The 71,207-nt window shown below is 47.0% G+C and overlaps 2 protein-coding genes, 1 long non-coding RNA gene and 2 pseudogenes across 6 annotated transcripts in view; 1 reads left to right on the top strand and 4 right to left on the bottom strand.

The window, feature by feature from the left end:
- Positions 1-15,133: 15,133 nt before the first annotated feature.
- Positions 15,134-21,009, bottom strand: LOC123815506 (annotated as a pseudogene).
- Positions 21,010-26,488: 5,479 nt separating this feature from the next.
- On the top strand, positions 26,489-35,792 carry LOC123815512. The gene is made up of 5 exons (XR_006785129.1): positions 26,489-26,762; positions 27,105-27,220; positions 28,625-28,721; positions 33,813-34,207; positions 34,433-35,792. It is a non-coding gene; the product is annotated as an uncharacterized LOC123815512 (long non-coding RNA).
- A 2,214-nt stretch (positions 35,793-38,006) lies between these two features.
- Positions 38,007-39,983, bottom strand: LOC123815505 (annotated as a pseudogene).
- Positions 39,984-45,891: 5,908 nt separating this feature from the next.
- On the bottom strand, positions 45,892-50,901 carry LOC123815511 (leukocyte immunoglobulin-like receptor subfamily A member 6). Of its 2 annotated transcripts, XM_045833774.1 has the most exons (7): positions 50,552-50,901; positions 50,341-50,376; positions 49,884-50,168; positions 49,418-49,729; positions 48,913-49,194; positions 48,319-48,618; positions 45,892-46,450 (listed from the first exon to the last, which is right to left on the bottom strand). In XM_045833774.1, the coding sequence occupies exons 1-7, from the start codon at positions 50,622-50,624 to the stop codon at positions 46,314-46,316; spliced, it is 1,425 nt and encodes a 474-aa protein (XP_045689730.1). In that variant the 5' UTR covers positions 50,625-50,901; the 3' UTR covers positions 45,892-46,313. The 2 variants fall into 2 exon arrangements, with proteins under 2 accessions (XP_045689730.1, XP_045689731.1); XM_045833775.1 differs by lacking the exon at positions 48,319-48,618 and having other exon boundaries at positions 50,341-50,901.
- Positions 50,902-70,032: 19,131 nt separating this feature from the next.
- LOC123815509 (leukocyte immunoglobulin-like receptor subfamily A member 4) overlaps positions 70,033-71,207 on the bottom strand; it is a 5,032-nt gene continuing 3,857 nt past the window's right edge. For all 3 annotated transcript variants that reach the window (XM_045833770.1, XM_045833771.1, XM_045833772.1), the window contains one exon: positions 70,033-70,619. In XM_045833770.1, coding sequence (XP_045689726.1) covers positions 70,483-70,619 — 137 coding nt within the window. In that variant the 3' untranslated portion in view covers positions 70,033-70,482. The remainder of the gene's footprint in view (positions 70,620-71,207) is intronic.

Here is a 71,207-nt window from a genome sequence, read left to right as displayed (position 1 = left end):
AATAAATTCTAATTCTAACAATGGGGGTAACTACCCTAATTGGAAATGTACATACAATGTCCAAACTGGCTGATGTAATAATATATAACACAGTCAATTCAAAATTGGTCTGGAAAATTTTAAAAAGAACTATTTAAAATCAAACTTACTTACTATTTAAATAAAAAAGTGGAAAACACTCAGAATGATTTATTTATCATTAGACATTGAGACTTCTGCACAAGATCATGGCATAGGTAAATGTGGAACTCACACTATCCCACAACCACCAAATGAAACAGTCAGCTGAAAGGTAGGTGAATGGAAGTCCCACAGCTAATGGTTTAAATGAGCCACACTGAGACAGGTAGAGGGCTGAAGACACTTTATGAGCTGGTGCAACACCCATGTAGACAGTTCAAATTCAGGGGTTTAATCTTGACTGTGGAGGTCCCCCCTATGGAGTAAGAGATCCCAGTCCCACACCAGGTTCCTCAGCCCAGAGGTCCAGTGATGGGAAGTGATGTCCCCATCACTTCTGGTTGTAGAAACCAGCAGAAATTATGGTCAAGTGAGGCAGAGGCAACTGGAGTCTCAGGTGTCCTCTTAATGGAACTGTGCATGGACTTACTGGGACTCAGTCCCTCTGAGCTCCAGCACTGGAGCAGCACTGTGAAGAGCACCAGGGACATATGGGGAGGAAGTGAATTGTCTGAATTTGGGGCCCAGGCTGGAGGGTCAGCTTGCCCCAGACAGACATGCTGAGTGCTCTCCACAGGCACAGGCACGTGCCAAATCTGAGTCTCCATCAGTCTGGCTCACACTGTTCACCCCACCCTGATGATTCTCTGAGGCTCTGCCTCACCCAACTTGTCAGCACACTCCAGCCACTTCCAGGGGACTGTCATACAAACAGCCTGCCTTGCCTCACGCTAAAGTCCCTCAGAGTCTGCAAAACCAAAATTAGCAGTATCTGGCCTCAGTGTGCCCTGTACCTCAGCTAAATGTTCCCAGGCCAGGCAGTAGTGGCAGTCAGCCTCAGGTGGCAGTGTAGCCTCTCCCTGACACCTGCAAGTCCAGCACAAGGGGCAGCCATTAGCAGATTTCTTGGTAGCTCATGCTAGGTGTCCTCGGGATGGGCACAGATGGTAGCTGACCTTGACCTGTACATCCGGAGAGGCCTAGGAGCCAACACACCCAGTGGACAGCTTCAGATGACATCAGATTGCCACCTGATCACCCCCACCAGTGACACACTCAAGGGGTGGAGTCAGCAGACACCAGAGCCCTGCTGAAGTGAGTTCTGCCCCATGGGGTCCGCCCCTTCCCAGCTGTTCCTCTGCTGTGGTTGCTGGCTCTGTCCTTGCTGTTCACCAGCCTGAGTGAATTCCTCCCATTTGTGTGCCAGCCACAGCTTTTCAGGACCACCATGATTGGGACAAAATATACAAAGTGATGAAAAGCAGGAACCTGCAACCAAGATTTCTCTATGCAGAATAGCTGACATTTAGAATCCAAGAACAGATAAGGAGCTTTACAGACAAGAGAAAGCAAAAGTTTATCATCACCAAATCAGTATTACAAGAAATGCTAAAGAGACTTATTCAGGTAGAAAAAAAAACAGCTAAAATTTTGAAATGAAATGGAAATAAATATGTGTCTATGAACCCTTAGTTTCAATGCTAACAGAGAACATGCTCCATTCAAAAACTACAGGGGAGCAGAATGAACAAGGAAACAAGACACACTGTCTGCTAAAGAGTCATCAGGTGGAAAGACATACACAGAGTGAGAGTGAAAGGATAAAAAAATAAATGTTCTGAAAATAAAAACAAAAAGAAATCAGGGTAGCAATATTTACAGCAGATAAAACAGATATGTGCTCAACAGAATTCAGCAAAGGATCAGCCCCCAGGCACTCGTGGGTACTTTTCTGTGACTGAAATGAGTATGAGGAGAAATCTCATTTCCTGGATAAGGTGAGTCTATCTTCCCATTGTCTTCAGATGAATTACTACCCTACATCCCAGAGTCTCCATCCTTGGGTCGTAACTGAACTCCAAGTTCCTGTTACATCTTTTGAAGCAAGACATACTTTCTGCTGTGGAATGTGTTCTGGCTTCTCAATCCACCCAAAGAGCAAATGTCTACATCTGGTCAAAATGTAGTTGTCGTGCATGTCAACTATGGAAGAAAGTGTGTACCTATACAGTATCCTGCACAAAACATGGAAACCATGTAGTCCTACTTCTTCCCCTTGTACATTAAGTTCAAGGACCCCTGGATAAGATACATGGGCTGGCTGACCCCTAAACGTATGGAGCTGTCTGCCACCCAGTGCTGAATTCACTCCCAGACTCTCAGGATTAACATAAGAAAGGAGGGGTGGTTACTATAGGTGGTGGGGGTCCATGGTCTTAAGGAAAGCATTTTAGATACATATGAACATTTCTGGTCAAGGTTGGACCATGTCTAAAACCAGAGAGCTGTCCTGACATTCAAATTCCATGATTAGAAATTTGGATTTAATTTGTACCCTCAGGTTGGGGCTACTCATCCATCAGGGAATGTGGTGCAGCCCCACTGCAAGTTCTCCGGCAGAGCTCTTGAGAATTTGTCTTTCAGTTCTTAAAGTGAAGCTGAAGAGGCGAAGCCACAGGATGTGGTGGGCAGGGTCCCCACACCACAGTGTACACAGTGCAAGGGGCCTGCCACACAGGAAAAGGACCAGCTCTGCTTACCCTAAAAATAGCAGGTGTGGGAGGTTTCACTTGAGCCACATTAGTCAACATGCCTCAGTTCTCAAGCGTCACATTTGGTTTTACTAAACTCTGCAATCACATATTGATTTAGCATCGCTTCCTGCCACTTGAAATGCATATCAATTATATAGTTTATGACATTCAATATTCCTGGGCCAAGCTAATATATAAAATGGTTACTAATGTGAAACTATTTTTAGAAGAAATAGGAAATACATCTCCCACTTAGTATTTATTAAGCCTAGTACCAGTTGCATATTTTCTTTACTCTCCTGTCTAGCAGAAATCAATGTCTTGGACAGTTTGACTTCGCATTTCTAGAGCAGGACAAAACAGGCAAAATCTGCTTTTATTGTTTTAGCTGGAATCATTTCTTGCATATGAGACAAAACTCAGTTCCTCAGTTCCTTGTGTCACTATGGAGACAGAGACAAGTTAAAGAGAGAGAGAGAGAGAGAGAGAGAGAGAGAGAGAGAGAATGAATTAGTTTGGCAAGGTTGCCTCAGCAAAAGACAACAAACTGAGTGGCTTAAGACAGCAGAAATTTCTTGTATTGTCTCACATTCTGGAGGCCAGAGAGGTTGATTGGCAGATGGAGATAAATAGACACACTGACTGATACACAGGTGCATAGACACACAGATGCAGATGACTGGATACAGAGATAGAGTGGTAGATACACAACATCTCCATCATTTGCCATCAACAGACTCCATTACCTTCCCTTCTCTCTCAGTAAGTTTTTCTAACATCAGGCTAGAAGAAAAATATTTATCCAGCTTTATTGAGAGTCAGCAGGAAAATATAAGAGTAATTGAAGATGATCATGTGTAAATATCAGAAAAAGAAAGGGTGGATTCAAATGTTGAGCCAAAAATTGTTTTACTGTAGAAATATGTAGAATAATGAGTTAGAAATATTTTTCTCTTTTTAAAATATACTTTATTGGTTATGCTATTACAGTTGTCCCATTGTCCTCCCTTTATTCCCCTCTGCCCTGTACACCCCTGCCACTATCATTCCCCCAGCTTAGTTCATGTCTGAGTTGTACTTACAAGTTCTTTGGCTTCTCTATTTCCCATGGTATTCTTAACATCCCCCTGTCTATTTTGTACCTACCATTTATGCTTCTTACTCCCTGTATCATTTCCCCCATTCTCCCCTTCCCCTCCCCACTGATAACCCTGCATGTGATCTCTATTTCTGTGAATCTGTTCCAGTTCTAGTTGTTTGCTTAGTTCATTTTTCTTTGTGTTTTTTTTTATGCTCAGATACTGATAGTTGTGAGTTTATTATCATTTTACTGTTCATAGTTTTGATCTTCTTTTTCTTAGATAAGTCCCTTTAACATTTCATATAACAAGGGCTTGATGATGAACAACTCCTTTAACTTGACCTTATCTGGGAAACACTTTATCTGCCCTTCCATTCTAAATGATAGCTTTGCTGGAGAGAGTAATCTTGGATGTAGGTCCTTGCCTTTCAGGACTTCAAGTACTTCTTACCAGCTTCTTCAAGACTGCAAGGTTTCTTTTGAGAAATCAGATGGTAGTCTAATGGGAACTCCTTTGTAGGTAACTATCTTCTTTTCTCTTGCTGTTTTTAAGATTCTTTTTTTTTATCTTTAATCTTGGGTCATGGAATAATGATGTCCCTTGGTGTGTTACTCTTGGGATCCAACTTCTTTGGGACTCTCTGAGCTTCCTGGACTTCCTGGAAGTCTGTTTCCTTTGCCAGATTGGGGAAGTTCTCCTTCATTATTTTTTCAAATACATTTTCAATTTCTTGGTCTTTGTCTTCTTTTTTTGGCACTCCTATGATTAAGAAGATGACATTCGGAGGAGGGAAGATGGTAGCTTTGCTCTAGGCAGCGTGTTTCTCGGCTTCTGTGAAGAGGAGGGAAACTCATGGTTCGGTGGAGAAGTGGAGCAAGTGGACTAGGTTACGGAATCACTTTTGAAAGCAGGACATCAAAAATTATTGCGATCATTGAAAAACCAGACAGTAGGGAGACTGCTTCAGGACAAAAGGGACCTAGGGATCAGCGCGGGGACTAGGGGTGTGCAGTCCCCAGGCCCGGTGCTCCCGGGTCTGCCTCAGGGCTCCTGGGAGAGGGGAGTCGCTGCTCCCTCCCCTGGATACAGGGGTTGAGCAACTCCAGGGGAGAGCTTGTTGCTTGAAGGCACAGATTGGCCAGTTGGACTGGGAGGGAATTGCCCAGGGACTATGAACACCCACCCAGAGACCTGGGAGAAGTGAGAGCCCCCAGTCGGCATGACCAGGGGCAGCCTGGAAGAGCACCTGCACCCCTAGCCTGGTGGGAGTGCGGATCGGTGGAAAACCCAGAGCCGGGAAGGGCTCGGGCGTTTTCAGGTCTCAGGAGCCAGCAGTTCTGATCTGGGGAAGTGCACACCCCATCGGGAATCTTGACTTGTGTGCTGTGATCCCAGAAGGGATGGGTGCTTAGTGCCTTCCTATAGCCCGAATCTCAAAAGTTCGGTGGAGGGGAGCACCCTTTTATGACTCCCAGGGAGGGCTCAGTGAATCCCAAAATGTCACGGGTGCCTCCTGAGATCATAGAGCTGGAACCCTGCAGGAAGCCCGGAAGAACGTGGCAGTGAGCTCCGGAGAGCGAGTGTGCTCAGGGGTGCCCAGGGTTCCTGAGAGACTTGCTGAGATCTGGGTGGGAAGAGAGAGAAGCATTTCAAAGGGCCTTCAGCCAGATGAAGCCAGCAAGATCAGATAAACTGGTCTGGCCAGTTAGAAACCAACAAGAGGTTTTTTTTTTTTTTAATTTGGTTTGGTTTGTTTTTTGTGGCTGTTTTGGATGATTGATTTTATCTTGTGTTTTAAGTGACATTTTATTTTTCAATTCTTACTATTTTTAATCTCACAATCCCTTATGTTTCTCTTCCATTCATCCTAATAATATTCTTTCCAATCCAAATTTATCTCTCCTGCACTCCATCTTCTGCTTTTCTTTCCTTTTTTTATCTTGCAAGTTACTATAAATTTGTATTATTTTTCTCACCTTTCTGACATTTTTTATTTTAATAATATTTTGGTATTCTTTTTCTTTTTATATAATCTTCTTTGCTTGGTTGGTTATACTGTCATTTGATAGGTTCCCCCTGGTATCTCAGTCACAGTGTGTTGAAAATTTACTATCCTTCATTTGTGTTCCATTAATACACCTCTCAAGGTTCTATACTCTTTATTCTTGTTATCTAGATCTCATCGATTCTGCCACAAGACTGTCACTTTACTATTACTGTTAATAAGACCTAGTCCATACAATTGCAAATACTACTCAATACCCCTACCTGATCTCAGCCCACTTTGCAATTTCCTGAACTATACTATTGTGGGGGTTCTCTCTATTCTTTTACACACTACTCCTATATACTAATCTTTAATCCAACCCTACCTTAGAATCTGACCTCCCACAGCATCACAGCTTTCTAGATCCAACTATCAATCCTCTCGTCCCCAGTAAGAATCTTACCCTCTTTCTATCCTTTCTAAAATGTGGATAGTGGGGTGGAGGACCACGGTTAACACTATAAGGAGCCAAAGGATAACCCATCTCATCTCTACTGGCTGTTAATGTAAAGATCATAGTACGCTGTCTTGCCGTCTTAAACCATTTCGCCTTACTCCTCCAACTGATCACAAAAAAAGAGTAGGGGGAAGCTGTGAACACCAGGATACCCAAAGGAGGTTGCACCACTGAATCCCACAAGTATTCTACCACAAAAGTTCACACCATAATTGCAGGGAACCAAAACAGATCAATTTAAGAAACAGAGGCTAACAAGAAGAAACCCACGAACAATGAGAAAACAAAGAAACAACCCCCAATTGAAGGGAAATGAGGAACCCTCGGGAACAATGCTAAGCAAAATAGAGGCAACTTAACTATCAGATAGTGAGTTCAAAACAATATTATCAGGAAGTTCAATGAACTCACTATGAGCTATCAGATATTAGAGAGAAACTACATCAATATCACTGCAAACTATATAAACATGAAAAAGGAAATAGAAACTCACAACAAAGGCCAAGAGGAAATGAAGAATACAATTTCTGAACTGAAGAACACAGTAGAAGGAATGAAAAGCAGGACTGATGAAGCAGAAGATCAGATTAGCGAGCTAGAGGACAAAGTAGAAAACAACATCCAGTAGAAGCAAGAAAAGGAAAAGAGGCTCAGAAAGAATGAAGAGGGATTAAGAGAAATGCAAGACAATATGAAACGTAATAATCTCCGTATAATAGGGATACCAGAAGGAGAAGAAGAAGAAGAACAAGGGATTGAAAACCTAGTCGAAAAAGTAATGAAGGAGAACTTCCCTAATTTGACGAGAGAAAAGGTCACACAAATCCAGGAAACACAGAGAGTCCCAATCAAGAGGAACCCAAAGAGGCCCACCTCAAGACACATCATAATTAAAATGGCAAAATTTCAAGACAAAGAGAGAATCTTAAAGGCAGCAAAGGAGAAAAATGAAGTAACATACAAGGGAACCCCAATAAGGCTAGAGCTGACTTCTCAATGGAAACACTTCAAGCCAGAAGAGAATGGCAAGAAATACTCCAGGTAATGAGAACCAGAGGTCTCCAACCAAGGCTATTTTATCCAGCAAGGCTCTCAATCAAGATAGAGGGCCAAATAAGAAGCTTCCCAGACAAAAGAAGTCTAAAAGAATACACCTCCACCAAACCAGCTCTGCAAGGGATTCTAAAGGGACTGCTCTAAAGAACAGAAGAAAAATAGAGAGAGAAAGGAACACACGTACGTAAAAGACAATGAATAAGTACCTATCAATAATAACCTTCAACGTATATGGATTAAATGCTCCAATCAAAAAACATAAAATAGCTGAATGGATAAGAAAAAAGGACCCACATATATGCTGTCTTCAAGAGACCCACCTCAGGATAAAAGACCTACACAGGCTGAAAGTGAGGGGCTGGAAACAAATCTTCCAAGCAAATGGACAGGAAAAAAAAAGCTGGGGTAGCAATACTCATATCAGACAAAATAGACTTCCAAAAAAGGTCCATAAAGAGAGACCCAGAAGGTCACTTCATAATACTCAAGGGAAGAATCCACCAAGAAGATATAAATATTGTAAATATATATGTACCCAAAATAGAGACACCCAAATACATAAAGAAAATCTTAGAGGACTTCAAGAAAGATATGAAGCAGCACAATTATAGTGGGAGATTTTAACACCCCACTATCAAAAATGGACAGATCTTCCAAACAAAATATCAACAAAGATATTGTGGAATTGAACAATACCCTTGATGAAATGGACTTTACTGATATATACAGAGACCTCCATCCAAAAGAAGCTAAATATACATTCTTTTCAAATGTACACGGAACATTTTCAAAGATAGACAACATGATAGGACACAACACAAGCCTCAAGAATTTCAAGAAAATTGAAATCATGCCAAGGATTTTCTCAGATCACAAGGGACTGAAGCTAGAAGCCAACCCCAAGGAAAAAAACCCAGAACACTCAAAATCATGGAGATTAAGTAGCATACTATTAAACAATGAATGGGTCAAGAAGGATATTAGGGAAGAAATCAAAAGGTTTCTGGAAACAAATGAAAACGAACTCACAACAACCCAAAACTTATGGGACACAGCCAAGGCAGTCCTGAGAGGGAAGTTCATAGCGATACAGGCCCACCTAAAAAAGTTAGAAACATTCCAAACAAACAACCGAACCCTACGTCTACAAGAACTTGAGGAACAACAACAAAGACAGCCCAGAGCAAGTAGAAGGAAGGAAATAACCAAGATCAGAGCAGAATTAAATGACATAGAGACTAAAACACAATTCTAAGGATCAATGAATCCAAGAGCTGGTTCTTTGAAAAGATAAACAAAATCGACAAGCCTTTAAGCAGACTCATCAAGAAAAAAAAGAGAAGACCCAAATAAACACAATCAGAAATGAAAGAGGAGAGATTACAACAGATACCACAGAAATACAAAGGATTGTAAGAAATTACTATGAAGAACTGTATGCCAAGAAATTTGAAAACCTAGGTGAAATGGACAAATTTCTAGAAAAATACAATCTTCCAAAACTCAATGAAAAAGAAGCAGAAAGCCTGAACAGACCAATAACAAAAGAAATTGAAGAAGTAATTAAAAACTCCCAACACACAAAAGCCCTGGACCAGATGGTTTCACAGGAGAATTCTACAAAACATTTAAGGAAGAGCTAACCCCTATCCTTCACAGACTATTCCAAAAAATCCAAAAACATGGGAGTCTCCCAAACTCTTTTTATGAGGCCAACATCATCCTAATTCCAAAACCAGATAAAGACACAACAAAGAAAGAAAACTTCAGGCCAATATCACTGGTGAACATTGACGCTAAAATGCTCAACAAAATACTGGCAAACGGCATCCAACAATACATTAAAAAGATCATACACCATGACCAAGTGGGATTCATTCCAGGGATGCAAGGATGGTTCAATATTTGCAAATCAGTAAATGTAATTCATTACATAAACAAAAGCAAAGACAAAGACCACATGATCATATCAATTGATGCAGAAAAAGCATTTGATAAGGTACAGCACCCATTCATGATAAAAACACTCAGCAAAGTGGGAATAGAGGGAGCATCTCTCAACATAATAAAGGCCATATATGAGAGACCTACAGCCAACATCATTCTCAATGGGCAAAAATTAAAATCTTTTCCACTAAGATCAGGAACAAGACAAGGCTGTCCATTTTCACCACTTCTATTCAATATAGTACTGGAAGTTTTAGCCACAGCGATCAGACAAGAAAAAGAAATAAAAGGCATCCAAATCGAAAAGGAGGAAACAAAACTGTCACTGTTTGCAGATGACATAATAGTATACATAGAAAATCCTATGGACTCCACAAAAAAACTGCTTGACCTAATAAATGAATTTGGCAAAACAGCGGGATACAAAGTCAATATCCAGAAATCAAAGGCATTTCTGTACACCAACAATGAAACAGCAGGAGCAGAGATCAAAGAAAAAATCCCATTTGAAATATCAAAAAGAAAAATAAAATATCTAGGAATAAACCTAACCAAAGAGGTAAAAGACCTGTATTCAGAAAACTACATAAAACTCAGGAAAGAAATCAAGGAAGACACAAACAAATGGAAACATATACCATGCTCATGGATTGCAGGAATTAATATCATCAAGATGTCCATACTACCCAAAGCAATTTACACATTCAATGCAATTCCTATGAAAGTACCAATGGCATATTTCACAGACATGGAACAAACACTTCAAAAATTTGTATGGAATCATAAACACCCCCAAATAGCTGCTGCAATTTTGAGAAAGAAGAGTAAAGTAGGAGGGATCACAATACCCGACACTAAACTATACTACAAGGCCACTGTAATCAAAACAGCCTGGTACTGGCATAAAAATAGGCACATAGACCAATGGAACAGAACAGAGAGCCCAGAAATAAACCCAAGTCTCTATGGTCAATTAATATTTGACAAAGGAGGAAGCAACATAAAATAGAGTAAAAATAGCCTCTTCAACAAATGGTGTTGGGAGAACTGGACAGCCATGTGCAAAAAAAATGAAACTCAAACACCAACTTACACCATATACAAAAATAAATTCAAGGTGGATAAAAGACTTAAATATAAAACATGACATCATGAAAGTCCTAGATGAGAACGTAGGTAGGAAAATCTCAGATATTTCACGAAGAAATTTTTTTACTGACTTATCCCCTAGAGCAAGGGACATAAAGGAAAGAATAAATAAATGGGACCTCATTAAAATTAAAAGCTTCTGCACAGCTAAAGAAAACAGTATCAAAATTAAAAGGGAACCAACTGTATGGGAAAACATATTTGCCAATGATATATCAGACAAGGGTTTAATCTCCAAAATATATAAATAACTTACACAACTGCACTCTAAAAAGACAAGGATCCAATTAAAAAGTGGGCAAAGGACTTGAACAGACACTTCTCCAGGGAGGACATACAGAAAATCCAAAGACACATGAAACGATGTTCAATATCACTAGCTATCAGAGAGATGCAAATTAAAACCACAATGAGATACCACTTCACACCAGTCAGAATGGCCATCATAAACAAAGCAACAAACAACAAGTGTTGGAGAGGTTGTGGAGAAAAGGGGTCCCTAGTGCACTGTTGGTGGGACTGCAGACTGGTACAACCACTATGGAAAGCAGTATGGAACTTCCTCAGAAAAGTAAAAATGGATCTGCCATTTGACCCTGAGATTCCACTGCTGGGACTCTATCCTAAGAACACTAAAACACCAATCCAAAAGAACCTATGTACCCCAATGTTCATAGCAGTACAATTTACAATAGCTAGATGCTGGAAGCAACCATGATGCCTATCAGTAAATGAATGGATCAAAAAACTATGGTAGATAGCCCTGGCTGGCGTAGCTCAGTGGACTGAGCGTGGGCTGCAAACCAAAGTGTCGCAGGTTCGATTCCCAGCCAGGGTACATGCTTGGGTTGCAGGCCATAACCCCCAGCAACCGCGCATTGATGTTCCTCTGTTTCTCTCTCTCTCTCTCTCTCTCTCTCTCTCTCTCTCTCTCTCTCAAGTGAATAAATAAAAAAAATCTTTAAAAAATAGTTTAAAAAACAACAAAAAACTATGGTACATTTACACAATGGAATTCTATGCAGCAGAAAGAAAGAAGGAGCTCCTACCCTTTGCAACAGCGTGGATGGAGCTGGAAAACATTATGCTAAGTGAAACAAGCCAGGCAGTGAAAGACAAATACCATATGATCTCACCTTTAACAGGAACCTAAACAACAAAACAAAGAAGCAAGCAAAATATAACCAAAGACACTGAAATAGAGGACAGCCTGACAGTGACCACAGGGGAGAGTAGAGGGAATTTCAGGGGACATTGGGAAGGGTTCACGGGAACAAACTTAAAGGACACATGGTCAAAAACTAGGGGGAGGGTGGTAATGGGAGGAAAGTGGGGAGGGGTGGGAGGTGGGGCTGGACTGGGAGTAAAAAGGAGAAATCTGTATTTGAACAATGATTAAAATAAAATAAAAAAAAGAAGATGACATTCTCTGGGAAGCACATTTAAAGATGTGCTGGAAGATCCTCAGCCTCTCCTCATTGTTTTTTTGAATTCTTGTTTTTTTCATTCTTTTCTGGTTGAGTGTTTTTTTTCTTTCTTCTCCTCCAAACCATTGATTTGAGTCCTGGTTTCCTTCCCATCACCATTGGTTTCCTGTAGAGTTTTCTTTACTTAGCATAATGCAACCTTCAGTGCTGCCTGGGTCTCTTTCATGCTGTTGAAGTACTCAATGAGTTCCTAGAGCATCCTGATAACCTGTGTTTTGAACTGTGCATCTGATAGATTGGCTATCTTTTCATTGTTTAGTTGTATTTTTCCTGGAGGTTTGAACTGTTTTTTCATTTGGGCCATTTTTGTTTTTGTCTCAGTGCACCTGTTCTGTAGTAAAGGGCAGAGTCATAGGTATTCACTAGGGCAGGACAACCCATGTGGATGTGTTGTGATGCTGTGTGTGAGGAAGGGGTCTGAGAAGTAATAGTGCTGCTTACTCTGCTCTCTGCTGGTTTTCAGTCACTCTCCTAGCTACCCACAATCAAATTGGGCCCTTCTGGTGTTGATTCCTGGGTGGGTGGGTTTGTGTACATTCTAGAAACCCGTGGGTTTGTCCAATCAACTCTCCTTTGAGGCTGGGAATTTCTCCCGCTGGAGCCTCAACCCCTACAGGTGTTTCTTTATTTCCCTGCGCTGGGACACTGGGTTGTGTGGTCTCTCTCACTCCCCAGTTGTTCTCCTCAGTTTATCCGCCTATGAATGTGGGACTTCCCAGTCTGCAAGCCACTGTCTTGCCCTCTCTTCCAGTCACCACGTTGCTGTGAGTCCTCTCCACCTGGCTGCCCCTCTTGGCCCCTCTCACAGGTTTCGATGAATGTTTCTTCTTTACCTCCTTGGTTGTCGGACTTCCATTCAATACAATTTTCTGTCCGTTCTGGTTGTGTTTTGTTTTTAAATTTGTTGTTGTACTTCTTTTGGTTGTGTGAGGAAGCACAGTGTGTCTACCTACACCTCGATGTTGGTTGGAAATCTTTGAGTTAGAAATCTGAGAGGGGAAATACCCAATTGAATAGACACATTAAAACAATTCTTCCTCCCTGTATGGTTTGGCTCAGTAGATAGAGTGCTGGCCTCTGAACCAAAGGGTCACTGGGTAGATTTCCAGTGAGGACCATGCCTGGGTTGTGGGCCAGGTCCCCTGTAGGGGGTGCATGAGAGGCAACCACACATTGATGTTTCTGTTTCTATCTTTTTCACTCCCTTACCCTCTGTCTAAAAATAACTAAATAAAAATATTTTTTTAAATAAAAACAATTTTTCCCATGAATGATGAGACACAGCTGAAGTTCCAATCATGACAGTGGAGTACCATATTTAGAAAATTTCCAAAATGCACCATGGGGAGACCAGAAGTTGGGATTTAAGTTACTGGGGACTAGAATAAGAAGGGCCAATGTCATATCTATAGTCTCAGAAGGAAAGAAGAGAGCATGGTGTTTAGTAACAGCTCCAGATAACAATAATCGAACATTTTACAGAGATGAGGAAGACCAGCTAAGTGACAGGGTGTATGTATGTAAAAATAAAACCTGTATCTTGTCCTTGTGGTAAGTGGACCAAATGAAGGATGAATTAAAATAAAAAACTCATATTTTAAATTGGATTGTACACATTAAAAAGATAAGTTTTATTTTATGTGCATTGAACTCAAAATCACATCAAGAGGCTCTGGGAGTAAACCGCTCAGCTGGGCCTCAGCTGGGAATGTCTGAGGAGGTTGCTGCTTTGAGAAAATGACATTCTCTGGGGAAAAAAAAACTGTGGGAGTGAAGAAGGGATAATGAACTGTGATAAAACTCCAGCCCTAAACTAACACAGAGGTGATGAGCTGATCAGTACTCTGTGTGGTTTATGAAAATCTCTCATGAAACCCAACATAACTCCTGTAACACAAATACATTTGAAGTTGAGTGAAAAGGGGCAGGAACATTTCTTTGTCATTGTCTCAGTCTAGGAGGTGTGCAGAGAGTGTGCTCTGTTCCGATGGGCTCAGAGGGAGCCCATGACAAGCCTAGTGTGGCCATGACCCAAGTGTGTGAGTCTGGGGAGGGGAGGTGGGCACTGGGAAGGGTCTGCTTTGTAGGGACCAGTTGTCTCTGTTTGGGATGGAGAGTTTAGCTCAGCCTGATCCCCAACAACATGGAAGTTCAGGTGGGGGTCTTTGAATGTGCTGGAATGAGGTGGAGACCTGTGGAAGGGCTTTGTTCAGGGAGGGTCCATGACAGGTAAGTTCAGGTGCATGGGAGTAAATTCCTCAGCTGGCAGTGAGGGTACACAGGAGACCAGAGAGGAGGCTGATGGGGTCACATGCCCATGATGTCCTAGGTCATCACCTGAGTGTGACTGTGGAGGGGGGTTGGATTGCAGAAAGAGAGCTGTGGGCGTGTTCATTGTGTGGGGGAAAGAGAGGGAAGAGCTGAGGGTTTGTCTGTACTCTGCTCGGATGGCCTGGACAGCTTATGGGGCTTTCCCTGGGTTGACCATCCCAGTGTGGGGCAGGAAGCATGGGGAGAGGATTATAGTACTGTCACGTGACCCACAGTGAGAGTCAAACACCTTCCTGGCCAAGTGTGTAATTTTCTTTCTTCCTCTCACTTCCTCTCTCTGACTTCTTCATCTCTGTGAGCAGGGGAGCTTCTCTCCATCTCTCCCATCCAGGCCCCTAAGCATATCTGCCTCCTCACTGCCCTGCTCTGTGAGGGGCAACCCTGCATCTGACACTGGTCATTTGATATCCATGTGCTGGACAGAAGCAGTAGTTGCAGACAATTCACAGGTTTTAATCTAAGACAAGGGGAAACATTATTGACAGTCTGTTCTGAGCCAGTCCCTTCCCCTTTCCCTTTTCCCTCTTCCCTCACTGCAGACAAAGGTGGAAGCTCAGCTTTCATGGGTGTTGTGAGGATCCGCAGAGCCTGAGACATGAAAAGGCTCCATCTGTGTCATTTCTGGGCTTGATTAAGAGGAGGGCATGAGAAAGTTTGGGAGGAAGGGCTACTCAGAAGCCACACATGTATCCCCCAAGCCTTCAGGGGACATCAGAAGCTACAAGGCATCCTTGATTAAATGGCAGGTGAGCCCAGACTGAGGAGAGACAGGAAGGAGGCTGATCATTCTGGATCCTGGACTCACCACACTCAGGAGTGAGGGTGGGAATCCCACCAGGGGCTGAGCACTGGGCACTGAGGGCATCTCAGAATGAGTGGGAGTCCCATGTTTCATGAGATTGCCTGGGGATATGAGGCCACTTGTAAGGCAAAAAGGACCCACAGGGAACCATGGCGACTTACTTACATATCTTTTTAGTAAGTTTTTGTAACATAGTATTGAGCATTTCAAACTATATATTTCATTGGAATGTAGTAAATACACAATGTCTGTACCACAGATTTTATCTAGTTTTAGTAACAAATTTGTGTAACCCCACACCCAAATTAAATGAAGCTGTCAGTCTTCCATCTCTCCTCCTCGTCAGCCCCAGACAAGCCCACCTGACTTCTGTCTCTGTGGGTTTCCTCCTCCTAGATGCTTCATACAAACACAGTCACAGAAAACGTGATCTTTTCTCTCTGGCTTCTGTCACTTAGCTGCAGGATGTTGATATTTACCCATCTGGGGGAAGGTGTTGGTACTTTCATTTTATGGCTTAAAAAACCCTCCTGGGTCAAGAAGACACAAGATTTTGTTTATATGAGTGGCATCCTGCATGAACGGGTATGTAGATACGAACCCAAACCAGCCATGTGGGGCAGCCCCTCAGGTCACAGTAGTAAGAACAGAAGGACAGTCAAGGGGAGTCAATGAGGATGAGGAGGGACAGCCCCACAGTGGAATGGAGGAGGCGTCTCCACAGGAACATGGCTCATGTTTCCTATTTCCAAACCTCGTCTGCCCTGTCTCCTCTCCTGGACAAATCAGCAGGTTCCCCAACTGTGGTCAGACTGTTCTTCAGCACCTCCTGGGTCATCAGATGGACTCCATGGCTCTTCCCTCTCTGAACGGCGCCCTGTCCCCTCTGTGTTCACATTCTGGCTGCAACATGGGTCCTCCTCTGGCTGTCTTGAGCCTGAAGCAGCAGCACCCAGAGGACCACCAGGACCAGCCACACCCATGCGGATCAGGTTCTCCACTATGGTTCGGGAGCCTGCAAAATGGGGAGACAAAGGTCACCATGGTCAGGCATCCCCAAACCCCCAGGACTCTAATATCTCCCCCACTGTCCCACTTCCCATGGACGTCAGCATCGCTGGGACGTCTGACTCCAGGTCTGGCTCTGTGGCAGCATGACAACAGTGAGCTCTGCCCAAGAACTCAGGATTAGGGAAACCATGGTCTCAGTTCAGGAACAATGTAGAGCTGCTGTGAGTTCTGTGTTCAATCTGAGACTGAAGACCCAGAAGCTTACTTACCCTAGAGCTGAGAGATCTTGCATTTTCCACATGTGGGGGCCCAGGTCTATGGAGGAGGGGTGGTGTTGGGGGCTCCTGAGTGGCAGGTGCACAAAGGGGTGAAAAGTCTGGGGCAGCGTCTCCTTCACCCCACTCTGGGGTCTGCTGTTTAATCATCAAGTGGACATTTTCAGTGTTTATTGTTTCATTAGTTCATTTTATATGATGACAAAACTACCACAGGAGATATAATTACCAGGTTAGATATATGGGCATATGGATGAAAACTTGTAGATGTAATGTAGACACATAAATTTAATATCTCTTTTAGAGTAAATATGGGGTGAGAGAAGAGTAGGTTTACAGTTGTGAATTCATGAAATACAGAGTTATTTATTGTGTTTTTAGTATTAATTGTTGTATTATTTTTTGTACGAACAGCTTTAGTCCTACTTTTCCCTCACCCTCTCTGTGTACATTTTATAGAATGTATTATAAAATGTCATATAAAATGAATCTGTATATATAGTTACACATATATCCACACTTACATAAATACTAACTTATATATCATCATCTGTATCTACATACATTTGTGTGGTACCGATAATTATTGTTGTGTGTGTGAGGACTGAGGGACATGAAATGAACAGGTGATAAGGAGGCAGGTCCCTTGTAGGGTCTAGTCTGGTCTTCCATGGGGAATGAAGTCTCCTCTGTGGAATGTAGGGAGGGGGAAGAGGAGAAGGGGAGCTGGGACTCGGGGCCATGGAACATGGAGTCAGAGGTCAGGTCAGGACCCAGAAGGGGCAGGCACCATCTTCTCCTTTTGGACAAACTCTAGGAAGTGTGGCAAGATTTCTTGGATGTTCAGCTAATCATGTGATTTTTTACCCCAAAACACAATCTCCACTCATTGCTTGTCAATGCTGCTAACCAAGGAAGCCTGCAGTTGTGGTTTTCAAACTTTAAGGAACAGAAAAGTTGCCCCAAGTTGTACTATTTTGTGAGCTCCAAAAGTAGGAAATTATGGGAATCTGCTTCCCCACTTGATATAGAATACAAGATGTAACAAAATTATTGTCTTGTCCTAATTCCAAAGATGTACACAAAAATTCCAAATATCAGCTCATACAATTCAGAAAATGCACATGGACAATAAATGTTATTCATTTGCACTAATATCCAAGTGGTTAAAAATAAGAAACTTCTATAATTGTGACTCAAGTGGTTATAAATCAGACAGAAAAGATCATTTTTAGGAGATCAGTATATGTCAGTTTAAAAAAATCCCTAATAACACTCTAATGAAACAGAAAAACACATTGAAACATAAAAGTCAATAATGTATTTGATATAAAATGCAGACATCTTAATGAGTTTGCCTTGAAATAATTTGGGCTATGAATAAAACTCTTTTTCACAGGTAAAGCTGTGGCATGTTTTACTTGGTCTTTTTATTATGAGGAATCTGGAGTGAGAAAAATAGGTATACAGTGTGCAATATGTGAAATGACCTTTGACTTGTGGTTATTATAATTTTCTCAGTGTATCAGTGAGATCATTTGAAAAACAGTCCAAAGGGAGAGGATTTTAGGAAGCTGTACTGGTCAGGAAATAAATATGCCCAAATCAATAGCTTTCCTATGGGTACTTACTACTATTTAGACTGTAAGAAGGAATCAAAGACCTTACACACAAATTACATTATTAGATGTGCAGTTCTGAAAGTTGGTTATAAATTTACTCAGTTTTACAAATATCTATCAAGGTTCTTCTAAAGTTCACTAAAACCTCATTTAAAATACGTGTAACACAAAGACTTAATAGTAACAAGATGTGATTCTCTGCAGCAAATGTCTGAATTCAGACTTCCCTATGAAAATAGGAATAGCATTATATACATTTTAAGGTTGACTCCATATAATATAAATTACACTGTTACTCTGGATACTGACACACTGCCCAAAAGTTCTCAGAAAACAAAAAGAACAGACAAGGGCCCACAGAACGACAGAGCAGACAGGAGACCCTCAGTGTGGGTGGGAGCCCCCAACTCTTCCTGAGCCTGACACAGCCCTTCCTCACTCTCAGGTAAGCACTGAGTGCTGAAGGATCCAGTTGAGCTCAGGGGCCTACAGAACTGGACACTCAGGGAAGGGGAAGGGGCTTTCTTTGGGAGAGGGTCCATTGGGGGCCTGAACCCCAGTGGCTCAGATTCTGAGATGAAGATATAGGAGGTGAGTGGGGGAGGGGATCTGTCCTCTCTGCTCAGTCTAACCACCTTTCTCCTCACTTCCCACACATCTCACTCCACCCTCCCTGTTCTTTCTGTCTGCTGAGATTCAGAACAGGGGGCTCAGGGGTGGAAGGCCCTGTCTGTTTCCACCTCTCAGGGGCTAGACCTTCTCTGTGAAGACTCCTGCACTCCATTTATTTCTATCCCTGAATCTCCAAGGGATAGGGCCCAGTGGGAGTCCAGAAAGGACAGTGTCAGGGGCCTCACCTGAGATCAGGAGATCCAGGGGCTCACTGGGATGTGAGAGCAGGTAGGCAGAGGTGCTGTAGCACCTGTAGGTCCCCCCATGGGCTGAGGTCACAGGACCAAGGGAGAACTCTGCCTGGTGCTGCTGAGCTCGGGACTGTGATCTGAAACACGGGGGCGGGGGATCAGCTGCCCCCTCCTTGGTCAGAAGGAAAGTGTCCCTCAGGCTCTGTGACTGACACATCAGGGTCATGTTCTCTCCTGTGGCCACCATGGTCCTGGCTGCATTGAGAGGAAGGGTCTGTCAGGGAGCCATCCTAGAGAGAGGGGAGCAAGTGAGGGGCTGCTGCCACTTAGTACTGTCCTAAGAGTCACTAGGACCCTTTTGGAGGACCCTCCTCTCTGTCTGTCTTTGTTTTATCTGCATCTCCCCTTTCCCTCCTGTCCCCTGTCTCTGTGTCTCCTTCCCTCCCTGGGTACTCCTCACCCCTTGTCCTGGCCATCACCACCTGAGACCACCAGCAGGGCCTGAGCAGACTTTGGGTCCCTGAATGAACTTGCTGGCTCCTCACCTGCCACCAGGATGTCCAGGGGGTCACTGAGGGCCAACCACTCAGAGGACGGGCTGTGTCCACTATAGGACCTGTATTGGCCTCCATGGAATCTGCTTACAGTGCCCAGAAGGAAGTTGGCCTGAGAGGGACCAGCCTGTGGATCCAGGACAGTGCTCCATGGGATATCCTGTTCCCCCTCCTTGGACAGAACGAATCTGTCATAGCCGAGGTCAGAGAGACACTGGAGAGTCAGGCTCTGTCCAGAGGCCACAATGGGTCCCTGCTGGGTCAGGAGGGAGGGCTTCTCTGAGCCACCTGCAGGGACCAGACAGGAGTGACAGGGCTGCTCCTCCTATGAACCCTCCTCCTGGCCTGGCCCCAGGCCCCATTGTCTCTCTCTCTCTGTGTCTCTGACCCAGAAGCCCCTGTGCTCCCCTCACCCCACCTCTCATATGGGGTTCCCTTCACTGCAAAGACCCCAGTCACCTGTCTGGTGCCTCTATCCATGATTGAGACCAAGATAGGACTTCCTCACCTGAGACTAGGAGCTCCAGGGCATCACTGGGCTGTGAACACACCTGAGGTCTGTTTCTGTAACAGCCATAGCACCTGAATGTCCACCTGTGACTGGGTATCATGGGGCCCACAGAGAACAGGGCCTGGACCTGCCCACTGGGATGTCGCTGTGAGTCCAGAGCCCAGGAGAACCTGTTTTCTCCTTCCTTAGTCAGAATGAACCTGTCAAATCCCAGTCCAGAGCCACACTTGAGGGTCACGTTCCCTCCTGAGGTCAACAGGGCTGAGCAGGGCTGAGAGGATGGGTTTGCTGTAGGATCCTAGGAGAGAAGGAGGCAGCATGTTAAATGGGGCTCACACCTCCCTCGTGTTCCCCAGGGCTGGACTGTGAGGGGGAGACACCCTAGAGCATCCCCCTCCCTGAGGATGGATCATAAGGCTGAAACCCCTGAGTGTTCTCTTACCTGTCACCACCAGCTCCGGTGGGTCACTGTGCTCTGATCAGCCAGTGGGGCTGAGATAGGAGCAGTGATAATTTCCCTGCATCAAACTCTGTCATGTGTGTGATGGAGAACTTGACCTTGTCCCCTGGTTGTAGTGGCTTCTGTCTGCCCCAGGGCTGCGGGCTTTGCTCTATATCCAGATGGAACTCATGAGCCTGCAGGGTTCCCTGACACCAGATAGTCACAGAGCTCTGCAACAGGGCCACAGGGCCTGGCTCAGCCCAGAGGGTGGGTTTGGGGAGGGTCCCTGGAAGGCATTAGAAGGTCACAATATATTTCCACCCCAGTGCCCAGAACTCAGTCCCAGCCTTCCCAGACGTCCCCCATCCATTAACCCAGAACTTCTGTTCTCCATCCCCAGATGCCTGATGGGGAAACACCTTGTCATTTATGTGGAGGTGGTCCTGGGACCCCTGGGGACAGACTAACCTGCCTGCAATGGGGTCATCAGGCCCACGCTCAGCCCTGCAAGAGAGTCCCTGTGAGAGATTTGCCCTGAATCCTGAGCAGAACCCTGGTCCCTGGGAGCCTCCTAAGTCCTAGGGTCCTGACAGAGCAGGGCTTCTCATCCCCCCTCACATCTCACCAAGGCAGAGCAGGGCTGTGAGGCTGGGGTGCATGGTGTCTCCACTCTGAACCCAGCTGTGCAGAAGGAAGAGACCAGGGTGTGTTCAGTGTAGACAGACTCACAGGGTGTGGCCAGTGGGAGGCTGTCCGTCCCTATCATGAGGTTGTTACATCGCCAGACCCTAAAGAAGGGTAGAGTGTCTCCCCAGGAGCCTGGCTCTCATTCTCTTGATGCAAGAAGAATTAAACCTGGAGCCTACTGAGACACCTCTTGAAGGTGAGGTGACCCAGGGCCTGACCTTCTAGGTCAGAAACTCTCCCATGGGATCCCATTCCTTCTCTGCCCAACAATCAGCCCCTCTCTGTGGGTCCTCCCCATGGACAGCAAGCACCCAGGCCCTGCAGATGCTGCAGGAAGATGGGGGTCCTTGTGCCTGCAGAGCTCAGCTCAGCAGAGACACAGTGTTCTCCTCACTGTGCAGTTCAGGTGAGTGTCAGTGTGACAATGAGCACAAAGGACAGACACAGGGAAGTGAGGGAAGGACACATGCCCCTTTCCCTGGCCCAAAGTGTGGTTTTCTTTCTATCCCAACCACCTTCACTGACTTCTCATGTTTTCTTAGCAACATCATCCACCCACCTTCCTGGGGACAAGCCTCTGAATGATCCCTGTCCCCCCAGTGCCCCTTGTTTCCTGGTTCAAGCTTCCTCCTGATGCTGTGGTCCTCCCTTCAAGCTTCAGGGGACATTAATTTGGACTAGGCTCTGATTTTTACTCTTAATAAATATTTATTGGAATACCCATCACCAAATGCCTGAGTGATCTGTGTGGTAACATCCTGTGTTTGCCTCAGTTTCCTCATCTGAACCATCTTGTCCCAATTCCCAGTTCTCAGTGGGGCTGTGGGTCCGTGGTGCTGGTTCATGGGGGAGAAACTTCCATTTCCAGACCAGATGAAGATGTGAGTGGGCTGGAACATGAGAGGACCAAGGTGTCCAGGGTCAAGGGCAGGATTGTTTCATCCTCTTCAGACTTTTTCTATTCTGAATACCAAGCACAGCTACTCACAACAGCTCTAAAGTATGTAGGAACACACACATGTGGGAAAGAGAAATGAAAGTTCTCCAAATGGAGAGGGAACCACAGTGGAGAACAGAGACTGAAACTGAGTGACTGTCCTGCTGCGGACTGTCCACAGGTCATAGGGACATGATTCCCTCCCCCTGAGAAAAAGGAAAGGGACTCCAGGACCTCAAAGGAAGGGGATAAGGATGAAGGTGAAGGCTGGAAGTGTGGTCCTTGCCCCGTGTTTTTGTGTGGACTCTGGGATGTCTTGGCCCACTCACCCAAGTTCATGGTCAGCAGTGAGCTGTTTCTCCTGTGTGTCCTGAAACAGACTGAGTCCAGTATGTCAGCTGTGGGTGTCTGTCCCATGTGTGCATGTGAGGCTCCCATTGGACTAGCCCTAGTGGGCAGAATGCTGAGCAGGTTCTGAGACTCAGGGAGTGAGTTGCATGGGGCAGGGGCCACAGCCTCTGGTCACCCTGAATCAAGGACAGCCCTGAAGAATCTGTGGGAGACCAGGTGTGTGAGGGGAGAGACTCCTACAAGAGTGGACAGTGGAGAAATCCTAATGATGACAGATAGTGCTATGGACACTGTCTACTGATACTGGGGACTGTCTCACACAATGAAAGAGAGTCAGTGGGAAATATGACAGCAATTTAAGATGATCATGTGTAAATATCTGAAAAGGAAAAGGAGGATTCAAATATTGATCAAAAAATTCTCTTATAGAAGAATATGAGTTAGAAATCTAAGAGAGGAAATACCCAATTGAATGGACACATTAAAACAATTCTTCCTCCCTGACTGCTGTTGTTCAGTGGATTGAGTGCTGGTCTGTGAACCAAAGGGTCACTAGTTTGATTTCCAGTCAGGACACATGCCTGGTTTTTGGTCCAGTAGGGGGCACAAGAGAAGCAAAAACACACTGATGTTTCTCACCCTCTCTCTCACTTCCTTCTCCCTCTCTAAAAATAAATATATAAAATATATGTCTTTAAAAAAACCATTTTTCCCATGAAGAATGAAACCCAGCTGAAGTTCCAATTATTACAGTGGAGTACAATATTGAGAAAATTTCCAAAATGCAGGATGGTGAGGCCAGAAGTAGGGATGTACATTACTAGGGACTAGAATGAGGAGGGTCAATGTCATATCTATGGTGTCAGAAGGAAATAAGTGAGCATGACATTTAGTACCAGCTCCAGAGAACAGTAATCAAACATTTTAGAGATGAGGGAGACCGGGTCTCACTCACCGAGGGCTCCAAGTCTCCCCACCCCAACAAGCAGATATCACTGCCTCTGAGACATGGGTGCTATCAGGGTCCCCCCTTGACCTTGAGTCATAAAACATTTATGTTTTGTATAGTTCCAGGGAAGTTTAGCCTTTTAAGGACCCACAATAACGGGGAAAATTCTCCTTGCTCTCAGTGGTCTTGAGAGGGTCCAGTCCCAAAAGTTGCAAATGGTTAATAATTGCAAAGTAATCATGTCTGTATTCTGTAACCCATGCATCGTCTCACATGAGCTTCACAGCTACTCCGTGGAGTAATACTTAACTCATTGGTTAAACAGAGGCAGAAACTCTGCCTAAGAAAGGAAATGTGACTTGTCCACATTCCACATGCCAACCTGTGACCCTCTTAGCTGGAACTGATGGTCCAAACTCCCAGTTCCCTGCTGTCCCCACTCATGTCTATCACCTGGAGTCTTGCATATTGAGAGACAGCAGTCTCTCCAGTAAGGAGCCCCAGGGAAGGCAGGTGTGAGGACTCTCAACTGAAGGGCCTTGAAGACCTCCTGCTGGGCCATTGGGTACACAATCTCTCCTGGACTCACCTGGTTTTTCCAGAGGGAAAGACCCCCATTTTGGTGAACTATTGCCCCTGTTCCACAGGTGGTTCTACGATGTGTCTCATCGTGAAAATGACAGGCTCTGTGGGGACTCTCATGTGCCCTCTGATGGCCACAGGGGAAGGCTTCATGCAGGAAGACAAGTGCCTCTCAAGACCTAGGACCCTCCACACACAAGGCTCCATTCTTGAGCTTCAGGTCCTTGTCTCCAGCCACCTCCTCTGTTTTCCACCTGCATTCAGTCCCCCCTTAGCTGTGATGTTCAGTGTAGGCTTTGTACCTGCCCCTTTATCAGATGGAGGAAGTCCCCTTAAAGTTCTGAAGATCCCAGACTTTTGTTGGATTTTGCCAAATGATTTTACTCTGGCATTTTTCATTAATGCATGGGTTTATCTCCGGAGTTTTAATTCTGTTCCATTGGTTTGCATGTATTTTTTTTTTTGCAATTACTATGCTCCTTTAATTACTATAGCTCTGTAGTATAATTTGATAACAGACAGTGTGAAGCTTTCAGCTTTTTTCTTATTTCTTTTTTAGATTGACTTAGCTACTGTGAGTTTTTGTGGTTTTGTATGCATTTTATCATTTCCTTCTCTATTTTTATGAAAAGAGTATGTGACATTTTGGTAGGGATTGCATTCAGTTTGGAGACTGGGCAGTATAGATATTTTAATGAATGGTTCCCAGCTGTGAATATGGGTATATTTCCATTTACTTGTGTCTTCAGTTTATCTTACCGAAGTCTTAGAGTTTTCAATGTCCATATCTTTCACCTCCTCGGTCATAGTCTATTCTTATTGATGCTATTGCAAATGCAATCACTATCTTCCTTTCTTTTTCTTAACTTTCATGATTTGTGTGTAGAAATGCAACTGATACCTGTATTGTCATTTTGTATGCTGCAACTTTATTGAATTATTTTTATTAGTTCTAACCACATTTTTTTTTCGTGGAGGCTTTAGTATTTTTTATTTATAAGATTGTATCACCTGCAGATATTTTTATTTATTTCTTTCCAATTCGGATCCCCTTCATTCTTTCCTGGTCTGACGGCTCTGCCTAGGATGGTTAGTGTGAGTTGCACAGAAGTGGGGAGAGTGGGCTTCCTTGTTCTGTCACTGATCTCAGAAGAGAAACTCTTAGCTTTTCAGTGTTGAGTCCGATGTGAACTGTGGGCTGCCACACATGACCTTTATTTTGCTGAGCTGTTTTCATTCCATCCCCAATTCATCAACAGTGTTTATTATGAAAATTCTATTATGAAAGAATGGTGTATTTTCTCCAACACCTCCTCTGCACCTGTTCAAAGAATATGTTTCATGTCATTTATTTATTATTGTGCTGAAAACATGGATTAATTTGCACATGTTGAAATGTTTTTTGCCAATATTCAGGGCCCTGTGTTAAATCCCATTTGATCATGATGTATATAACTTTTCATGTGCTCTTGAATTTGTCATGCTAGCATTCGTTGAGACATTCTACATCTATATTCCACCAGAATATTGGCCTCTTGTTTTGCTTCCCTTTGGTTGATGCCCTCTGTGCCATTGTTCATGTCATTCACTTAATTTTTTAGCCCCAGAAGTTATGGGATTTATTTTAGGATTTCTTCCTCCTTGTTGAATTTGCTATTTGGTCCATGTAAGGTTTTCCTGACTTTATTAAATTGCATTTCTATTTTTGTCTTATACTTCATTGAGCTTCTTTTGTATTATCTATTGAGTACACTGCTGTTCTCCATGCCTTTGAGTTCAGTTATTGGGATGTTATTATGATTGTTGGTGATGGCAGACATTGTGATTCTTTGCGTACTTTGGAGTGCTGTGTTCTCTTTTTGCATCTGACATTGTAGTCACCTCCTGCAAGCTTGACCAGCTGCCCTCAGGGGAGAGATGGTTTCTGTTGGTCCTGCCTGTGTTCTGGGGCTTCTGGGACCTTGTGTGGATGGACTGGCTTCGTGCTTCTGGCCTCCTCTTGTGGCAGGATCTCAGGTTGTAGGTCTGGTCCTCATCTTTCAGTGTATCTGGGCAGTTATTGGTAACCTCCCTCCCTCTCCCCTCCCCCTCCTCTTCCCCTCCCCTCTCCCCTCTCCCTCCTCTTTCATGTTTGTTTTTCTTTAAATTAATGGCTCATGGTTTTACAGACATGGCCCCCAGGTCCCATGCCTGACGGCCATTGCCAAGGTCCAGCTGACCACAGTCCAGTCTCAGACCTCTTCCTTGCACTCTTGAGAGGGCAGAGGCATCTCAGGGTCCTCAGGGGATCGCTGGAAGGCGGCCGGGACAACAGGCATGTTGCTGGTGCTCTGGGCCAGGCGAGCTCCGGGGAGCTGCATGGGGCGCTGGGAGCAGCCAGGGTTCAAGTTGAGAGTTGGGCTGTTCCTGGGACTCCCTCCAGGCTGCTGGGCCAGGCGCTGGGTGGGCTCCGGGCAGCAGGAGTTACAGGGGAAGCTGAGTGGTGGCGCGCTAGTTTGGACACTGAATCGCTGCAGGTGAAGCACTTGCAGCAGGGAGGAAAGGGGAAACACTTCTGGCCCCTGCGCATCCGGTGGTGGCGGGCACCTGTCGCAGCCCGCGAACTTGTACTCGCAGCCAGGCATGTCGCCTGCACAGGGCACTCAGCAGTGTGCGTTCGCAGTACAGTGTGAGGGATGAGGACTAGAAGGAGCTTTGGGGCAGCCTAGAAAAGAAGCCCGGTGGCTCTTGGCGGCAGTGGCGCGGGCCTAGGACCCAGACCTGGTGCAGGAGCACTGGAGCACTGGGGCCAGAGGGCGGGAGGGGAGGATAGCGCAGCATCTGCCTCGGATCCCGTTGTTCACCTCGAAGTTCCGCCCGGATCCTGGTGGCCAGCAGGGGTGTCGATGCACTGGCTACGAGTTCGGGTGAGAGACATCCCGAGCCCACCCAGGCTTGTGGGTGGGTTGGGGCCCCTCTGGGCAGGCCTTCCCCCAGGGCTCCTTGAGCCCCCAGAGACTGCCCTGAGCAGGTCCAGGCGAAGTAATCCCTGCAGGTCACGGGAACCCACTGGCCATGAAGGGTGCACAGCTGGGACTCAGTGAGGTTTCTGGAGGAGGAGAAAGACTCAGGCACTGGGGAGAGGGTGGTGGTGGCTCTCCCCGCCCTCAAGGAGCATTTACACCCAGGAATTAGGCAAATGCCACAAACCCACTGAACCATGCCAATGCCCTGCCCAAACTATTTTTGATGATTATCCATTTGTTCAGGTGTTTGAAAATGATTTTGCATGTGACCAATCTGACCAAACAAGACGAAAAATGAGTGGATGTGGACAATACAAACAGGAAAAATGCCCTACATGAAAGTGGACCAGAGATGGAGGGTAAGCCCAGGGGTGAATCTGAACCTGTGATGTGGGCTGAGTCCCAGGTCATGGGGTTGGAGAACACAGGAGCCAGTCAGGGAAGGTCAGCAGTGCAGTGAGGTGAGACGCCCACAGTCTAACTGTGGAGAAGCTTCTGCAGCAGCAGCCCCAACTCTCCCTGCATGGGAACCACGCCCACACCCTCCACATTCTCAGCAGACTCTTTCCCAAGGGTGCCCACAGTTCCCTCCAGAGCTTCTTGGGCTCACCAGACTCTTCTCCAGGCTCTGCCTCACTGACTTGAGGGTTTGCTGTCCCCTGTGTTCAGCTGCTGGCTGCATTGTGGGGTCTTCTTTGACTGTGCCAAGCTTCACATAGCAGCACCCCAAGGACCACGAGGATTAAGCCAGACACACCCAATCTGATGAGGTTCCCCACTGTGTAGTCTTGGGTGTTTGAGCCTAGACATAGAGGACAAAGAGGTCACAGAGGTCACAGTAATGATAAGTCACCCCAGGATCAATGGATGTCTGTCCAATGCACCTCAGTTGCATTGAATGGATTAACCCTCTGCCCTGAGCCCTATAACTGGGACTTAGGCCTTACTTACCACTCTGGGAGTCTGGCTCACTGTGTGATGGTCCCAGGGTGTTAGCTGCTTCTGTAAATCAATGACACATAGGACATGGGAGAGGAGATGTGGGAATACCTCAGTCCTCTCTTCTCTCATCTCCAGTGAGTCCCTGTCAATAGCCATGCCCATGGCCTCCCTTGAGATGAGCATCTTTGGCCTCTTGTCTGCATGTAATTAACATGCCAAGGTGACATCTGGAGCCTTAGTTTTTTCTTCATGTCAGGAACAAGGGGGAGTAAAGGGTTGGTTCTACATTTTCATTCCTCCACCTCAGCTCCTGCTTTGTGTCTCCAACTTAGGATTATATATTTTCACATCACTTTTGTTTCTCTATCAATCACTTCTTTAGAAAATAAATGATGGAATATATACAATACACTGTGCAACCTTTCTGTGATTAAGGATACCACACTTACCAGACCTAAGCATTTATTGATTTGTATCCTGGATAGTGAGACTGATAAGAAACAAGCAGAAAAGACACATGACAGAATAAAATATTTAGATAAACACTTGGATGAAAATACAGCTATGTAGTGATGTAAAACAGGCTCTGCTACGTTGACAAATGAAATCAGGAAAATCCCTGGAAACTCTGGGAGGGGTAAGGGGGCACAGACAGGAGTTCTGATGGGACGTGTTTTGGAGGATGACCTGACCCAGTTGACCACCTGATGTTCATGGAAAAGGAGCAGAAACACTGCCGTCCTCCCACACCCATGTAATGACAGTAGTCCCCCATGGAGACAGGAGAAGCTCAGAGTGGATTCATGTTCTTTCTCTTACAGGGATTCACTGGTACCTAGGTTGTAAACTGATTGATCTTTTTCAAATCCTGGATTGGATTCTGCTCTGATACATGGGAGAAGCAAGTCCCAGATACAGGTGAGATTTTGTCACTGGGATTCACTTGAAGGGGATTGAGCCCACTCCACTTCAGTTTAGACTCCAAGTGTACCCACACTCCTCCTGACCCATATAAATGAGAGACCCCTTGACTCTGTCTCCCATGTAGGCCTGATTCCACAGGTGTCAGAACTACTCAGGGGCCTAGAATCAGTACCAGGGACAAAGGCAGGAGTGGTTCCTGCTCTATTCTTCCCTCCTGAGCTGGGCATCTTCCCCTTCATCATTTCCTCCCTGCTGATCACATGGGACCCAGTGACCTTCCTGCTGCTTGAGACATGAGGCCCCTTTGTAATCTCCACCTTTTTCTCCAGGACTTTAGGAAACAAGGCCTCCTGGAACTATTTGATATGCTGAAGCATAAAGTGAGAAATAGCAGAAGCCTGGTGGAGTCTGTGTCTCCTCTAGGCTAAGGGGACTCTGCTACCCAACAAACATAAAGTTTGTCCGTGTGGGGGCAGGTCTGCAGACCCCAGCTGCTGCATGACACAGGAACCAGGGGAGGCTGTGGGTGTGCCTGAGCCTTCATGCCTCCTATAGTCCAATAGATGTTCCCCAAATATTGTCCTTTCACACACTTCAGTCTCCTCCCTGCACACACCAGCACTGGATGGACCCTCAGGTGGAGTGAGGCATGGAGAGGGTGGGGGATCCCCCATCTTCTCCATCTCTTTATGGGGTGGGATTCGCCATATTGATGACCTCACTGTTTCATCCTCCTTCCCATCCCAGCCCAGAGCTGTCCTGGGACAGAGTCTGCTCCCTCAATGGGGTGGGGTGGGAGTCCTTCACCTGAGACTAGGAGCTCCAGGGGGTCACTGGGCTGTGACAGCTGGAAGGGGGGGAGCTGTTTGAGCTGTAGCACCTGTAATTCCCATGGTAGCCCGAGGTCACAGGGCTGATGGTGAAGTTGGCCTGAGAGGGGGCAGCTGTGTTATGCAGATGAAGCTGCTGAGGAGGATCCAGGGGCCCCTCCCTGTGCAGGTGGAAGGTGTCAGCCCTGACCTCAGATCCACACTGCAGGGTCACATTTGCTCCCCAGGGCACTGAGGGCCCTGGCTGGGCTGAGAGTGAGGGTTTCCTGTACATTCCTGGGGAGAGGAGGGCTGTGATGTGTAGGGCCACCCCTCTCCCATACCCTTGGCACTGAGTTGAGTGACCATGTCCCTCCCCAGGAAAGTGACCCCTCTCAGCTTCTCTCAGTCCTTCTGAGTGGCATCTTTTATCTCCATGTCCTTCAATCGCCATTCTCCCTCCTCCCTGAAAACTCAGTCCTCTCTGCCTCTGCTCCAGGACCTGAACCAGGACCCCATCACCGCTAAGGTGATGCTGGGCCTGAGCCCTCAGCAGACAGTCAGGACGCGGGGAGGGGCAGGGTTCCTCACCTGCAATCAGGATTTCCAGGGGGGTACTGGAGGTTGACCACACATAAGAGAGGTTGTGTCCACTGTAGCACCTGTAGCAGCCCCCATGGGTGAGGTTCACAGGGCCCAGGGGAAAGTTGGGGTTGTGCTGCCCATGGAGAATCTGGAGGGCTGTTGGCCCCTTTCCTTGGTCAGAGTGAATCTGTCAAAGCCAGGCTCTGAGTGACACTGGAGAGTCAGGTTGTCTCCAGGCAGCAGCAGGGGGCCTAGCTGGGCTGAGAGGGAGGGTTCCCTGTACACACCTGGGGAGAAGGTCATTGTCACCCAGGGACACACACACACACTGCCCACTGGGGCTGCAGGGAGAGCTCTTATTTGTCCCTCCCTAAGTCTGCTTTCTGTGGTTCTGTCCCCAAAAAACCCCTGTCACTGAGCCTCGCACCCCCCAGGACTTTACCACACATTGGGTTAGATAAGATATTTGGGACACAGGAAAGAACTGAAGCAAGTGTGGGTCACCTCACCTGTGACCTCGAGGTGCAGAGGGTCACTGGGCTGTGACCACACATTGGGGTAGAAGCTGGAGGAACCATAGCATCTGTAGGCCCCCCCATGGGAGGAACTCACAGGGCTCACAGAGAAGATGGCCACCCACCACCACCTCCCAGCATAGTACTTCAATTCTGATTTCCTGTGTTGGGGCAGCTCAGCTCCTCCCTCCTTCAGCAGGTGGAAAGTGTCCCATGTGAGCTGTGAGCTGTACAAGAGGGACAAGTTCCCTCCGGAGTTCATCACAGGACCTTGCTGGGCTGAGAGGGAGGGTGCACTGTACACTCCTGAGAGAGAAGGAGGATGAGTTAAAGGGGATCATCACCCCCACCTTCCCCAGGTGTGGGCTGCAAGGGGTGTGGCCCCTCTAAAGTCTCACTCTGTTCCCTTCATCCTCTGAGGAGGAGCCTGCAGTTGGGAGGAGACCTGGATTCCCCCCTTACCTGTCACCACCAGGAGCAGGGGCTCACTCCTCTCAGACAGCATGCTCCCAGTGCTGTATACAACCTGGTACAGACCTGTGTGCTGTGAGCTCATGGAATGAATGAGGAAGCCAGTCTTGTTGCTGAAAGCCTGTGGGATGCTCCATTCCAAGGGCTGAGAGCTCTCTCTCTATACAGAATATAGGCATTTGCCTTCAGAGACCCCTGACACCAGATGGTCACAGGGCTCCCCTCTCTGACCCTGGGACCTGGGTCAGCCCAAATGGAGGGTTTGGGGAGAACTGCTGGAAAACAATCAGACCTGCAGGGTCAGGGGTGTCCTTGTCCCCTCAGTTTCCCCATCTGTCACTCCAAGGCTCCTCCCACACTGGTCACCATCAGCCCAGACCCACTGTGTGTCCCCCTGCTGCCCAGAGGCATCTTTGTACTAAAGCAAGATGTCTGGGGGAGGACTCACCTGCCTGGACCTGGTCCCATGGGCTCCAACACAGCCCTGGAAGAGAGTCCCTGTGAGACCCACACATGGAATCTCTAGGCTTGGTCTGGAGCCCTGAGCGCTGGGGTCAGAGTTGGGGCTGAGCCAATATCTCTTGCCTAAAATTTCTGCTTCCATGGAGCCTCCTGGGTCCTGTACTTGGGAGACAAGGAGACCCATCCCTTGGAGGGTCTTTTTTCCCCAAACTCACTGAGACAGAGAATAGCAATGAAGGCCAGTGTCATGACGTGTCTTCCAGGGTCTACAGTGGTGCAGGGGATTGACAATGTCCACAGGGTCCAGCAGGACAAATGGACACACGAGGTTGACAAGGTCAGGGTTCTGTATGAACAGTCACAGTTTTCTCCTGAGCCAAACCACCCTCCCTGAAGGGTGGTCAAGGAGATAGCAGGTTCTGGGACCTTTCAGACCAGACCCAAGTCTCAGCACACCCCACACATACTGCCTCCTCCTGATGCGATGCCCAAGTCCAGAAGGTGACACCTGTCCCAAAATGAGAGCAGAGGATGCTGGGCAGGACTCAGGAAGTGCCCAGTTCCTGTTTTAGTTGTGACTCTGCCTTTTTTGGAACCCCCCTAAGCTTGGGCAATTCACTTCCTTTTTCTGAGAAGGTAAATGGAAAGTTTCTTTGTCCATTCTCCATCCCTGCATCCAACTGATGTTTCCTGAGCAGGTGCCCAGTACAGCCACAAAGTTCCTTGGGGAAGGTGACCGATCCCTCCCCTTGACACATGCAGTGCTGGTTAGTGACATCAGACAGTACAAATATGTAGGAAATGGATGATGTGGGTGTTGTTTTGGTAAGTTTCAGAGAAGGAAAAAATGGAGCACAGAGACTTCATACGGATGGGCATCACAGAGTGTGGGGACCTGCAGATGAGGAAGGGACCAGGACACACTAGGGGTCAGCACAGGGGGTTGAGAGGACCCTCAACCAGGAAGAGGGTGATTATTCTAGGAGCTGTGAGTCACCAGGCTGTGCTGGGCCCTGGTCACACAGGGCTTCTGCTCCCTGCAAGGACTCCTGGGTTTGATCTTTGAGGTAATGGAACACTTTTCAGTAAAGGAATGTATGAGTAGTTGCTACTTTGAGAAGATGACATTCTGTGGGAATTGGCTGTAGGAGTAAGGAATGGATGATGAACTGTGATAAAACTCCAGCCCTAATCTAACACCAAGGTAACGAGCTCATCAGTACTCTCTGTGGTTTATGACAATTAATCATGCAACCCAACGCAAATCCCATAGCACAAGTATGTTTGAAGCTGAGTGAGAAGAGCAGGAACATTTCTATGTCATTTTCTCAGTCTAGGAGTTGTGCAGAGAGTGTGGTCTGTTTCAATGGGCTCAGGGAGTGCCCATGACAAGGCCAGTGTGGCCATGACCTAGGTGTGTGAGGCTGGGGAGGGGAGGTGGGCGCTGGGAATGGTCTGCTTTGTAGGGACCAGTTGTCTCTGCTTGGGATGGAGAGGTTAGCTCAGCCTCATGTCCAACAACATAGAGCATTAGATGGGGCTGCTTGGATGTGCTGGAGTGAGGTGGAGACCTGTGGAAAGACTGCACAGGGAGGGTCCATGACAAGTAAGTTCATGTGCATGGGAGTGAAACCCCTTAGCTGGGAGTGAGGGTCCACAGTGAGGCCAGAGAGGAGGCTGATGGGGTCATATCCACATGATTTCCTGGGTCTTCATGTGAACGTGACTGTGGAGGGGAACTGGGTGACAGAAGGAAGGTTGCAGAGTCAGAGCTGGGTGTGTTCATCGTGTGGAGGGGGGAGCTGAGGGCATGTGTGTACTCTGCCTGGCTGGCCTGGGGAGCCAATGGGGTTGTCTCCAGACTGACCATCCACTGAGGGACACAGGGATGGGGATAGGATTACAACATGGTCACCTGACCCACTGCAAGAGCCACCCACTCTCCTGGCTGGGTGTGTGGTTTGGTCTCTCCCTCTCACTTCCTCTCTCTGACTTCCTCATCTCTGTGAGCAGGAGAACTTCTTTCCATCCCTCCCATCCAGGCCGCTGAGCATGTCTGCCTCCTCACTGCCCTTCTCTGTGAGGGGTAACCCTGCTTCTGACACTTGTCACTCTGTCTTTATGTGCTGGGCAAAAACACCAGTGACAGACAATTCACAGGTTTTAATCTAAGACAAGGGAAAACATTATTGACAATCTATTCTGAGCCAGTCCCTTCCCCTCTCCCTTTTTCCTCACTGCAGACAAGGGTGGCAGCTCAGCTCTCACGAGTGTTGTGAGGATCAGCAGAGCCTGAGACATGAAGAGGCTCCATCTGTGTCATTTCTGGGCCTGATTAAGAGATGGGCTTGAGAGACTTGTGGAAGGAAGGGCTACTCAGAAGCCGAAAAGGAATCCCTTAAGCCCTCAGCAGGCATCAGAAGCTACAGGGCATCCTTGGTTGACGGTACATGAGCCCAGACTGAGAGGAGACAGGAAGAGCGCTGCTTGTCCTGGATCCTGGACTCACCACACTCAGGAGTGAGGGTGGTAATCCCACTAGAGGCTGAGCCTGAGCACTGGGCACTGAGGACATCTGGGGCCCGGTGTGAGTCCTGCCTCCCATGAGACTGCCTGGAGACATGGGGCCACTTCTAAGGTAAAAATGAACCACAGGAACCCTGGTAATTTAGTTACATTTGTTTTTAATGACAAGAGTTCCTGTAACATAGAAGTTAGCATTTTAAAATATAGAATTCACTGGAATGTAGTCAATACACAATGTCTAAACCACAATTTTATCTGGTTTTAATAACAATATTGTATAATCCAACCCCCAAATACTCACAAAGTGATTTATCTCTCCTCTTTCTTTCCTTGTCAGCCCGACAAGCCCACCTGACTTCTGTCTCTGTGAGTTTCCTCCCCCTGGATGCTTCATACGAACGCAGTCACAGAAAACGTGATCTTTTCTCTCTGGCTTCTGTCACTTAGCTGCAGAATGTTGATGTTCATTCACTCTGTTGCTGGTGTCAGGACTTTGTTTTTATGGCTTAAAAAACCCTCTTGGGTTATGAAGACACTAGATTTGTTTATATGAGTGGGATCCAGCATGAAGTGGTGTGTAGATGTGAACCCAAACCAGCCTCATGTAATAGTGGTGAGAACAGAAGGACAGTTAAGGGGAGTCAGTGAGGATGAGGAGGGACAGCCCCACAGTGGGAGGGAGGAGGCGTCTCCACAGCAACACAGCTCACATTTTCTGTCCCCAAACCTCATGTGCCACCTCTGCTTCCCTGGACACATCAGCAGAAAGTTTTTCTACCTGTGGTCCAGCTGTCCCTCATCACCTCCTGGGTCATCAGATGGGCTCCATGGCTCCCCCCACTCTGAACGGTGCCCTGTCCCCTCTGTGTTCATGTCCTGGCTGCAGCCTGAGCCATTCTCTCGCTGTCCCAAGCCTGAAACAGCAGCACCCCGAGGACCACCAGGACCAATCCAGCCATGAACATGTGGACCAGGTCTCCACTGTGTAGTTTTGGGTTTGGGAGGTTGCAAAATGTGGAGACAGAGGTCAGCATGGTCAGGCAGCAAACTCCTGGACTCTGGTGTCCCCCCAGGCTCTCCCCTCCCCTTGATGTCAGTGTCACTGGGATGTCTGAATCCAGCTCTGGCTCCCAGCTGCCATGACGAGAGTGACCTGTGCCCAAGAGCTCAGGATCAGTGAAAAAATGGTCTCAGTTCAGGAACAATTTAGAGCTGTGCGTTCTGTGTTGAGTGTGAGACTAAAGACCCAGAAGCTTAGTGTTGTGTAGCTGAGAGATCCCATGTTTTCCACCTGTGGGGGCCCAGGTCCATGGAGGAGGGGTGGTGTCGAGGGCTCCTGAGTGGCAGGTGCACAAAGGGGTGAAAGTCTGGGGCAGGTCTCCTTCACCCCACTCTCTGGGGTCTGCTGTTTAATCGTCACCTGGAAATTTTCATCTGTTCATTGTTTTATTAATTCATTTTATATGATGACAAAACTACCATGGGAGATATAATTACTAGATTAGATATATGTGCATGTGGATGAATATTTGTAGATATATACATTTAATATCAATATACAAGTAAATGCAGAGTAGGGCAAAAGTAGGCTTACAGTTGTGAATTCATGAAACACAGAATTATTTACTGTGTTATATGTATTAATTCTTGCATTATTTTTTGTGCAACTTTAATCCTACTTTGGCCCATACCTTGTATATGTAAATTTTATAGATAATATTATAAAATACTTTATAAAATGCATGTGTATATATAGTTACACATATATCCACTTTTACATGAATACTAAATTATATATCATCATCTTTATCTACATATATTTGTGTGGTACCGATAAATATTGCTGTGTGTGGGGACAGAGAGAGAGACTTGAAATGAACGGTTGATAAGGAGGCAGATCCCCAGAAGGGTCTAGTCTGGCCTTCAACACGGAATAACAACTCCTGTGTGGGATGTAGGGAGGGGCCATAGGAGACGGGGGACTGGGACTCAAGGCCTTGGAACATGGGGTCAGAGGTCAGGTCAGGGGCCCAGAAGGGGCAAGCACCATCTCTCCTCCCTTTGGACGAACTCTAGGAAGTGTGGCAACATTTCATGGATGGACAGATAATCATGTGAATTCTACTCCAAAACATAACCTCCACGCACTGCTTATCAAAGTTCCTAACCAGGGAGTCCCCAGTGGACGTTCCAAACTTTAGGAACAGAGAAATTGTACCAAGTTGTCATACTTTGCAAGCATCAAAACTAGGACATTATGGAAATCTCCTTCCCCATTTTGATACAGAAAACAAGATACTAACAAATGACTCACTTATATTCTAACCTCAAAGATCCATGACAAAATTCTAAATATCGGCTCATACAATATGGAAAATGAACACAGACAATAAGTGTTATTCATTTGCATTATTATCCAATGGTTAAAAGCAGGAGGCCTTTGCAATGTGTCCCATGTAGTTATAAATCAGAAAGCAAGATAATTTTTAGGAGATGTGTATCTGTCCGTAAAAACAAAACAAAACATTCCTAATGAAATAAAAAAACATATTGGAATATTAAGGTCGATAGTGCATTCAGTATAAAATGCAAACATCTTAATCAGTTTGACTTGAAATAATTTGGGCTATGAAGAAAACTGTTTTTCAGAGGAAAAGCTGTGGAATATTTTACTTGGTCTTTTTATCATGTGGGGTCTGGAGTGAGAAAAACAGGTGTGCAGTCTGAAAAAAGTTGATTTACCTTTTATTCATCATTATTATAATTTTCTCAGTGTATCAGTGAGATCAATTGAAAAACAATACAAAGGGAGGGGATTTTAGGAAACTATACTGGTTATGAAATAAACATGCCCAAACCAATAGCTTTCCTACATGTACTTACTACTATTTAGACTGTATAAAGGAATCAAACAGCTTACTCACAAATTACATTAGATGTGCAGTTCTGAAAGTCATCTATAAGTTTACTTTGATAGATATTTGCAAATATCTATCAAAGTGCTTCTTAAGTTCATTAAAACCTCATTTGAAATGATGTAATACAAAGATTTAATAGTACCAAGAAGTAATTCTGCAACAAATGTCTGAATTTAGTCTTCCCTATGAAAATAGAAATAGCATTATAGACATTTGAAGGTTGACTGCATACAATGTAAATTAAACTGTTCCTCTGTATACTGACACACAGCCCAGAAGTCCTCAGAAAAGAGCAGGAACGGACAAGGGCCCCCAGAACCACAGAGCAAACAGGGGAGCCCTCAGTGTAGGTGGGAGCCCCCAGCTCCTCTTGAGCCTGGCACAGCCCCTCCTTACTCTCAGGTGAGCCCTGAGTGCTGGAACGTCGAGGGCAGCCCAGGGGCCTGCAGAGCTGGGTCCCAGGACTGTGGAGAAGCTGTTCTCTATGGAAGAGGGTCCAGTGAGGCCTGGACCCCCAGGAGCTCAGACTCTGAGATGAAGATGCAGGAGGTGAATGGGGGAGGGGATCTGTCCTCTCTGCTCAGTCTAATCACCTTTCTCCTCACTTCTCACACATCCCAATCCACCCTCCTGCTTTTTCTCTCTGCTGAGATGCAGAACAGGGGCTGGGGTGGGAGGCCCTGTCTGTTTCCACCTCTCAGCGGCTGGACCCCACTCTGTGGAACCTCCTGCACTCCTCATTTATTTCTGTCTCCAAATCTCCTAGGGACAAGGCTCTGAGCTGAGTGAGCACAGAGAAGACAGGGTCAGAGGCTTCTCACCTGAGACCAGGAGCTCCAGGGGTCACTGGGCTCTGACACCAGGTAGGAGGAGGTGCTGTGGTTTGTGCTGTAGCACCTGTAGGTCCCCCCATGGGCTGAGGTCACAGGACCCATGGAAAACTCTGCCTGGTGCTGCTGAGCTCTGGACTGTGATCTGAGATGCCCAGGGAGATCAGTTGCCCCCTTCTTGGACAGGAGGAAAGTGTCCCTCCAGGTCCGACTGACACAGCAGGGTCACCTTCTCTCCTGAGGCCACCATGGGACTTAGCTGCACTGAGAGGGAGGGTCTGTCAGGGAGCCATCCTGGAGAGAGGCAAATGGGTAGGGGGCTGGTGGCTACCTAGTTCTGTCCTAAGAGTCACCATGCCCCTTTTGGAGGACCCTCCTCTCTGTCTGTCTCTGTTTTCTCTAAGTTTCTCCTTCCTCCTCCCTGCAGATCCCACACCCCTTGTTCTGTCCATCACCACCTGAGATCCCCAGCAGAGCCTGAGCAGACTCTGGGTCCCTGACTGAGCCTGCTGGCTCCTCACTTGCCACCAGGAAGTCCAGGGGTCACTGGAGACTGACAGGTTTTGTCTACCACAGCACCTATATTGGCCCCCATGGGAGCTGCTCACAGTACCAATTGGGGAAGTCGGCCTGAGAGAGCCCAGCCTGGGGCTGCAAGATAGAGCTCTGGGGGAGGTCCTGTCCCTGCTCCTTGGACAGAGCGAATCTGTCATAGCTGATGTCAGAGCAACACTGGAGGGTCAGGCTCTGTCCAGAGGCCACTATGGAGCCCTGCTGGGTCAGGAGGGAGGGCTTCCCTGAGCCACATGTAGGGACCAGACAGGAGTGACAGGGCTGCTTCTCCCATGAACCCTCCTCCTGGCCTGGTGCCCAGGTCCCACTGTCTCTCCCTCTGTGTCTCTGGCCCAGAAGCCTCTGTGCACCCCTCATAGTACCTCCAACATGGGGATCCCATTCCTGCAAAGACCCCAGTCACCTGTCTGGTACCTCTATCCATGGATGGGACAATAATGAGACATACCTGAGACAAGAAGCTCCAGAGCATCACTGGGGTGAGACCACACCTGAAGATTCTTCCTGTTATATCCATAGCATCTGAATGTCCAACTTTCACTGGGGGTCACTGGACCCACAAGGAACAGGGCCTGGACCTGCCCACTGGGTTGTCACTGTGAGTTCAGGGCCCAGGAGAGCCTGTCTTCTTCTTCCTTAGTCAGAATAAACCTGTCAAATCCCTGCCATGAGCCACACTGGAGGGTCACGTTCCCTCCTGAGGTCACCACAGGGCTGGGCAGGGCTGAGAGCCTGGGTTTGATGTAGACTTTTAGGAGAGGAGCGGACAGCATGTTAAATGGGGTCACACCTCCCTCATGACACCCAGGGCTGGGCTTTGAAAGGGAGAACCTCAAATTTTGCGAGAGCATTCCCCTTTCTGAGGGCAGAGCTTGAGTCTGAAGCCCCTCAGTGTCTTCTCACCTGCCACCACCAGCTCCAGGGGGTCACTGTGCTCTGACCAGACACTTTGGCTGAGATAAAAACAGTAATGTCTCCATGCAGTGTGCTCTGTCATGTGTGTGATGGAGAACTTGGCCTTGTTCCCAGGATCCAGTATCTTCTGTGTGTCCCAGGGTGCTGGGTTTCCCTCTTTATACAAATGGAACTCCTGGGCCTGCAGGGTCACTTGACACTAGAGGGTCACATTGCTCTCCTAGGGGATCACAGGACCTGGCTCAGCCCAAAAATTGGGTGTGGGGAGGGTCCCTGGAAGGAAACAGAGTCTGGGTCACCAAATATTCTGCATTTCCATTCCCCAGCTCTCAGCCCCAGCATCCATCCTGATGTCCCCCAGCCATTAACACAGAACTTCTGATCTCCATCCCCTGCTGCCTCATGTGCAAGCCCCTAGTCCTTTATGTGGAGACAGTCCTGGGACCCCTGGGGACAGACTCACCTGCCTGCACTGGGGTCCTGAGGCCCACATTCAGCCCTGCAAGAGTCCCTGTGAGAGATTTGCCCTGAATCCTGAGCAGAACCTTCCTTCCCAGGAGCCTCCTGAGTCCTGGGGTCCTGACAGAGCAGGGCTTCCCCTCCCCCCTCACATCTCACCAAGGCAAAGCAGAGCCATGAGGCTGGGGGGCATGGTGCCTCCTCTGAACCTGACTGTGTAGAAGGAAGAGACCAAGGAGTCCTCAGGGTAGACAGACTCACAGGGTGTGGTCACTGGGAGGCTGGCCATTCCTATCTCAGGGTTGTCATGTCAGCAGCCCCTCAGGAAGAGGAACAGTAACTTCCCACGTGTCTGGCTTTCATTTTCATGACAAGGGAAGTTATAAACCCTGAAACTCCTAAGATGCCCCTTACAGGTGTGGTGGGCCAGGGCAAGTTCTTCCAGGTCAGGGCCTCCCCCAAGGGTTTCCCCTCACCCTCTGCCCAGTCATCAGCCCTTCCATGTGTTCCCCACCCGATGGACAGTGGTCATCCAGACCATGAAGATGCTTCAGGAAGATGCTACAGAGCTCAGCTCAGCAGAGACACGGTCTCTTCCTCACTGTGCAGTTCAGGCGAGTGTCACTGTGACAATGAGCACAAAGGACAGACACAGAGAAATAAGGAAAGGAAACACATCCTTTCTTCTAGCCCCAGAGTGTGGTTTTTTCTCATCCCTGCCACCCTCACTGAATTGTCATTTTTCTTAGCAACAGTGTCCACCCACCTTCCTGGGGACAAACCGCTGAGTGATCCCTGTCCCCTCAGTGCCCCTTGTTTCCTGGTTCAAGTTCCCTCCTTGTGCTGTGGTCCTCCCTTAGAAATTCAGGGGACATTGATTGGGACTAGGCTCTGATTTTTACTCTTAACAAATATTTATTGGAATACCCACCATCAAATGCCTGAGTGATCTGTGTGGTAACATCCTGTCTCTGCCTCAGTTTCCTCATAGGACTATCTTGTCCCAAATCCCAGCTCTCAATGGGGCTGTGCATCAGTGGTGCTGGTTCAAGGGGGAGAGACTTCCATTTCCAGACCAGGTGAAGAGGTGAGTAGGCTGGGACATGAGAGGACCAAGGTGTCTAGGGTCCAGGGCAGGATTGTAGTACTTGCTCAAGACCTTGTCTACTCTGAATAGCAAGCAAAGCTGCTCACAACAGCTCTAATGTATGTAGGCACAGACACATATGGGAAAGAGAAATGAAAGTTCTCCAAATGGAGAAGGTACCACAGTGGAGAATAGAGACTGAAACTGAGTGACCGTCGTGCTCTGGACTGTCCATGGGTCATAGGGATATGATTCCCTCCCCCTGAGTAAAAATAAAGGGACCCCAGGTCCTCACAGGAAGGGGATGAGGATGCAGGTGAAGGGTGGAAGTGTGATCCCTGCCCCGTGTTTCTGTGTGCACTCTGGGATGTCTCTGCCCACTTACCCAAGTTCATGGTCAGCAGTGAGCAGTCTCCTCTGTGTGTCCTGAAACAGATTGAGTCCAGTACATCAGCCATGGGTGTCTGTCCCATGTGTGTGTGTGTGTGAGGCTCCCATGGACCAGCCCTGGTGGGCAGAATACTGAGGAGGTGCTGAGTCTGAGAGTGGTCAGCATGGGGCAGGGGTAGCTGCCACAGGCCCTGATCAGCCTGACTCCCAGGAAAGCCCCTGAGAAACTGTGGGAGAGCAGGCGTGTGAGGGGAGAGACTCCTACAAGAGTGGGCAGTGGAGAAATCCTAATGGGGACAGACAGTACTATGGACATCATCTACTGATACTGGGGACTGTCACAGGCAACCATGTAAGGAAATATGAAAGCAAATTAAGATTATCATGTTTAAATACCTTGAAAATAAAGGCAAGATTCAAATTTTGAGCCAAGAATATGAATTGTTTTACAGAGGAATGTTTTGATTAGAATTCTGGGAGTTGAATAATCTGATAGAATGGACACATTAAAATTCTTTCCATCAAGGTTGAGACACAGCTGAAGGTCCAATTATGACAGCAGAGTACAATGTTGAGGAAATTTCCAGGATGCAGCTTAGAGAGACCTGCAGTGGGGAATGAAGGCACTTGGGGACTAGAGTGAGGAGGGCCAATGTTATATCTATGGCATCAGAAGGAAAGAAGTGAGCATGACATTTAGTAACAGCTCCAGAGAACAAAAGCAAACATTTTACAGAGATGAGGAAGACCAGGTAAGTGACAGGGGCATGTATGTAAAAATGAAATCTGAATTTTGTCCTTGTGGTCAATGAAGCAAACAAAGGATGAATTAAAATGAAAAAATCCTATTTTACACCAAATGGTACACATTAAAATGGTTAACATTGTTTTGTGTGAATTTCCACTTTAAAAAATCAAGAAGCACTGGCCAGGGGTCCCAAAGAAAAAGTCCTAACATTATTTTCTATGAAAAATGCAAATTACTATAATAACAAGCTCACTGACACCAGACTTTCTCACAGCAAAGAGTGACACGAGAAGACAGTGGGGACACACCTCCAGGAGCAGATTGTCAGTGAAGGTTGTGCACTGAGCCCCATCAGCTCTGCCATCCCAGTTTCTGAATCCTTCACTCCTGAGATTCCTGAGGATCACTGCTCTGAAGTTGTCTGGAGGTGGTTCTGTGTATTCCTGTTTCTTTCAAACCTTTCTGCTTTGGAACCAAGCCTTCAATCTCCCATGTGGGCTAAAATAAAAGACCATCCTCAGAGCAACTGCACAGCAAGCCCAAGCCAGGGTGTTAGCTGCTCCTGCCCTTTCCTGCTGCCCACAGAAGAGCCAGCCACAGACAGCAGAGAGACCCATTTCCCCTGGCAAGCCTGGTCCTGCTGGGTCCTTGGGCAGCATCCCAGCCTCCTCCATCCCGGGTCTCACTCACTCACCCGGGGCTCCAGGGATCCCCAGCCCAACAAGTAGACAACACTGTCTCTAAGACATGGGAGTTACCAGGGTTCCCCCCTTGACACTCAGTCAGAAAACATTTCTGTTTTGTGAGTTTCCAGGAAAGTTTAGCCTTGTAAGGACCCACAATGAGGGGGAAATGTACATCCATGCTCTTTGCTTTCAGTGATCTTGCAAGGGTACAGTCCCAAGTTGCAAGTGGTGAATAAAAGTAATTATGTTTGTATTTTGTGACCCATACATACATCATGGTATGTGAGCCTCACAACTACTTTGTGGAGTAATACTTACCTCATTTTGTGAAACAGAGGCAGAAAGTCTGCCTAAGAAAGGAAATGTGACTTGTCCACATTCCACATGCCAACCTGTGACCCTGTTTGTTGGGAACCCCCTGCCTGGTTTCAGAAGCTGTGACACCCCATGACTAAGGCTGGGTCAAAAGACCTTGGGACCATAAGCCACTGAGGAGACAAAGCTTATCTTTCTGGTAGGGGCACCTCCTCTGCCCCATTTTACTTCACCCTGCTTGTCTCCAGGCAGTTGACTGGTTAGCCAATGACAGGTAAGATCCCTCAATGGGGGGACCACCTAAGACAGGCATGGTCATGAAGGGGACCTCAGGGAAGCACTTGGGGGGCTATAGAAAAAGCCCCTCACCCCTTGGCTTTGACATAGCCTGAGTCCTCATTCTGTCTACAAGAAGTCTCCTAATCCCTGGGCTGCCTTACTTCCCTGGCCTGACTTAAGCCTGAAACAATGCCAGAGGATGTGCAGCCCTGGGCAGGAATGGGTGGTTCACCAGAAAGATCAGGCTGAAGAAAGAATGCATGAAATCCTGTGAAACCTACTTTACCAATATCCTCAATTTAAATGGTAAGGGTCCAAGCATGAAATGAGTTTGGTTCCTTGAGGGGTTTTTTTTAAAGATTTTATTTATTTAGTTTTAGAGAGAGAAGGGAGAGAGAGAGAGAGAGAGAGAGAGAGAGAGAGAGAGAGAGAGAGACGTCAATGTGTGGTTGCTGGGGGTTATGGCCTGCAACCCAGGAATGTACCCTGGCTGGGAATCGAACCTGCGATGCTTCGGTTCGCAGCCCGCACTCAATCCACTGAGCTACACCAGCCAGGGTGGTTCCTTGAGGTTTTATGGCCCTTTGGCTATCTGACCGACTCAAAATAAGACCTCAGAGTTCTTTGAATTTTATCTATGGTTTGATGGTTACTGCCTGAAAATGATTGATGAGCTTTACCTATAGGCCCAGGATTCCTATGCAAATTGAACCCAGTTGAAGCCCATTGAGGAACAGGCTCCTGGCCCTTCTCCTTTGAGACATTGGCCACCTTTTCTCCCCAAGCACATTATGTCTTGGTAGACTTATTTTCATCCCTGGCAGCTAGGGGTGGGCCCTGTGGGTGGAGACCCCCAAACCTCTTAGCTGGAACTGATGGTTCAAACCCCTAGTCATCTGCTGCTCCCACCCACGTCTATCACCTGGAGTCTCACCCACTGAGAGACAGCAGAGCTGTGGGAGCTAATGGTTTATGAGAGGGTGCATTTAAGCAGGAAGGAGCCTCAGGGGAGACACGTGTGAGGGCTCCCCTCCTGAAGGGCCTTGAAGACTCTCTGCTGGGCCAGTGGGAGCACAGTCTCTCCAGGACTCACCTGGCTTTTCCTGAGGGCAAGACTCCCATTTGGGTAAACTATGGCCCCTGCTCCTCAGGAAGTTCTAGGCTGTGTCTCATCCTGAGAATGACAGGTTCTGTCACTGTGATCTTTTGTGATGGCAGAGATTCTGATTCTTCCTTATCTTTGTAGTGCTGTGTTTTCTTTTTGTATCTGATGTCGCAGTCACCTCCTGCAACCTTGATCAGCTGCTCTCAGGTGAGAGATGGTTTCTGTTGGTCTTGTGTGTGTTCTGGGGCTTCTGGGACCTTGTGTGGATGGACAGGCTTCGTGCTTCTGCCTCCCTCTTGTGGCAGGATCTCAGGTTGTAGGTCTGGTCCTGACCTTTCAATGTTTCTGGCCAGTTGTTGGTAAACTTTGTATTTTCTTTATTTTTTTTTTAAATGGGTGATGGCTTTATAAACAAGGGCCCAAGCCAACCATGCTCGACGGCCATCACCAAGACCCAGCTAACCTCAGTCCAGTCTCAGGCCTCTTCATTGCTTTCTTGAGGGGACAGAGGTATCTCAGGGTCCTCAGGGTATCATTTGGAAGGTGGCCAGGGCAATAGGCTTGTTGCTGGTGCTCTGGGCCAGGCTAGCTCCAGGCAGGCTGCATGGGGTGCTGGGAACTGCCAGGGCAAGAGCTGAGGGTCGGGCTGTTCTTGGAGCTTCCACCAGGCTGCTGGGCGAGGCGCTGGGTGGGCCTGGGGCTCCAGGAAGAGTTACAGGGGAAGCAGAGTAGTGGCGAGCTAAGTTTGGGCAGGGAGTCACTGCGGGTGAAGCACTTGGAGCAGAGAGGGAAGGGTAAAGGCTTCTACCCCTTGTGTTTTCCCTGGTGGCGGGCACCTAGTCTCAGCACTTGAACTTGTACTCGCAGCCAGACATGCTGCAGGCACAGGGTGCCCACTGGTGTGCATTTGCAGGGCGACGTAAGGGATGAGGACTAGAAAGAGCTTTGGGGCAGCCCAACAAAGAAGCCCAGCGGCTCTTGGTGGTGGCTCTGCAAGCCTAGGATCTGGACCAGGTACAGAAGCACTGGGGCCATGAGGGTGGGGAGGGGACCGCAGTGCGGTGTCTCCCCCGGCCTCTGCAGCTCACCTTGCAGGTTGACTAGGATCCTGGTGGCCAGCAGGTGTGTCGTTGCAATGGCTTCAGTCCGAGCAAGACTTCCCTAAGCACACCAGGCCTGTGGGTGGGGTGGGGCCTCTCTGGGCAGGCCTTTCCCTGGGGCAACTTGAGCCCCCAGAGACCGTCCTGGGCAGGTCCAGGCAATATAATCCCTGTAGGTCACCGCCACCCACTGGCCCTAAAGGGTGCACAGCAGGGACTCAAGTGAGGTCGCTGGAGGAGGAGAAAGACCTGGGCACCAGGGAAGAGGGTTGTGGCTTCTCTCCCCATCCTCAAGGAGCATTTACACCCAGGAATTAGGCAAACGCCACAAACCCACTGAACCATGCCAGTGCCCCAGGCAAACTATTTTGGATATTTATCCATTTATTCAGTTGTTTAAAAATGATTTTGCATCTGTTCAGTCTGACCAAAAGAGATGCAAAATGAGTGAACATGGACAATAAAAACTAGAAAAATGTCACACATGAAAGTGGACCAGAGATGGAGGGTGAACCCAGGTGAGGATCTGAACCTGTGATGTGGGCTGAGCCCCGGGTCACAGGGTTGAGAACAGAGGGGCCAGTCAAAGAAACAGAGAAGTGAAGTGAGGTGAGATGCCCACAGTCTAACTGTGGAGAAGCCTCTGCAGCAGCAGCCCCACCTCTCCCTGCATGGGAACCACACCCACACCCTCCACATTCTCAGCAGACTCTTTCCCAGAGGTGCCCACAGTTTCCTCCAGAGATTCTTGGTCTCACCAGACTCTTCACCAGGTTCCACCTCACTGACTGGTGGGTTTGTTGTCCCCTGTGTTCAGCTGCTGGCTGCATTGTGGGGTCTTCTCTGACTGTGCCAAGCTTCACACAGCAGCACCCCGAGGACCATGAGGACCAAGCCAGACACACCCAATCTGATGAGGTTCCCCACTGTGTACTCTTGGGTGTTTGAGCCTAGACATTGAGGACAAAGAGGTCACAGAAGTCATAGTAATGATAAGTCACCCCAAGATCCCTGGATGTCTGTCCAAGTCACCCAACTTGCATTTACTGCACTGACCCTCTGCCCTGAGCCCTATAACTGGGGATTAGGCCTTCCTCACCACTCTGGGAGTCTGGCTCATTCTGTGACAGTCCCAGGCTGTTAGCTGCTGCTGGGAATCAATGACACATAGGGTGTGGGAGAGCAGGTGTGGGAATACCTCAGTCCTCTCTTCTCTCATCTCCATTGAGTCCCTGTCACTAGCCATTCCCATTGCCTCCCTTGAGATGAGCATCATTGGCCCCTTGTCTGCATGTAATTAGGATGCCAAGGTGACATTTGGGGCCTTAGTTTTTTCTTCAGGTCAGGAACATGGGGGAGTAAAAGGTTGGGTCTACCTTTCAGTTCCTCCACTCTGCTCCTGCTTTGTGTCTCTCTGACTAGGATTATATATTTTCATATCACTTTTGTTTCTTTTATCTACCCCTTCTTTACAAAATAAATGATGGAATATATACAATACACCGTGCAACCTTTCTGGGACCAAGGATTACCACACTTACCAGACCTAAGCCTTTATTGATTTGTATCCTAGATATTGAGACTGATAAGAAACAGGCAGAAAAGATACATGACATAATAAAATGTTTAGGCAAAAACCTGGACAAAAATACAGATATGTAGTGATGTAAGACAGGCTGTGTTAAACTGAAAAATGAAATTCAGGGAAACCCCTGGAAACTCTGGAAGGGGTAAGGGGACACAAACAGAAGTTGTGGTGGGAGGTGATTTGGAGGATGACCTGACTCAGCTGACCACATGGTGTCATGGAAAAGGAGAAGAAATCCTCCCTTCATCCCACACCCATGTAATGGCAGTGGTCCCCCCTGGAGACAGGACAAGCTCAGAGTGGACTTATGTTCTTTCTCCCACAGGGGTTCTCTGGCATCAAAGTTATAAACTAAGTGAGCTTTTTCAAATCCTGGATTGGATTCTGCTCTGATAGATGGGAGAACAAAATCCCAAATACAGGTAGGAGTTTGTCACTGGGATTCACTTTAAAGGGCCTGAGCCATCAGCACTTCAGCTTAGACTCCAAGTGAACCCCCACTCACCCTGACCCAGAAAGAAGAGGCCCCCTTGTCTCTGTCTCCCATGTGGGCCTGGTTCCCCAGGTGCCAGGATGACTCAGGGGCCTTGAATCAGCACCAGAGACAGAGGCAGGAGTGGCTCCTGCTCTTTTCTCCTGAGCTTGGCATCTTCCCTTCATCATTTCCTCCCTGCTGATCACATGGGACCTGTGATATCACTGCCTATTGAGACATGTGGCTCTTTGCTACTTTCTCTACCTTTACCCCCAGGAATTTAGGAAACAAGGCCTCCTGGAACTATTTGATGTGTTGAAGTATAAAGTGAGAAAGTAGCAGAAGCTTGATGGAGTCTGTGTCTCCTTTAGGCTAAGGGGACTCTGCTGCCCAGCAGACATGAAGTTTGTCTATGTGGAGGAGGGCTTGCAGACCCCAGCTGTTGCATGGCACAGGAACCAGGGGAGGCTATGTGTGTGCCTGCCTCTTACATCACTCCTGTAGTCCAATAGATGTCCCCTAAGTGTTGTCCCTTCACACACTTCAGTCTTTTCTCTGCACACACCAGCACTGGATGGACACCCAGGTGGAGTGAGGCATGGAGAGGGTGGGGAATCTCCAACTTCTCCTCTCTTTATGGGGTGGGATTCCCCCTATTGATGACCTCACTGTTTCACCCTTCTTCCCATACCAGCCCAGAGCTGTCCTGGGACAGAGTCTGCTCCCTCAGTGGACATGGGGTGGGAGTCCCTCACCTGAGACCAGGAGCTCCAGGGGGTCACTGGGCTGTGACAGCTGGAAGGGGGAGGAGCTATGTGAGCTGTAGCACCTGTAAGTACCATGGTGGCTTGAGGTCACATGGTTGATGGTGAAGTAGGCCTGAGAGGGGGCAGCTGTGTTATGCAGATGAAGCTGCTGAGGAGGATGCAGGGACCCCTCCCTGTGCAGGTGGAAGGTGTCAGCCCTTTCCTCAGATCCACACTGCAGGGTCACATTTGCTCCCCAGGACACTGAGGGCCCTGGCTGGGCTGAGAGGGAGGGTTTCCTGTACATTCCTGGGGAGAGGAAGGCTGTGATGTGCACAAGGACACTCCTCCCCCCAACACCTTGACCCTGAGCTGGGGGACTGTGTTCTTCCCCAGGGACTCTGTGTGTGACTCCTGTCAGCTTCTCTCAGTCCTTCCAGTGGGCAACTTTTATCTCCGTGCCCAGTACCCTCTCTCCTAGACTTCAGCCCCACACAACCTCTGCTCCAGGACCTGACCCTGGACCTCCTCACGACCCCAGTGACCCTGGAGTAGAGCCCCAAGGCAGAGAGTCAGGACAGGGGGCAGGGCAGGGCTCCTCACCTGCAATCAGGATGTCCAGGGGGGTGCTGGGGGCCGACCACACATAGGAGAGGTTGTGTCCACTGTAGCACCTGTAGCGGCCCCCATGTGAGGGGTTTACAGGGCCCAGGTGGAAGTCAGGGCTGTCCTGCCCATGGAGACTCTGGGGGTGTGTGGGCCCCTCATCCTTGGTCAGAGCAAATCTGTCAGAGCCGGGCTCTGAGTGACACTGGAGGGTCAGGTTGTCTCCAGGCAGCACCAGCGGGCATGGCTGGGCTGAGAGGGAGGGTTCCCTGTACACATCTGGGGAGAAGGTCATTGTTACTCAGGGGACACACACACCCACCGCCCACTGGGGATGCAGTGAGAGCCCTTACTTCTTCCTTCCTAAGCCTTTACCTGTTGTTTTGTCCCCAGTAAACCCCTGTCAGTGGCCCCCACATCTCCCAGGGCTTTACTAGGCACAAGGTTTAGATCAGATATTTGGGCATAGCAATGAACTAAAGCCAAGTGTGGGCCATCTCACCTGTGATATCGAGGTGCAGAGGGACACTGAGCTGTGACCACACATTGGGGTTGGAGCTGTTAGAACCATAGCATCTGTAGGTCCCCCCGTGGGAGGTGTTCACCGGGCCCACAGGGAAGATGGCCACCAGCCACCACCTCCTACCATAGTACTTCCTTTCAGATTCTCTGTGTTGGGAAGGCTCAGCCCCTCCCTCTTTCAGCAGGTGGAAAGTGTCCCATGTGGACTGTGAGCTGCACAAGAGGGACATTCTCCTTCCTGAGGCCACTACTGGGCCTGGGTGGGCTGAGAGGGAGGGTGCGTTGTCCACTCCTGAGGGAGAAGGAGGATCTGAGTTAAAGGGAACCATCACCCCATCTTCCCCAGGTGTAAGCTGTGAGGGATGAGGCCCCTAAAACTGCACTGTGTTCCCTTCATCCTCTGAGGAGGAGCCCACAGTGGGGAGGAGACCCAGGTTCCCCCTTACCTGTCACTCGCAGGAGCAGGGCCTCACTCCTCTCAGACAGCGTGTCCCCAGTAGTGTATGCACACTGGTACAGCCCTGTGTCATATGTGCTCATGGACTGAATGAGGAACATGGTCTTGTTGCTGGAGGCCTGAGGGATCCTCGTTTCCCAGGGCTGAGAGCCCCTGTCTTTATACAGAATATAACCATCTGCCTGCAGAGATCCCTGACACCAGATGGTCACAGGGCTCCCATGTCTGACCCTGGGGCCTGGGTCAGCCCAGATGGAGGGTTTGGGGAGAACTCCTGGAAAGGAATCAGACCTGCAGTGTCAGGAGGGTCCTTGTCCCCTCAGTTTCCCCATCTGTCACTCCACAGCCCCTCCCACACTGGTGTCCACCAGCTGAGACCCACTGTGTGTCCCCTGGCTACCCAGGGGCACCATTGTGCTGAAGCAGGAGCTCTGGGGAGGACTCACCTGCCTGGACATGGTCCCATGGGCCCTGGCACAGCCCTGGAAGAGAGTCGTGTGAGTTATCCTCAACACCCACACAGAAGGTCCTGGCCTGGTCTGGAACCCTGCTGAGCTGATATCTTCTGTCCTTAGGATTTCTGCCCCCACTGGCCTTCCTGAGTCCTAGATCTGGGAGTGAAGAAGACCCCATCCTTCTGTTTTCCCCAGAACTCACCGAGACAAAGAAGAGAAATGAAGGCCAAGGTCATAACACTGTCTGCCAGGGTTCCCAAGGGTTCAGATGACATAAAATGTCCCTGAGCCCTGCAGGACAGACAAACACACAGGCTGTACCAAGGTCCCGTCTCTGTGTGAGAAGTCACAGTTTCTTCCTCAGCTGCAACATGCCCTCCCTGAGGGGTGGTGGAGGAGACAGCAGGTTCTGGCACCTTTCAGACCAAATCTCAGTCTCAGCAGACCTCACAAGTCCTGCCTCCACCTGATGTGATGCCCCAATCCAGAGGGTGACCCCTGTCTCAGAACACGAGGGCAGAGGATGAGAGGCAGGACTCAGGAGCTGCCCAGTTCCTGCTGCATTCTGACTCTGCTTGTTTTACAGCCCACGTAACCATGGACAATTAACTTCCTTTTTCTGAGAAGGTAAATGGAAAGTTTCTTCCGGCCTTTCTCCATCCCGGAAACCAGCCAATATTTCCCGAGCAGGTGCTCAGTTCAGCCACGAAGTTCATTGGGGAAGGTGACTGACTCCTCCCCTGGACACATGCAGTGCTGGTTAGCGATATCAGACAGTACAAATGTGTAGGCAATGGATGATGTGGGGGTCATTTTGGTAAGTTTCAGAGAACAAGAAGACTGGAGCACAGAGACTGTATACAAGTGGATGTCATGGAGTGTGGGGACTTGCAGGTAAGGGAGGGACCAGGACACACTAGTGGTCAGCACAGCAGGGTCAGAAGACCCTCGACCAGGAAGAGGGTGATTATTCTGAGAGCTGTGGGTCACCAGGCTGTGCTGGGCCCTGGTCACACGGGGCCTTTGCTCCCTGCAGGGACTCCTGGGTTTGATCTTTAAGGTAATGGAACACTTTTCAGTAAAGGAGTGTGTGAGCAGGTTGCTGCTTTGAGAAGATACTGCTCCATGAGAAAAGACTATACTAATGAGGAATGGATGATAAACTGTGATAAAACTCCAGCCCTAATCTAACACCAAGGTAATGAGCTCATCAGTACTCTTAGTGGTTTATGAGAATTTCTGATGAAACCCTACTCAAATCTCATAACACAAACACATTTGAAGTTGAGTGAGAAGAGGCAGGCATATTTCTTTGTCATTATCTCAGTCTAGGAGGTGTGCAGAAAGTCTGCTCTGTTCCAATGGGCTTAGGGGACGCCCATGACAAGCACAGTGTGGCCTTGACCCAGGTGTGTGAATCTAGGGAGGGAAGGTGGGCACAGGAAAGGGTCTGCTTTGTAGGGACCAGTTGTCTCTGCTTGGGACAGAGAGTTTAGCTCAGCCTGATCTCCAACAACGTGGACCATTAGTTGGAGCTGCTTGGATGTGCTGGAGCGAGGTGGAGACCTGGAGAAAGGCTTTGTTCAGGGAGGGTCCATGACAGGTAAGTTCAGGTGCATCAGAGTAAAACCCTCAGCTGGGAGTGAGGGTCCACAGTAGGCCAGAGAGGAGGCGATGGGGTCACACCCCCATGACGTCCTGGGTCTTCACATGAGTGTGACTGTGGAGGGGAACTGGGTATCAGAAAGAAGGTCTCAGGGTAGAGCTGTGGGTGTGTTCATTGTGTGGGGGGAAGAGAGGGAAGAGCTGAGGGCATGTCTGTGCTCTGCCTGGATGGTCTGGGGAGCCCGCCCAATGTGGCTGTCTCCAGACTGACCACCCACTGAGGGGCAGGAGTGGTGGGGAAAGGATTACAACATGGTCACCTGAGAAACTGCAAGAGTCATCCACTCTCCTGGCCATGTGTGTGGTTTGGTCTCTCCATCTCACTTCCTCTGTCTGACTTCCTCATCTCTGTGAGCAAGAGAGCTTCTCTCCATTCCTCCCATCCAGGCCCCTGAGCATGTCTGCCTCCTCATTGCCCTGCTCTGTGAGGGGCAACCCTGCATCTGACACTGGTCACTCCATCTCCATGTGCTGGGCAAAAGAACCAGTTTAAACTATTCACAGGTTTTAAGATAAGATAAGGGTGAAATCTCAGCTCTCACGGGTGTTGTGGGGATCAGTAGAGCCTGAGACATGAAGAGACTTCACCTGTGTCATTTCTGGGCCTGATTTAGACATCAGCATGAGAGACTTGTAGGAGGAAGGGCTATCTGGAAGCTGCATACAAATCCCCCAAGCCCTCAGGGGGCATCAGAAGCTATAGGACATCCTTAGTTGATGGCAGATGACACCAGACTGAGGGGAGACAGAAGGACGCTGCTTGTCCTGGATCCTGGACTCACCACACTCAGGAATGAGGGTGGGAATCCCACCAGGGGCTGAGCCTAAGCACTGGACAATGAGAGCATTTCAGATTTGGTGGGAGTCCCACCTCCCATGAGACTGCCCTGGGACATGGGGTCACTTCTAAGGTAATAAGGATCCACAGGGGACCATGTCAATTGACTTGCATTTCTTATTAATGTGGTAATATCACATAACATAGATTTGAGCCTTTTAAAACATAGAATTCACTGGAATGTAGTCAATACACAGGGTTCAACCACAACTTTAATGTTGTTTTAATAAGGAATTTGTGTAACCACACCCCCAAATTACACAAAGCTGTCAGTCTCCCATCTCTCCTCCTCGTCAGCCCCCAACAAGCCCGCCTGACTTCTGTCTCTGTGGTTTCCTCCTCCTGGATGCTTCATACAAACACAGTCACAGAAAACATGATCTTTTCTCTCTGGCTTCTGTCACTCAGCTGCAGAGTGTTGACATTCATTCACTGTGTTGCTGGTGTCAGTACTTTGCTGTTTATGGCTTAAAAAGGCTTGCCAGGTTATGAAAAGACATTTTGTTTATGTGAATAGGATCCAGCATGAAGGGCTGTGTTGATGTGAACCCAAACCAGCCACTCGCGGAAGCCCCTCAGGTCACAGGGGTGAGGACAGGACAGTCCAGGGGAGTCAGTGAGGATGAGGAGGGACAGCCCCACAGTGGGAAGGAGGTGGTGTCTCCACAGGAACACAGCTCACGTTCCCTGCCCCCAAACCTCGTCTGCCATGTCTGCTCTACCAGACAAATCAGCAGTTTCCCGCCTGTGGTCCAGCTGTCCTCCCCCATGTCCTGGGTCATCAAATGTACTCCACGACTCCCCCCACTCTGAATGGTGCCCTGTCCTCTCTGTGTTCACATCCTGGCTGCAGCCTCAGCCATTCTCTCGCTGTCCTGAGCATGAATAGCAGCACCCTGAGGACCACCAGGACCAATCCAGCCATGCCCACGTGGATGAGATTCTCTACTGTGTAGTCTTTCGGTTGGGAGCCTGGAAAATGTGGAGACAGGTCAGCATGGTCTGACAGCCCCAAATGTCCAGGACTCTGATGTCCCCCCAGGCTGACCCCTCCCCTTGATGTCAGTGCCCCTGGGACATCTGATCCAGCTCTGGCTCTCAGCTGCCATGACAAGAGCGAGCTATGCCCAAGAGCTCAGGATCAGGGAAAAAATTGTCTCAGTTCAGGAACAATTTAGGGCTGCTGTTTATTTTGGGTTTCATCTGAGACTGAAGACCCAGAAGCTTAGTGCTGTGTAGCTGAGAGATCTTTGTTTTCCACATGTGGGGGCCCTGGTCCATGGAGGAGGGGTGGTGTTGTGGGCTCCTGAGTGGCAGGCGCACAAAGGGGTGAAAGCCTGGGGCAGCGTCTCCTTCACCCCACTCTCTGGGATCCGCTGTTTAATCATCACTTGGAAATTTTCATCTGTTTATTGTTTCATTAATTCATTTTATATGATGACAAAACTACCGTGGTAGATATAGTGACCAGATGAAAAATATGGGCATGTCTGTGAATATTTGTAGGTATGTTGTAGACACATAAATTTACTATCAATATTAGAGAAAATACAGGTTTTTCAGTTGTGAATTCCTGAAATACAGAGTTATTTATTGTGTTACTAGTATTGATTGTTGTATTATTTTTTGTAAAAATAACTTTAAACCTCCTTTTTCCCATACCTTGTATATGTACATTTTATGGAGTATGTTATAAAATGTCATATAAAAGGAATCTGTATATAGTTAAACACATATCCACTCTTACATAAATACTAAGTTATATATCATCATCAATGCCTACATATATTTGTAAATTACCGATATATATTATGTGTGCATGTATGGAACTAGAGAGAAGAAGAGAGACTTGAAAAGGTCATAAAGAGGCAGATCCCCAGAAGGAGGGTGTAGTCTGGTCTTCAGTGGGGAATGAAGTCTCCTCTGTGGGATGTAGGGAGGGGGCAGAGGAGAAGCAGGACTGGGACTTTGGGCCTTGGAACATGGGGTCAGAGGTCAGGTCAGGGGCCCAGAAAGGGCAGGCACCGTCTTCTTCTCCTTTTGGACAAACTCTGGAAATACTGGCAAAATTTTGTAGATGGATGGCTAATCATGTGATTTTTACCCCAAAACACCACCTCCATGCACTGCTTATCAACCCTGCTAACCAAGGAAGCCTGCAGTTGTGGTCTTCAAACTTTGAGGAACAGAGAAGTTACCCCAAGTTGTAGTATTTTGTGAGCTCCAAAAGTAGGAAATTATGGGAATCTGCTTCCCCACTTGATATAGAAAACAAGATGTAACAAAATTATTGACTTATCTAATTCCGAAGATGCACACAAAAATTCTAAATATCAGCTCACACAATTCAGAAAATGCACATAGAAAATAAATGTTATTTATTCACAATAATATTCAAATGGTTGAAAGCAGGAAGTTTTTGGAATGGGTCTCATGTAGTTATACATCAGAAAGAAGAGATAATTTTTAGGAGATGCGTACCTGTCAGTAAAAACAAAACAAAACAAAAAAACAACATTCCTAATAAAACCCTAAGGAAATCAAAAAACATATTGAAACATAAAGGTCAATAGTGCATTAGATATAAAATGTAGATATCTTAATGAGTTTGCATTGAAATAATTTGTGTTATGAATGAAACTTTTTCAGAGGTAAAGCTGTGGAACATTTTACTTGGTCTTTTTATCATGAGGAATTTGGAGATAGAAAAATAGGTATACAGTGTACAATAAGTGAAATGACCTCTGACATGTGGGTATTATAATTTTCTCAGTGTTTCAGAGGGATCAACTGAAAAACAATAGAGGGACTTGGAAGATGGTGGCATGGTAGGAGGGAGCAGATTCCACTGCCCTCTACACAGGGAAGAAAAACTAACTGATCAACAGAGGAACAGAGCAAAAAGCCAACAATATCACAACATTTATGAAAATTGGAGTTCAAAAATCATAGCAGACATTGAAAAACCAGATGATAAGGAGACTGCTTCAGGATAATAAGGTCCTAGGAACTAGCGTGGGGACCAGGGAGGTTGCAGTCCCCAGGCCAGGTGTTTCTGGGTCTGCCTCAGGGCACTTAGGAGAGAGCTGGGTCAATCACTCCCTCCCCGCCAAACAAGGAGTGAGCAGTACTGGGGGAGGCCTCCTTGCTTGAAGGCACAGAGATGGGAATGAGGACTGAGAGACAATCACACAGGAGCTTCAAGCACCCACACATAGCCCTGGGAAGAGTGAGTGCCCCAGCCTGTGTGACCCAGGGCAGCCTGGCTTTGCTCCTGCACCACCAGCCGGGAGAGAGTGTGGTTTGTGGAAGATCCAAACCCCACAGCCCTGGACACAGAAAAGACGCGGGTGCTCCACGGGATCCCTGGTGCTCAGGCTGTGAACTCAGTGGGGAAGTGAGCAACCCCCGCCCCCCGTATCCCCAGAGCTCATACCATAAACTCGGAAAAGGCATGGGTGTTCTCCGGGATCCTGGAGCCCCACAGTGTGAGCTCCAGAGAGCGTGCTTAGGAGGGTCCAGACCCACACACAGGGCCCTGAGAAGAGGCACCAGACAGGCTCTGGGGAGAGCACTCAGCTAGCCCTGGGGACAGTATGGGAGAGACTGACTGAGTTCTAACTTGGAAGGAAGAAAAGCATTCCAATCGCCCCTCAGCCTGCTGAAGTCAACAAGACCAGAAAAACTGGTTTGGCAGGTTAGAAACCAACAAGAGGTTTTTTTGTTGTTATTGTTTGGTTGTTTGATTTTATCTTCTTTTGTATAAGTGACTTTATTTTTTTTAATTCTTACTATTTTTATATCTCTCAATTCCTTATGCTTCTCTTTCTTTCACTCTAGTGTTATTCCTTCCTTTCCAAATGTATCTCTTCTTCATTCTATCTTCTGCTTTTTTTCCTTCTTTTTTTTTGAACCTAGAAGTTATTGCATATTTGTATTACTTTTTTCATTATTCTTACATTTTTATTTTAACACTATTTTGGTATTCCTCTTCTTTCCATATAGTCTTCTTTGCTTAGCTGCTTATACTGTATCATTTGATAGGTTTTCCCCTGTTATTCATAGTGTATTGCTAATTTACTGTCCTTCATTTGTGTTCCATTAGCACACCACTCAAGTCCTATACTCCCTATTCTTGTTATCTAGATCTCATAGATTCTGTCATATGATCATTGCTCTAATATTACTGTAAGTAAGACCTATTCCACATCACTGTAAATACTACACAACACTCCTCCCAGATCTCAGCCCACTTCGCAGTTTCCCGAACTCCATTACTATAGTAGTTAACTATTCTCTCACACATTACACCTATTTACTATTCTTTACTTTCACCCTGCCTCAGAATCTGACCTCCCACAGCCTCACTGCTTTCTAGATCCAACTCACAATCCTTTCCTCCCCAATAAGAGTGTTATCTTCTTTCCATACTTTCTAAAATGTGGCTAGTGAGGTGGAAGATCACGGTTAACACTATATGTAGCCAAAGGATCTCCTATCTCTTCTCTACTGGCTGCTATTGTAAATATCATAGAATACACTCTTGCTGTCTTAAACCATTTCACCTTACTCCTCCAACTGATCACAAAAAAAGAGTAGGGGGAAGCTGTGAACACCAGGATACCCGAAGGAGGCTGCATCACTGAATCCCACAGGTATTCTACCACAGAACTGCACACCATAAACCCATAGAACCAGAACAGATCAATTTAAGAAACAGAGGCTAACAAGAAGAGTCTCATGAACAATGAGAAGACAAAGAAACAATCCCCAAATGAAGGGAAAGGAGGAAGCCTCACAAAGAATAATAAATGAAATAGAGGCTACTCAACTATCAGAGATCGAGTTCAAAGCAATGATTATCAGGAAGCTCAATGAGCTCACAATGAGCTATGAGAAATTACAGGGAAACCACAATGAATTCACTGCAAACTATATTAACATAAAAAAGGAAATAGAAATTATGGACAAGGGCCAAGAGGAAATGAAGAATACAATTTCTGAACTGAAGAACACAGTAGAAGAAATGAAAAGCAGGATCAATGAAGCAGAAAATCGGATCAGGGAATTGGAGGACGAAGTAGAAAAAAACACCCAGACACAACATGAAAAGGAAAAGAGACTCAGAAAGAATGAAGAGGGATTAAGAGAAATGCAAGGCAATATGAAATGTAATAATATCCATATAATAAGGATACCAGAAGGAGAAGAAGAAGAGCAAGGGATAGAAAACCTATTTGGAAAAGTAATGATGGGAAACTTCCCTAATTTGATGAGAGCAAAAGTCACACAAATCCAGGAAACACAGAGAGTCCCAATCAAGAGGAACCCAAAGAGGCCCACCTCAAGACACATCATAATTAAAATGGCAAAATTTCAAGACAAAGAGAGAATCTTAAAGGCAGCAAGGGAGAAACAGGAAGTAACATAGAAGGGAGCCACAATAAGGCTAGCAGTTGACTTCTCAATGGAAACGCTCCAAGCCAGAAGAGAATGGCAAGAAATATTTCAAGTAATCAGAACCAGAGGTCTGCAACCAAGGCTACTTTACCCAGCAAGGCTCTCAATCAAAATAGAAGGCCAAAATAAGCTTCCAGACCAAAGAAGTCTAAAAGAATACACCTCCACCAAACCACCTCTGTAAGACATACTAAAGGGACTGCTTTAAGAAAAGGAAGGAAAAGAGAGAGAGAGGAACACAGGCACATAAATGGCAATGAATAAGTACCTATCAATAATAACCTTAAACATATATGGATTAAATGCTCCAATCAAAAAACATAGAATAGCTGAATGGATAAGAAAGCATGACCCGCACATATGCTGCCCACAAGAGACCCACCTCAGGATAAAAGACCTACAAAGGGTGAGGTTAAGGGCTGGAAACAAATTTTTCAAGCAAAAGGACAGGCAAAAAAAAAAAAGCCAGGGTAGCAATACTCATACTCATGAGACAAAATAGACTTCCAAAAACGGGCCATAAAGAGAGACCCAGAAGTTCACTTCATAATACTCAAGGGAAGAACCCACCAAGAAGACATAAATATTGTAAACATATATGCACCCAACATAGGAGCACCCAAATACATAAAGAAAATCTGAGAAGACTTCAAGAAAGATATTGACAGCAACCCAATTATAGTGAGGGACTTTAACACCCCACTGTCAAAAATTGACAGATCTTCCAAACAAAATATCAACAAAGATATTGTGGCATTGAACAATATCCTAGAAGAAATGGACTTAACTGATATATATGGAGATCCATCCAAAAGAAGCTAAATACACATTCTTTTCAAATGTACATGGAACATTTTCAAAGATAGACCACATGATAGGATACAAAACAAGCCTCAACAAATTCAAGAAAATTTAAATCATACCAAGCATTTTCTCGGATCACAAGGGACTGAAACTAGAAACCAACCCCAAAGAAAAAAAACCAAAACACTCAAAATCATAAAGATTAAATAGCATGGTATTAAACAATGAATGGATCAAGAATGATATTAGGGAAGAAATCAAAAAGTTTCTGGAAACAAATGAAAATGAACTCACAACAACCCAAAAGTTATGGGACACAGCCAAGGCATTTCTGAGAGGGAAGTTCATAGTGATACAGGCATACCTAAAAAAGATAGAAACATTTCAAACAAACACCCTAACACTATGTCTACAAGGACTTGAGGAACAACAACAAAGAGAGCCCAAAGCAAGTAGCAGGAAGCAAATAACCAAGATTGGAGCAGAATTCAATGACATAGAGACTGAAAGCACAATTCGAAGGATCAATGAAGCCAGGAGCTGGTTCTTTGAAAACATCAACAAAACCAACAAGCCTTTAAGCAGGCTCATCAAGAAAAAAAGGAGAAGACCCAAATAAACACAATCAGAAATGAAAGAGGAGAGATTACAACAGATACCACAGAAATACAAAGGACTGTTAGAAATTGCTATGAAGAACTGTATGCCAAGATATTTGATAACCTAGGTGAAATGCACAAATTTTTAGAAAAATATAATCTTCCAAAACTCAATGAAAAAGAAGCAGAAAGCCTGAACAGACCAATAACAACAAAAGAAATTGAAGCAGTAATCAAAAAATTCCCAACACACAAAAGTCCTGGACCAGATGATTTTACAGGAGAATTCTACAAAGCATTTAAGAAAGAGCTAACCCCCATACTTCACAGACTATTTCAAAAAATCCAAAATGATACAAGACTCCCAAACTCTTTTTACAAAGCCAGCGTCATCCTAATCCCAAAACCAGGTAAAGACACAACAAAGAAAGAAAACTTCAGGCCAATATTGCTGATGAACATTGATGCTAAAATCCTCAACAAAATATTGCCAAACTGCATCCAACAATACATTAAAAAGGTCATATACCATGACCAAGTGGGATTCATCCCAGGGTTGCAAGGATGGTACAATATTCACAAATCAGTAAATGTAATTCATCACATAAACAAAAGCAAAGACAAAAATCACATGATCATATCAATAGATGCATAAAAAGCATTTGACAAGGTGCAGCACCCATTTATGATAATAACACTCAGCAATGTGGGAATAGAGGAACATTCCTGAACATAATAAAGACCATATATGAGAGACCTACAGCCAACATCATACTCAATGGGCAAAAATTAAAATCTTTCCCAGTAAGATTAGGAACAAGACAAGGCTGTCCACTTTCACCACTTCTATTCAATATAGTACTGGAAGTTTTAGCCACAGTGATCAGACAAGAAAAGGAAATAAAAGGCATCCAAATTGGAAAAGAAGAAACAAAACTGTCAGTGTTTGCAGATGACATGATAGTGTACCTAGAAAATTCTATAGACTCAGCCAAAAAAACTGCTTGACCTAATAAATGAGTTTTGCAGAAAAGCGGGGTACAAAGTCAGTATCCAGAAATCAAAGGCATTTCTGTACACCAACAATGAGACAGCAGAAGCAAAAATCAAGAAAAAAATCCCATTTGATATAGCAACAAGAAAAATAAAATACCTAGGAATAAACCTAACCAAAGAGGTAAAAGTCCTGTACTCACAAAACTACATAAGACTGAAGAAAGAAATCAAGGAAGACACAAACAAATGAAAACATATACTGTGTTCATGGATCAGAAGAACTGACATCATCAAAATGTCCATACTACCCAAAGCAATTTACACATTCATTGCAATACCTATTAAAGTACCAATGGCTTATTTCATAGACATAGAACAAACACTTCAAAAATTTATATGGAACCATAAACAACCCCAAATAGCTGCTGCCATTTTGAGAAAGAAGAGCAATGTAGGAGGTATCACAATACCTGATACCAAACTGTATTACAAGGCCATTGTAATCAAAACAGCCTGGTACTGGCATAAAAACAGGCACATGGACCAATGGAACAGAACAGAGAGCCCAGAAATAAACCCAAGTCTCTATGGTCAATTAATATTTGACAAAGTGGGCAGCAACATAAAATGGAGTAAAAATAGCCTCTTCAACAAATGGTGTTGGGAGCACTGGATAGCTACGTGCAAAAAAAATGAAATTAGAGCACCAACTTACAGCTTACACAAAAATAAATTCAAGGTGAATAAAAGACTTAAATATAAACTGTGACACTATTACAGTCCTAGAGGAGAATGTAGGTAGGAAAATCTCAGATATTTCACGCAGAAACTTTTTCACTGATATGTCCCCTAGAGCAAGGGACATAAAAGAAAGAATAAACAAATGTGATATCATCAAAATAAAAAGCTTCTGCAGAGCTAAAGAAAACAATATTAAAATAAAAAGAGAAACAACTATATTAGAAAACATATTTGCCGATGATACCTCAGACAAGGGTTTAATCTCCAAAATATATAAAGAACTCAGACGACTCCACTCTTAGAAGACTAGCAACCCAATTAAAAAAATGGGCAAAGGACTTGAACAGACACTTCTCCAGGGAGAACATGCAGAGGATCCAGAGACTCATGAAAAGATGCTCAATATCGCTAGCTATCAGAGAGATGAAAATTAAAACTACAATGAGATACCACTTCACACCTGTCAGAATGACCATCATAAACAATACAACAAACAACAAGTGTTGGAGAGGTTGTGGAGAAAAGGGGTCCCTAGTGCACTGTTGGTGGAACTGCAGACTGGTACAACCACTATGGAAAACAGTATGGAACTTCCTCAGAAAACTAAAACTGGATCTGTCTTTTGATCCAGCAATTCCACTGCTGGGACTATATCCTAAGAACCCTGAAACATCAATCTAAAAGAACCTATGCACCCCAATGTTCATAACAGCACAATTTACAATAGCCAAGTGCTGGAAGCAACTTAGGTGCCCATTAGTAAATGAATGGATCAAAAAACTATGGTACATTTACACAATGGAATTCTATGCAGCAGAAAGAAAGAAGGAACTCCTACCCTTTGCAACAGCATGGATGGAGCTGGAAAGCATTATGCTAAGTGAAATAAGACAAGCAATGAAAGACAAATACCATATGTTATGGTATCTCACCTTTAACAGGAACCTTAAAAAAACACAAAGGAACAAGCAAAATATAGTCAAAGATACTGAAATAGAGGACAGGGGTGACCAGAGGGGAAAGAGGAGGGAATTTCAGGGGAGAATGGGAAGGGTTTACAGGAACAAATATAAAGAACACATGGACAAAAACTGGGGTTTGGGGGTGTGGAAATTGGAGGAAGGTGGGGAGGGATGGGAGGGTGGGCTGAAATGGGAGTAAAGGACAGAAAAAAAAAGAAAAACAATAGTAAGAGAATTTTAGGAATGTATATTGCTTATGAAATAAATATGCCCAAACCAATAGCTTTCCTACATGTACTTACTGCTATTTAGATTGTATAAAGGAATCAAACCACTTGCTCACAAATAACATTATTAGGTGTACAGTTCTGAAAGCTGGCTATAAATTTTCTCAGTTTTACAAATATCTACCAAATACTTCTGAAGTTCACTAAAACCTCCTTTAAAATGAGTATAACATGAAGACTTAATAGTAATAAGAAGTTATTTTCTGCAACAAATGTATGAATTTAGTCTTTCCTATGAAAATAGGAAGAGCATTATAGACATTTGAAGGTTGACTCCATATAATGTAAATTAAGCTGTTACTCTATATACTGACACACTGCCTGAATGTCCTCAGAAAAGAGCAGGAACAGACGAGGGCCCCCAGAACCACGGAGCAGACAGGGGAGACCCTCTGCATGAGTGGGAGCCCCCAGCTCTTCCTGAGCAGGGCACAGCCCCTTCTCACTCTCAGGTGAGCACTGGGTGCTGGAGGTTCAAGGGCAGCCCAGGGGGCTGCAGAGCTGGGTCCCAGGACTGTGGAGAAGCTGTTCTCTATGGAAGAGGGTCCAGTGGGGGCCGGGACCCTAGGAATTCAGACTCTGAGATGAAGATGCAGGGGGTGAGTAGGGGAAGGGATCTGTCCTCTCTGCTCAGTCTAACCACCTTTGTCTTCACTTCTCACAAATCTCACTCTACCTTCCTGCTCTTTTTTTCTGCTGAGATTCAAAACAAGGGGCTCAGGGGTGGGAGGCCATGTCTCCTTCTGCCTCTCAGGGGCTGAACCCACTTTGTGGAGCCTCCTGTATTCCTCATTTATTTCTTTTCCTGACTTTCCTTGGGACAGGGCCCTGAGCTGAGTGAGCACAGAGAGAACAGAGCCAGAGGCTTTACCTCAGACAAGGAGCTCCAGGGGGTCACTGTGCTCTGACCAGACACTTTGGCTGAGATAGTAACAATGATATCTCCCTGCAGTGTGCTCTGTCATGTGTGTGATGGGCAACTTGACCTTGTTCCCAGGATCCAATGTCTTCTCTGTGTCTAGGGAGATGGGTTTCCCTATTTATATAGATGGAACTTCTGGCCTTAGGGAACCCTGACACCAGATAGTCACCAGGCTACCCCAGGGGATCACAGGGCCTGGCTCAGCCCAGAGGGTGGGTTTGGGGATAATCTCTGGAAGGAATCAGAGTCTGGGTCATAAAGTATTCTGCATTCCCATTCCCCAGCTCTCAGCACTAGCATCCACCCTGATGTCCCCCAGCCATTAACACAGAACTTCTGATCTCCGCCCCCCCTCCATTGCCTCATGTGCAAGCCCCTAGTCCTTTATGTGGAGACAGTCCTGGGACCCCTTGGGACAGACTCACCTGTCTGTACTGGGGTCCTTAGGTCCACCCTCAGCCGTGCAAGAGAGTCCCTGTGAGAGATTTGCCCTTAATCCTGAGCAGAACCCGCCTCCCCAGGAGCCTCCTGAGTCCTGGGGTCCTGACAGAGTAGGGCATCTCCTCCCCCCTCACATCTTACCAAGGCAGAGCAGAGCTCTGAGGGTGGGGACATGGTGTCTCCTCTCTGAACCCAGCTGTGCAGAAGGAAAACACCACAGTGTCCTGAGGGTGATATACACATAGAATGGAGGCTGATCATCCCTGTCACGAGTTTCTCACGTCAGCAGCCCCTCAGGAAGAGGAACAGTGTCTTCCCACCAGTCTGGCTCTTATTTTCCCAATAAGGGAAGTTATAGACTCTGAGCCTCCTGAGACGCCCCTTGCAGGTGAGCTTGGCCAGGGCAAGTTCTTCCAGGTCAGAGCCTCAACCATGGGGCTCCCTTCACCCTCCACCAAGTCATCGGCCCTTCTGTGTAGGTCCCCACCCCATGGAGAGTGGTCATCCAGGCCCTGAAGATGCTTCAGGAAGACACTACAGAGCTCAGCTCAGCAGAGACACAGTCTCCTCCTCACTGTGCAGTTCAGGCGAGTGTCACTGTGACAATGAGCACAAAGGACAGACACAGAGAAATAGGAGAAGAAAACATGTCCTTTCTTCTGGCCCCATAGTGTGGTTTTTTCTCATCCCAGCCACCCTCACTGAGTTGTCATTTTTTTTTTAGCAATAGCGTCCACCCACCTTCCCAGGGACAAGCCTCTGAGTGATCCCTGCCCCCTCAGTGCCCCTTGTTTCCTGGTTCAAGCCTCCTCTTCATGCTGTGGTCCTGCCTTCAACCTTAAGAGGACATGGATTTTGGTTGGAGTCCTGATTTTTACTCTTAAGAAATACTTATTTAAGTAACTGCTACCCAATGCCCAAGTGATCCATGTCTCTTGGGCATGGTGTTCAGTCTCTGCCTCAGTATCCTCATTTGGATGCTGTTCTGTCAAAGCCCAGTCCCCACAGTGGCTGTGGGTCAGTGGTACTTGTTCATGGGAAGGAGACTTCCATCTCCAGACCAGATGAAGACATGAGTGTGCTGGGACATGAGAGGATCAAGGTGTCCAGAGTCAAGGGCAGGACTGTAGCACCCACTCAATACCTTGTCTGCTCTGAATGCCAAGCATAGCTGCTCACAACAGCTCTAAAGTGTGTAGACACAGACACATGCATGAAAGAGAAATGAAAGTTCCCAAATAGAAAAGGAATGACATTGGAGAACAGAGATCGAAACTGAGTGGCCATAGTGCTCCAGACTGTCCATGGGCCATAGGGACATGTTTCCCTCCCCCTATGTGGACAGAGAGGGACCCAGGTCCTCACAGGAATGGGGTCAGGGAGCAGGTCAAGGCTGGAAGTGTGATGTCTGCTCTGTGTTTCTGTGCAGGGTCTTGGATGTCTCTGCCCACTCACCCAAGTTCATGGTCAGCAGTGAGCAGTCTCCCCTGTGTGTCCTGAAACAAACTGAGTCCAGTATGTCAGGCATGGGTGTCTGTCCCATGTGTGTGTGTGTGTGTGAGGCTCCCATAATCAGCCCTGGTGGGCACAATACTGAGGAAGTGATGAGTCTGAGAGAATGGTCAGCATGGGGCAGGGGCAGCTGCCACAGGCCCTGATCAGCCTGACTCCCAGGAGGGCCCCTGAGAAACTGTGGGAGAGCAGGTATGTGAGGGGAAAGCCTCCTACAAGAGTGGACAGTGGAGAAATCCTAATGGTGACAGACAGTACTATGGACACCGTCTACTGATATTAGGGACAGTCACAGGCAACCATGTAAGGAAACATGAAAGTAAGTTAATATTATCATGTTTAAATACCTGGAAAATAAAGACAAGATTTAAATTTTGAGCCAAGAATATGAATTGTTTTACAAAAGAATGTTTTGATTAGAATTCTGAGAGTTGAACAATCTGATAGAATGGACACATTAAAATTCTTTCCATCAAGGTTGAGACACAGCTGAAGGTCCAATTATGACAGCAGAGTACAATGTTGAGGAAATTTCCAGGATGCAGCTTAGAGAGACCTGCAGTGGGGAATGAAGGCACTTGGGGACTAGAGTGAGGAGGGCCAGTGTTGTATCTACGGCATCAGAAGGAAAGAAGTGAGCATGACATTTAGTAACAGCTCCAGAGAACAAAAGCAAACATTTTGCAGAGATGAGGAAGACCAGGTAAGTGACAGGGGCATGTATGTAAACATGAAATCTGTATTTTGTCCTTGTGGTCGATGAAGCAAACAAAGGATGAATTAAAATGAAAAAATCCTATTTTACACCAAATGGTACACATTAAAATGGTTAACATTATATTGTGTGAATTTCCATTAAAAAAAAATCAAGAAGCACTGGCCAGGGGTCCCAAAGAAAAAGTCCTAACATTATTTTCTATGAAAAATGCAAATTACTATAATAACAAGCTCACTGACACCAGACTTTCTCACAGCAAAGAGTGACACGAGAAGACAGTGGGGGACACACCTCCAGGAGCAGATTGTCAGTGAAGGTTGTGCACTGAGCCCCCATCAGCTCTGCCATCCCAGTTTCTGAATCCTTCACTCCTGAGATTCCTGAGGATCACTGCTCTGAAGTTGTCTGGAGGTGGTTCTGTGTATTCCTGTTTCTTTCAAACCTTTCTGCTTTGGAACCAAGCCTTCAATCTCCCATGTGGGCTAAAATAAAAGACCATCCTCAGAGCAACTGCACAGCAAGCCCAAGCCAGGGTGTTAGCTGCTCCTGCCCTTTCCTGCTGCCCACAGAAGAGCCAGCCACAGACAGCAGAGAGACCCATTTCCCCTGGCAAGCCTGGTCCTGCTGGGTCCTTGGGCAGCATCCCAGCCTCCTCCATCCCGGGTCTCACTCACTCACCCGGGGCTCCAGGGATCCCCAGCCCAACAAGTAGACAACACTGTCTCTAAGACATGGGAGTTACCAGGGTTCCCCCCTTGACACTCAGTCAGAAAACATTTCTGTTTTGTGAGTTTCCAGGAAAGTTTAGCCTTGTAAGGACCCACAATGAGGGGGAAATGTACATCCATGCTCTTTGCTTTCAGTGATCTTGCAAGGGTACAGTCCCAAGTTGCAAAAGGTGAATAATAGTAATTACGTCTGTATTTTGTGACCCATTCATCATGGTATGGTGAGCCTCACAAATACTTTGTGGAATAATACTTACCTCATTTTGTGAAACAGAGGCAGAAAGTCTGCCTAAGAAAGGAAATGTGACCTGTCCACATTCCACATGCCAACCTGTGACGCTCTTTGTTGAGAACCCCCTGCCTGGTTTCAGAAACTGTACCCCCCAAGGCTAAGGCTGAGTAAAAAGGCCTTGTGACCATAAACCACTAAGGAGACAAAGCTTTCTTCCTGGCAGGGGTGCTGCCTCATCCCCATTTTACTTCACCCTGCTTGTCTCCAGGCAGTTGACTGGTTAGCCAATGACAAGTAATGTTCCTCAATGGGGGGACAACCTAAGACAGGCATGGTCACAAAGGGGCCCTAAGGGAAGCACTTGGGGGGCTATAGAAAAAGCCCCTCGCCCCTTGGCTTTGACATAGCCTGAGTCCTCATTCTGTCAAGAAGTCCCCTAATGCCTTGGCTGCCTTACTTGCCTTGCCTGACTTAAGCCTGAAACAATGACAAAGGGTTGTGAAGCCCTGGGCAGGAACAGGCAGTTCCCTGGGGCAATCAGGCCTAACAAAGAATGCATGAAATCCTGTGAAACCTACTTTGTCAATATTCTCAATTTAAATGATAAAGATCCAAGCAGGAAATGAGTTTGATTCCCAGGCCTTTTGTGGCCCTTTAACTATCTGACCATGACTCAAAATAAGCCCTCAGAGTTCTTTGAATATTATCTATGGTTTGATGGTTACTGCCTGAAAATGATTGATGAGCTTTACCTATAGGCCCAGGATTCCCATGCAAATTGAACCCAGTTGAAGCCCATTGAGGAACAGGCTCCTGGCCCTTCTCCTTTGAGACATTGGCCACCTTTTCTCCCCAAGCACATTATGTCTTGGTAGACTTATTTTCATCCCTGGCAGCTAGGGGTGGGCCCTGTGGGTGGAGACCCCCAAACCTCTTAGCTGGAACTGATGGTTCAAACCCCTAGTCATCTGCTGTTCCCACCCACGTCTATCACCTGGAGTCTCACCCACTGAGAGACAGCAGAGCTGTGGGAGCTAATGGTTTATGAGAGGGTGCATTTAAGCAGGAAGGAGCCTCAGGGGAGACACGTGTGAGGGCTCCCCTCCTGAAGGGCCTTGAAGACTCTCTGCTGGGCCAGTGGGAGCACAGTCTCTCCAGGACTCACCTGGCTTTTCCTGAGGGCAAGACTCCCATTTGGGTAAACTATGGCCCCTGCTCCTCAGGAAGTTCTAGGCTGTGTCTCATCCTGAGAATGACAGGTTCTGTCACTGTGATCTTTTGTGATGGCAGAGATTCTGATTCTTCATGTACTTTGGAATGCTGTGTTCTCTTTTTGTATCTGATGTCGCAATCACCTCCTGCAACTTTGACCAGCTGCCCCAGGTGAGAGATGGTTTCTATTGGTCTTGCATGTGTTCTGGAGCTCTGGGACCTTGTGTGGATGGACAGGCTTCGTGCTTCTGCCTCCCTCTTGTGGCAGGATCTCAGGTTGTAGGTCTGGTCCTCACCTTTCAATGTTTCTGGCCAGTTGTAAGTAAACTTTCTCTTTTCTTCCTTCCTTCCTTCCTTCCTTCCTTCCTTCCTTCCTTCCTTCCTTCCTTCCTTCCTTCCTTCCTTCCTTCCTTCCTTCCTTCCTTCCTTCCTTCCTTCCTTCTTTCTTTCTTTCTTTCTTTCTTTCTTTCTTTCTTTCTTTCTTTCTTTCTTTAATGAGTTATGGCTTTATAGACACGGGCCCCAGCCAACCATGCCGGACGGCCATCTCCAAGGTCCAGCTGACCTCAGTCCAGTCTCAGGCCTCTTTCTTGTACTCTTGAGGTTATCAGAGGCATCTCAGGGTCTTCAGGGGATCGCTAGAAGGCAGCCAGGACAACAGGAGTGTTGCTGGTGCTCTGGGTGGGCTGCAAGGGGTGCTGGGAGCCACCAGGGGTCTATCTGAGGGTCAGCTCGGGCTGTTTGGTGAGCTCCCGCCAGACTGCTGGGCTAGGCGCTTGATGGGCCTAGGGCTCCAGGAGGAGTTACAGGGGAAATGGCATGGTGGCATGCTAGTTTGGATGGGGAGTCATTGAGGGTGAAGCACTTGGAGCAGAAAGGAAAGGGGAAATGCTTCTGCCCCTGTGTTTCTTGTGGTGGCTGGCAGTTCCTCCCAGCCCACGAACTTGTAAGCACAGCTTGGAGCATTGCAGGCACAGGGCACTCACCGGTGTGCGTTTGCAGGGCAACATGAGGGATAAGGACTAGAAGGAGCTTTGGGGCAGCCCAGGAAAGAAGCACCATGGCCCTTGGCAGCGGTGGCGCAGCCCTAGGACCAGGACCTGGTGCAGGAGCACGGGGGCCAAGAGGGCGGGGGTGGGGGGAAGATGGCGCGGCATCTCCCCGGGCCTCTGCTGCCCACCTCGCAGGTCCGCCAGGATCCTAGTTGCCAGCAGGGGTGTCACTGCACTAGTTATGGCTTGGGGTGAGACATCCTGCTCCAACCCAGGCTTGTGGACAGGGTGGGGCTGCTCTGGGCAGGCCTTCCCCCAGGGCACCTTGAGCCCCCAGAGACTGCCCTGAGCAGGTCCAGGTGAAGTAATCCCCGCAGGTCACTGGAACCCACTAGCCCTGAAGGGTGCGAGGTTGGGACACCAGCCTGGGTGAGGTTGATAGAGGAGGAGAAAGACACTTACTTGCACCAGGGTGGAGGTGGGTGTCCTCTACCCACCGCTCAAGGAGCATTTACACCCAGGAATTAGGCAAATGCCACAAACCCACTGAACCATGCCAGTGCCCCAGCCAAACTATTTTTGATATTTATCCATTTATTCAGTTGTTTAAAAAAGATATCTGCATCTGACCAATCTGACCAAAAGAGATGCAAAATGAATGAATGTGGAGAATAAAAATGAGAAAAATGTCCTACATGAAATTGGACCAAACATGGAGGGTGAGCCCAGGTGTGGGTCTGAACCTGTGATGTGGGCTGAGCTCCAGGTCACGGGGTTGACAACAGAGGGGCCAGTCAAGGAAACGGAGAAGTGAAGTGAGGTGAGACACCCACAGTCTAACTGTGGAGAAGCCTCTGCAGCAGCAGCCCCACCTCTCCCTGCATGGGAACCACACCCATACCCTCCACATTCTCAGCAGACTCTTTCCCACAGGTGCCCACAGTTTCCTCCAGAGCTTCTTGGGCTCATCAGACTCTTCACCAGGTTCCACCTCACTGACTGGTGGGTTTGTTGTCCCTTGTGTTCAGCTGCTGGCTGCATTGTGAGGTCTTCTCTGACTGTGCCAAGCTTCACACAGCAGCACCCCGAGGACCATGAGGACCAAGCCAGACACACCCAATCTGATGAGGTTCCCCACTGTGTAGTCTTGGGTGTTTGAGCCTAGACATTGAGGACAAAGAGGTCACAGAAGTCATAGTAATGATAAGTCACCCCAGGATCCCTGGATGTCTGTCCAAGTCACCCAACTTGCATTGACTGCACTGACCCTCTGCCCTGAGCCCTATAACTGGGGATTAGGCCTTCCTCACCACTCTGGGAGTCTGGCTCATTCTGTGACAGTCCCAGGCTGTTAGCTGCTGCTGGGAATCAATGACACGTAGGGTGTGGAAGAGCAGGTGTGGGAATACCTCAGTCCTCTCTTCTCTCATCTCCATTGAGTCCCTGTCACTAGCCATTCCCACTGCCTCCCTTGAGATGAGCATCTTGGCCCCTTGTCTGCATGAAATTAGGATGCCAAGGTGACATTTGGGGCCTTAGTTTTTTCTTCAGGTCACAAACATGAGGAAGTGAAGGGTTGGGCCTACCTTTCAGTTCCTCCACTCAGCTCCTGCTTTGTGTCTCTGACTAGGATTATATATTTTCACATCACTTTTGTTTCTTTTATCAATCTCTTCTTTACAAAATAAATGATGGAATATATACAATACACCGTGCAACCTTTCTGGGACCAAGGATTACCACACTTAC

The sequence above is a fragment of the Phyllostomus hastatus genome, unplaced genomic scaffold (genome assembly GCF_019186645.2).
Source record: "Phyllostomus hastatus isolate PE091 unplaced genomic scaffold, TTU_PhHast_1.1 phas_contig_181, whole genome shotgun sequence".
In the NCBI taxonomy this organism is placed as follows: domain Eukaryota; kingdom Metazoa; phylum Chordata; class Mammalia; order Chiroptera; family Phyllostomidae; genus Phyllostomus; species Phyllostomus hastatus.
The sequence above is the reverse complement of the archived record's forward strand: the minus strand, read 5'-3'. Positions and strand labels throughout refer to the sequence as shown.

What these genes read in the sequence shown, in the direction of transcription:
- LOC123815511 (XM_045833774.1), bottom strand. Translation starts at nt 50,624, where the DNA reads ATGTCATCTGAACCCTTGGGAACCCTGGCAGACAGTGTTATGACCTTG. An exon ending in CATTTCTCTTCTTTGTCTCG is followed by an intron (nt 50,377 to 50,551) that starts GTGAGTTCTGGG and finishes ACTCTCTTCCAG; the next exon opens with GGCTGTGCCAGGGCCCATGG. An exon ending in CCTGGACATCCTGATTGCAG is followed by an intron (nt 48,619 to 48,912) that starts GTGAGGAGCCCT and finishes TCCTCTCCCCAG; the next exon opens with GAATGTACAGGAAACCCTCC.